The following is a 72089-nucleotide window of genomic DNA, read 5'->3' as shown; positions in this document are numbered from 1 at the left end:
TGGTCACCATGCTGATTAGTTTCCCCAAATGGCCTGAGAAAGGGGAGTTTTAGAAAGTATAGTTAGTGGTTGTTGTTAATGCACTCTCAAGATCTGAAGAATACTGAGATGAATTAACTCCACCTTTTTTTTTTTTCTTTCTTCAGTTTCTGCTGGATTTAACTGGAGATTATCTCCTGGCATGACATAAAGTTAAATCTGATTCAGAAAGTCATTCTTTACAATAACTTCAGTGATACTGCTCTTACTTAATTTTCTTTTGTCAAGATCAAATTAAGGCAAGTCTAGTGCATCAGAAAGGCGTGAGTGAAGAGCTTGGGGCCAGGGAAGGGGGAATGGCCCTCTGGATTGCGTGGATGCCAGACCTGACAGCTTTCATGCTCTGCTCCTAGGCAGATGGAAAGAATGATGTAGCTCTGCAGATTTTATCTGCGTGTGATACCTACTGTTTTTATAAGGGAATTTCAGGGCGTGGATTTAACCCTCAGAAGTCTGTGTACTACACATATGTCGTATAGTATGCATCATGAAACACACATTCCAGCATCCTCTGACGAGTCTTTCTTTTTGCCTTCCCCTTTAGCTGCTGTGGTCCACCAGTGCTCTCCTTGATGCTATTGAAAGTAGAGGAGTTTGGGCTCTCCCACACACCAGGCTTTTCTCTGGCCTCCAAGAAGCTCTGCAGAGCAGAAGGCCCAGACTTACCTTCAGACATCTGCCTGCTGCCAGTGACCCACAGTGTTCCTGGCGAAATGTGAGGTCCTAATGGACCCTGATTTACACAACATTTGTGTGCCACTTAATCCTTGAGGATTAAAAATCTAAAGGAGGGAAGGAGAGCTTTTTCACACACAGCCCCTGTGGAAAAAACAAACATACAAAATCAAAGGAGTCATCTAGGATAGAAGAGTTTAAAATGAGCAAATTCCAGTGCAACACAGGGCTTTTTTTTTTTTTCTTCTTAAAAATTGCATTTTATACACTGAGGTACCTCATAAGAGTATAATCTCCTGAGTTTAGAAATCAAAACTATATGTAGATAATATCCTTTGACTTTGGTATAAACTAAGTTTAGCCTGAAAAAAAGTCTCCAGAAAAGGAAAAGAGGCAGAGTTTTGTGCTTTACCTCACTGAGTTTTATTTGCATCAAAACTGCCATGCCCAGTCTCTCCTGCAAATTTATCACATGCTCCTAACTTGCTCCAAAGTAAAGAAAATATTTTTTCCCATGGAAAGTGCTAAAGACAAAGCCCTAGTTCCCCTTTCCAGGTCCGGCTTCCACTCCTCACCAGCCAAAGGAGTGCAGAAAAGGGGCAGAAGGCTGTCCTGGCGTTTGTCAGTTCTGTAGGTGCTGGAGACCTGAGGGATGGGGGACCAGGTCTCTCCAGAACCCTCCTCCCACACCCCAAAGACAGGCTGAGTTGGAGCTGCAGCTGGAGCAACATCCAAACCAACCAAGCTGACGTGGGAGAGAGAAATCCTCCCACGTCTGCCCATGTCAGACTGCCACAGTAGGCAAGAACGTGCTATGTCCTCTCTCAAAGCAACACAGCAGTGTCTGAGGTTTCCTCATGGCCACCTCGGGAGCAAACCCTCTGTGGGCTTTGCTGGGCAGCACAAGTCCACACTGCCTCTTCCTGAAGCTTGTGGCTTACCTTCCTTGAGCCAGCTCAAGCTCTGTGTCTGACTCTGCGTGTTGACCTGCCTGCCAGAATGCAAAATCAAACTTCAATGTGGGTTATCCTTTTTTTTTGATCTTTCTGAACCATAGCCTCAAGTTGCATTTTCAGTAACTGCAAGATTTATTTTTGAAATGCTGAACATTAATCACATAGGAATGGAAGGAAAACAGAGATAAAGGGGGAAGTGCATAATTATTGAATGGGAAAAACAAAATCAAAACTTTCAAATCCAATTTCCCATGATTCTTGAAAACAGAAGCTAAAAAATGATGCCAAAAAAAGCACATAAAAGCTCAGCAAAGCTGTGCAAAAAAACATGGTGTTCCTTTAACAAAACTATGTGTAATTGACAGTCTACCTGACTAGCTGGTATGTCGTAGCATGTTCACCAAAGCTTAGCAACTCTCACAGTGAGAGAAACATTATGAGCTGAACAAGAATACACACGCTTTGACATGCTTTCCTAAAATCCTGATGCTTATTATGTTAGTCAACTTGGTGCATTTCAGACTGGTAGAAGACTCTTGAGTCTGAAATGAAGCAGTCACATAGAAAATACAGAGAGAAACTGAGGAGCTTAGTTTTACATAACTAAAGCTACCCAGGAAAGGAAACAAGGGGACAAGATGTGATCTGGCTGGGGTCTGCCTTAGAGATCATCAGTATGACTAGTCCAAGCCACAAAAATGCCAACCATTTATTAAATGTAGTTAAAGATGCAGCACTTTCACAAAGAAAAGGACCAAAAAAAACACAAAGAGAGAACTGAGAGTTGCAGCACTCTTGTAAAGAAGTCAGTTTTCATAATTTTATAATTATCTTTGACTGCCAGCCGTCTCTCTTTGTTTCTCCAAAAATTAAGTCCAATTTTTTGAGTAAGTCTCTGTACCTTTGAGGTGAAAAATGAGCAGTGGCACGACAGCCAATCTCAAGCAGAGAATAGATCCCTGGATAGGATTTGGACACCCAGAGCGCACCCAGGGCTCCACACACCGTCCTGCGCTGCCCACCTGCATCGGCACCTGTGTTGGCAGTAACACTGTGGGCTCCTTTGCATGGAAAGTGCAGGAGAGGGAAATAAAGCAGGTGAAGTCACTGGCTGCTGCAGCTCTTTTTGTTCATGTTGGTGGTGGTACATCGGGCTGCCATCACCTGCTCAAGGCTTCGGTTTAGCCAAATGCAACCGACTCTGCCCCAGAGCCAGAAATGGAGCAAAACATCCAGTCTTTTTCCAAATAAAATTGCAAGCAGTGTTGATGGGGCCTGAAATACTGATGAACTATGAAGATTTTTGTTTTCTGTACTCGATTGACTTCTGGTGTCTGGTAATGTAAGGAAAGCCTTGCACATGTGAAATGGTTCCTAAGTAAATATATGGAAAAAGCCTCAAAAGGACAGTTGATAAAGACCTGATATTACCTGATGGCAGAAAAGAGAGCATCAAGCTGGCTATAAATGTTGAATTTTCTCCAAATGAAATCTGCTTTATTATTAATGAGATCAGATAAAATGGTCCTAAGAAGTGAAAACGTGTTATGGAAATCCAAACACCTGCTTCCACTGGTTGTTGGAGAAGAGGTGGAGGAAAAAGGTGAGTGATCAAAATAAATGTCAAAGACCTCAGCAAAAGGATGGTTCCTCCACAAACAGAAGAGTTGTGAGGAACTCTTCAGCTGGCTGTTCTTAAGATACAAGTTCTTGTGATCGTGGTGCTTTCTCCTCCCAACATTTCAAAAATACTGAAATTTATAATTGAGAACCCAGTTCAATGGCAGTTTTGGGGTAAATGCATGTTAACATCTTTTGCACTTATGCTTGGACTAGGAACCTGCTATGGCTCTATTGTGGCACTTACTGCTGACAAGACCTCAAGCACATGTGGTCTGCTGAAACTTGATGATAAAGCTGTAACTGTTGAAAAACATACTGGTAATTTTGATGTGTTTTCTTGCTGAGACACAGGTTACGGGGTGCTCAGATGCTTTTTTTTTTGAAATTGCTTCATTAATATCCTTGCAATATTTTTCCTATTATGGAATCATAGAAAAAGTAATCTGTAAAGGGAAGCATCTGGTCCGTGTTTGTCCTGTTCTTAAAAAGGCACAAAAGGAAATACTAGACCTCCTTGGGGCAATCTATTTGAGTGCCTCATTACTCTTATGAATATCATAGTGAATCTCTCATATGCAAGCACTGGAATTAATGTTGTGCTGGTTAATGATACATTACAATCAGATCTGCAACCTTATTTTGGTGAGATTCAGCATTATGTTTTGCAAACGCAGTGCATACTTAGCTGAGTAAACAACTTTACCAGTTTAAGCTGACCTAAGCGTGGGCTACTTCCAGAAAGGGCTATCCCACTTTCCCCTGGCCTATGTTCAAGCATTTCTACTTGCCACTTCCCAGGCATTCATGCAGCCAGATCATTAGCTGTATTGGGGCCGAGTCCTTCTCTCCTTCCCCTACCTCGCTGGAAGAAAAGACCTGTTTTCTGGTGGATCAGGTGGGTGGTTCTGACAACTGTGCAGCTGCAGAAGTGCTTGTGGGGGCATAGGGGGTAGTGGGGACATGCAGGTGGCATGGGGTGTGAGTGCCCGTTTTGGCAGCAGGATGGACTTAGATGAGCTTCAACCCCTTGTGAAAGAGGGCTTCAGGCATTGCAGATACTTGAGGAATAAGCCCGCTTCCACTTCCCCATAGAAGGTGTCATTTCAAAGAGAAAAGTTGAGCTAAGAACAGAGGGCTTGGTCTCCCTCATGTTGAATCATGGGCAATACTTGGAGCAGGTTCAGAGAGTAAAGCGGTTTTTCTCCTCCAAGAAATACTGTCTCTTACGCCAAGGAGATGATCAGGAAACAACTTATCAGGAGACCAAATAACACTGTTAGATGAAAACGGGGATAACAAGCTCAGAGATGGGGTAGCACCACAGGACTTTAGTCACAAAAGTAACATGAAAGTTGACAAAAAAATAGGAGGTGAAAATGCTGTGCAAGGCGAAGCACAGCAACCCAAATTAACTGTCTGATTCATAGTCCCTTGCTGAATAAAAGACAGCTCGGTAGTCCTCTGAAGCTGCTCATCGCTGCAGAAGGCACAGAAGTAAACAAACAAAACTCAATGAGGGGAAAGGAGCAAAAGACACAGAAATAATCACAGAAATGATGAAAACAGATTTTGTTTCTACTCAGAATAGAAATTTAAGTAATAATAACAATTATAATAGTAAAAATAATTCTTTGCTGTAGTTGCTGAGATTGCACCAACGTGAACCCAGGAGGCGGTTTCCTTGGTTTTGGCATAACAGAGAAATTTGTCCATGCCCTGCACCCTTGGGTCATGGAGAGGCTTGAGGGAGTCCTCTGGCACCAGCAGGGTCCCCGCGTTGCATGAGTTCCAGATATCTGCCTTTGTCTTCCTCCTTGCTATCCGCCTTTGTCTTCCTCGCTGTCATGGCCTCTGAGAAGCAAAGCACGGCACACAGTTCTGTACTTGTATGTGTATTGCTCAAGACTGTGCTGTCTTTTGCTAATGATCCTCAGGACTTTTTGGCATTTTTCTAAATTGGATGGGTATATTTCTTCAGTATGGCAATTAATGGCAGTTAGGCATTAATTGAGAATTAGCATCTGCCGTCTTGATACGAAGTAGCTCTATCAGGCATTTCGAGACATTATGGAAATCATTAATTTTCAATTAGACTATTTCAGCTTTGTCAACTGGTGAATAACCTGTGTATGTTGTTTTTCAAATTAAAGAAAAGCTTGGCATTGTAAGAGTGAAGAAACATGGCATGTGCAATAGAAATGCCAAAATCCTGGCAGCTGCTCCACAAGGGTGCAAAGCAGATGGCAGGAAAACAAGCACATAGGAAAATATAAGAAGTGTATTTTCTGTAACTGTCATACTACATTTTATTTAATTTTTTTTGAAGTATATAATATACTGTAATACGTATTAGGTTCTGGCAAAGCTCTGTAAAATAGGTGCCCTTCTGAGCATTTGCGCAATAAAAGAAAGCCAGCTTCAGAAGGAAACAGATCTTTGTGAATCATAAAGATAATTTGGAAAGGATATGAAAAATGTTGCCTGTTCAGCCATCAAGGAAACCTTCATAGGATACAGCTTCCAACCTTTCTCTGGGATAATGAAGTGAGCCTGGTCATATGTGTAGTTGGACACTTATTTAATAAATGTTACCATACATTTTCCAAGTGCATTAGTAATCCAATAAAAAAGTCCCATGCTTCAATTAGATATGTGTGTATTTCCCCCTACATCTAATCACAACAAGCTGGATTACACCAGACAGGGCCATGGCTGCTTCTTAGTCTTGGACTGGCATCTGTAAGATGTCAGGGCACTGCTTTGCTGCACAGATATTCCCATTGTGGGGAGGAATTATAACCTGTCAAGTCAAAGTCTTAATCTTTTCCCTCTTGCGAGTCAATGATGAAAGGGCAGTTAGAGAATGCAAAAGTAGCAAGAGAAAGATTTGCCATGGTTAATGGGGACACTAATGGACAAACACTCCAGTTGACTTTACTGATAATGTAGAGGTCCTTACAATGCTGAATGAGGTTTAAGAGTGACAGTATTTGCAAGAAAATTGGAAATAAACAACCTAGCTGCATTATTGGGAGTGGGGCTTATTTAAAGCCTTCTATTAATGCTGATGAATATACTGTAAATGCTTTGACATAAAAATAATGTTCTGTCATGTCATGTTAATCTATGAACCTAGAGGATTCACAAATCCCACAGACGGTATAGGGAAGATGGGGATCAGCTGAGTTGAACAGATAACTGGTTATTCCTGAATTCCCTAGTGATACAATAGTTATGGCCATTAACATCCTATCTATTACAATGATAGTATTGGACAATAAGGCTAGTATGTGTATCTAAACATTGTGCAATATAAAGTACTACCAATTCAGAATGAATTCAGAATTCATTTCTCCATTTCTCTTCAGCCAGGAGTTTTTCCTTCTTGCTTTTGTTTGTTTGTTTGTTTTTAAAGAAACTCCTAAAAATATGACTCAGATGAGCTGCTTGCTCCCTTCTTTTACAATGATGCAGAGACATGCTTTTGTTAGGAGGTGTGTCAAGCTAAAGAAGTCAGGCAAGTGTCTTTTCATGGAAGAATTATTATTTTTTTTTGCCAACACACCATTGGCCAAAACCCAGAGAGGAGAATTGATGAAGTCTGACTCCATCCATGAAAGAACACAAGACTTCTTTTCACTTAAAAAACTGTAAAAACGTTGTTTAGCACCTTTTTTTTTTATTCCATGAAAATTGCTGGTAGATGTGTTTTAGGTTATGATGGGGGGACTAATTGCAAAAAAGACACAGCAAGTACATTTGTATTTTCTGATGTCTAAATAGCAAACCTCATAGTTAGAGACTCGCTTAGGAAACCTGGAAAGGTGTTTCTGGGATCACTTAGAGCAACTTTAATAAGCCATCTACCCACCCATTAGTCCTGCCTCCAGAGCCACGCTGTGGGAAGCAGGGCATGGAAACCCCGGTGAAGTGCTGCAGTGATGCTGCTAATGCTTGGTCTGAATCAGCAGAGCTGACAGCACATGGCTGCATCAGGCCATATACACTCATCCCTTCAGAGTAGTTTTGAGCATCTTTCCTTAAACACGACTCTTTTGGATTGCTCTCCTGAGGCGCCTGCCTTTCCTGACGCACTGTGTAGAAAATGTAACCTTCAAGCTGTAGGCTTGGGATTCAGCTCTGAAAGGAGATGGGAGTCAAAATGTATTTGTTGACTCTACCAATAATTACCCTATTTCCCAGCACTGCAGAGCTGTAGTAAGTATCATTGCAGGAATAATTTTGGTGGATAAACATAAGCACACTGTTATTGGGAAAAAAAAGAAAAAATAAAAAAATGCATTTATATATCTGAAAATATATGCTGATAGATGTATGGATAGTTAAATCAATAGATAAACAGATATTTGACAACAGCATGTCTGATTTGAAGGACTGTTTCACAAAGCTCCAAACATTGGTTTGATCTTTTTCATGGGCTCTGTTTCTCTAGTTTTTTTTCACAGCCACCTTACATTTTTTAGAAGAACTGCTGTATACCAGCTTTAGCATCAGAAAGCACATAATTTAGCAGGTGTATCTTATCAAATGTAATTTCTGTCTCATTTTTCTTTGATTCATTAAGCTCGTTTTCCCATTCTCAAAATGATCCATGGCAGATTGCAATCTCTTCCCATTTACGACATACCAGGAACACTTTGTTATCCATATCTTAAGGATGAATTACCAATGTACTAACCTACAGAAAACGGTGTAATCTCCATTTAATTTCCTCAAATTCTGAGGGTTCTTTTTAAGGCCAATCTAGTGAGTTTTGAGAAGCAGTACAGAGGGCTTCAGGACTGTGCTGCAGGAATCATTAGAAATGCCCTAACAAACAAACAGTATGATTAATATAACATTAGGTAAGGTTCTGCATTTGAAGCTAATAACATACTACTACCACTTCTTAATAGTAAAATATAACAATACCATGACTTTCACATTGCATAGCACCTGAATATGAATAGTATTAATGACTTTCATTCTCCCATAACTCACCTTTTTTTTTTGTAGCTTTACCTGATGGAGGCCATGGAACAGATAGAGACTGAGATGTGTAATAAAACTCATGCACCGATTTCTAAAGGTACCCTATCTAAAGCTAATCTATTGATTAACCATTCTGTGAATAGCAAACAGGTCAGTGCACTAAGAGGTTACTAACTAGCTGATGCCTGTGGTGTTTCTTTTGAAATGAATGGTGTTTTGAAAGGAAAAGAAAATAAGTCGTCTGATGCAGATGCCATTTGCACCACTGCAGGAAATGGGTGTGTCCATTTTGCAATACTTTTCTGAATTTCACATTAGGAAATCTAGGAAATTTAGGAGTTTTGTGAAGCACTGGTACCCAGACTCTGAGCAGTGCTTACAAAATATGCAAGGCCAGAGTGACAAATAACTTTAAGGCTGACAACAGCTTGAAAATGAATAATCCATGTTTATTGAATCAGACAGTGTTTAGCTCTCCTCCCATCACAATTAGAAATTTAAATATAGGAAAATATTTGCAGTCAAAGCTCCCTAAATCATCTCCATTCTATTCAGTTATTTGAAGCCTGATAAATGGAGGCATTCTAGACAGGCATTTTATAGATTAACTAATCTGTATATTTGTTCAAGGAAATTAAATTTTAAAGCAGTTATATCAACGTATAAACCACACTGTTCTGAGCCTCCTGGAAACAGGCTGAAGCCTAAGTGGTGAAGGAAATGCTAAATTATGCCTTGTACAGAAAATTACTAGAGGCAATCTCATTTTTATACTTAAAAAACATCCTTTATGTAACCACAAGGTTCATAAGATCATGTGTTTCCACTCCCACTGAGTTGTCTTAGCTCATACTACACAATGTTTGGGGCCAGGAGTGCCCCTTGCTACAGATTTGTAAAAGGGCTTAGGAAAATGGGACTTTGTTCTTGGCAATATTGCAGTGAAGTGTTATAACTATTCTGTATTTATTTACATGTACCTGTGGAATATTTCTTTTTCAGAAAGAAACACAGAGCTGTTAAGTGCACCAAATCACACAGATGCCCCAGAGCTGGATAATTGTTATACACATAAAAGCTTATTCATGTAAATGGCACCTGTTTAGAGCTGGCTCTTGGCTTCTCCTTGGCAAAAATAGCTTGGTGTAGAAATACCCACATAAATTAGGGCTGTAGGGTACTTGGGTTCTCTGCCCATGCAAGCAACAGAGTGAAGACCTTTTCTGCAGCCCTGGGAACAAGTGCTGTTGTGGTTGAATCCTCATCCCCAGCCACCCCAGCGCGGTGGCCGTGTTGGGGTCTGGGCACATTCCCTGAGCCATGTTACCTGAAAGACTGATCTCCTTACTGTACAGGTGGATAAAGGTTCCCTATAGAGCTCCTGAGAAATATTTGTCTTTTTCTTTCAGAATAACCTACAGAGGTGTGGGATGCACAGCTATCTGTGGCACTGCGTTTTGCCATTTCAGTATTCCTGCTGTTGGAAATTTTTTCATCATATTTAATCAAAATCCCCTTTGCTTCAATTGAAGCTCATTATTTCCTGTGCTCACCACATGAAATTTAGAGCACATTGCTTTCCTTGTCTCTATTGACACTTCTGCAGTTTGGAAACTAAACATTTCTAGATTCCTTAGTATTTCCTTATAGGTTATTAAAGGAATGACATGTCTTTTAGACCCCTCATCATTTTTGTTGCACTTTCCCAATTTCTGTCAAATTGTCAAAAATCTTCTAGAGTCTTGCATTTTTTTTTACAGATGTGTTACCCACATAACCAAGAACATCTAGTAATGTTATTTAATGAGTCTTATAAACAATATTCTTGTTTATACATCTTATTTATATAGACATTTTTTCTCACCACAGCATGTTTATGACTCAGCTTCAGTTAGTGATCTGAATCCCATTGGTCCATATTGGAGGAACTGCTTCCAAACTAGCTGTTTCAAATCATGTATTTGTGCAACTGATTACTTCAAGCTAACATGGAATAGTTGCATCACTTTTATGGAATTGCACCACGTTCTATGTTATACATACACAAAATGCTGAACTTATGAAATTGCTGCACCATGTTTTGCTGAACATATTCCTAAAACACTTGCATCCTCTGTGTTCTTCATTTATTAGATTTTACTCTAACTTGGAATATTCTTAAGGTTGGAAAAGTGTGTTTGGCAGTCTTGTCTTTGGGAAAAAGACACTTGAGCAGAAGTGCTTGTCTTGCTCCGGCCCTTGTTTTGCTCTCTGTTCCAGCCATGCGGGATGGTTTCAGGGTTTGTTGGTAGTTTTGCTTAGCTAGTCCTCTTGATTGTTATGTGTCCTCCAACAAAATAGTTTTTAGTTTGAAAGAACGGGCTCTGGGATGGAATCAATGACTTACTACTCCTCATAATTCTGTTCTCTTGCAATGCTTATCAGCATCAGCACGATCACAGTTTCCTGCCACCCTAAACAGTCAAGAAATATTCCCACAGTTTCCATATAAGGCAACTGAAGACTCGGGGAATACAGCTTATCATCTTTGTACTACAACCAAGAACAGGACCCAATCTTTTTATCCCTGTAATTTTTGGACCATCCTGAAGCTAGCTCTGCATACATCTCTGCAGAATGCTACAAGACGCACAGACAAGAGAAGATTGCACAAAGCAGGTCTATTGGCCCAAAATTTCTAAGTGATTGCTTTCTGATACAACCTTCATTCAAACATTTTCTGTGTTACTAATTTTTTTCTCTTTGTACCATACCAAAGGGTTAACACTTCCGTGTAAGCAGGGAGAGACTCAAGGGCAAAACAACAATCAATATTACTAGAGGCTGGGATGTTAATTGTCCAGCCCTGCATTGTGGTCTGTTTTGCTGTTTTTTTGTTTTTGTTTTTGTTTTCAGATCTTTTCCTTTATTGATTTCCTGCTTCGCCTCCAATCCCTTCCAGAAAAAAGAAAGGCTGTCCACATCTTTCTAAGTAAGAGTGACAGCTCAGATGGTGGCACGCAGACAAACAATCATGGATTATTTGGACAAAGAATTGGTGATGTTATTGAGGGTAATTTCAAGGGAACAGAGTTCATCTCCTTTTTGTTTATTTGCTATCCATCCCTAGCCCCCAGTACTTCTTTTTCCTAAGCAGAACCTGTGTGTCCTAGCATGGTCGAACAGCACTCACCACAGATACTCAGAAATGCTTTTGGTACCCAGGAATGCTCTGGGTTTGTCTGCTCTTTGGGACCCAAGAGCAGGCACTCAGATTGCCCAGCCTGGCTGAAGAGGACCTGGCGCGTGCTCTTCGTCTGCCCTTGTCCCTAGGAGCAGTGGGGAGGGCTGGGGCCGAATGTACCGCAGGGTCAATGCAAGCTGCTGAAATGCAGTGGCTTGTGCACCCCAAGTGTTGCCCTAAGGATGCCCACTATCATTCTTTGCATCTACTCTGAGGCAGGAAGAGGTTACCATCATGCCCATTTACGTTGTGGAAAATAATGTCTAACACGCAAATCTGTGTTTCTTCTACTTCTTCTCTCTTCCCATGTAAATATTTGGTACTAAAGGGTAGATTGGACCATGTGATTTATGAGTGTCTGATCATCTTATGTAGAAAGGCAAGAATCTTCCAAAACTTCACTATCAGAGAGCCTCAGGCTATAAATATATCATATAATAAACAAGAAGAACCAGAGCCAACACTCCAATGTAACAAACATTTGCTTTGGGCCATTAGTTTAACAACAACTAGTAGTAGCATTACTGTTTGCACCACAGGCATAACAGAGAGGGCTGAACGGCAAACCTTTATAACAAAGGGTAAAGAGAAAAGAAGGTAGTCATTTATGAAAAGTATTTGTAGAAATCATACTTCGCAGAGCTCTTGTGTAAAGGCTGAATAGACTAGAAAAGTAGCTCTTCGGGGTATGGCTACACTAGCAAAAGTTCTGCTGTGCTGGGAGTAACATATTATGGTAAACACAGTGTCTTTGGAGTATGGAACATCAATACCAAGAACTGATGAAAAGTGACTGATAATGAAAACAAAATGGTGAAATGTCTAGGGAACCAGGAAGTTACCAATCAGGGTGAGGGGCACTAATTAGGACAGGCAAAGTAAAAAATCACTCAGAGACACAGAGCCCATTAACAGCACATTGCCCCAGGCTATATTTAAGACTCAAAAATGACAGTTACAAACCGTCTGACATACATGGGCTACCACTGGGATGGAAACAAAGCTCCGTTCTGCAACTGTTTATGAATTATGGCCCTATTCCCAAGGACCATTTTTGCTTATTGATGAGGAGAACGACATTGACCCCAAGAAGGGTCAATGGTCAACGCACACATGAGACTTTGTATCTTTTTTTTGCACAAAAATAACATTAGATAACTTGGGACATTATCTTAGGTCTGTTCAGGTGCAGTCAGCAAAAACCCAAAAGTCAGCAAGACTGACTGATTGATGAAAATTTAGAATAACCATGAGTAAGGGAAACGCAATGCTGGTTTATATTGCTAATGTGTCTGGAGCGAAGTATCATGGCTTTTCAACAAAAATGCCTCACAGAGCTATCGGTGGACAGAGGCTGCCTACCAATGCATTTTGAAAACTTCTCAGAGACCCTGGCAACTCATAACTGAAGTATTTTGTTAGCAAGCCAACAAATGTGAGTTAATCCCTACAACTCAGAGTGCATAAAAAAGCTAATTTGCACATCAAGAAAGAAATAAAATCACAAATTAGTGTGTATTTTGCAGTTTAAACAGTTCTGGGTCACTGAAAATCTCCAGCTAGTGAGAGTCTTCAACTCATCTCTAAAATATTCCTGAGTACATGATCATGTAAAGCAAAAACGACCAAAATGACATACATGTGAAACCCATAAGGAACAAATGCATCAGGAAAATGCCAGACACTAAACTGTGTGAGATTTCATAATGCATGCATATTATTTCAGAGTTCAGCAACCTTTTATGTCCAATGTTATTCAGAAAAGAACAGAGAAACATTCAAGAGAAGCTGTTAAGAAACAGTGGGAGGCCATGGAAAAGAGGTAAAGTGGAAAGCTCCTTCCTTCAAGCAATTCCTGCAGAGGGAAAACTTGTGGAACTAATCCACAACAAAGAGGGGCTTAAGAAAGACAGGGTCTTGTTTGATGGCATAGGAAATACATGTATTTAGACTCTCACTGAGGATAAAAAGCCCAAACTTTATTTCCTGAATGACATAACAGAGTAGAATCTTTTAGCCACAGATGTGACTCAGCAATAACATCTGTGGCCAGTACTTCCCAAAGCACCAATTATGTAAGAAGAGAGTATGTCTGATATCAACCTGTGTTACTAAAGGTGAATGAGTGTTTACACTCAGGGGCCTGAACTCTTTAGGGGTCACTTGTGTAAAACTGATGAAAAAACAGTTTGGTTTAGTTAGTCCTTTCAATGCCCAGGAAGCAGGTTAGGAACATGAAATATGTGGACAGGAAGAGGATAGAGTTTCATGTTGCTTATATTCACAGGGATTCCCATATCTGCACGGAGAAATGCAGGTAATTCAAGTGTTGACTTTGGTGTTCCTTATATCTGTTCTTCTTTACTTACCTTGGGCCTCTCTCACACTTCATTTCACTTAATGCAATGTTCTTACAAGACAGACTGAAAGAGGACACTGATAGCACATCAGTGCTTTAGCTTCCTTTGGTTTTATTGATCAGCCATTAGCTTTAGATGAAATGCACCGCTATGGTTGGGATTTTGTTGCTGGAAGGCCCTTACTTATGAACCTGGCCTCTTATCCTCTGAATTCATTCTTTGAGGTAGGTTTGAAATTAGGGCTGAAGGGTTAGGGAAGGTTCTTCCTCCCTTGCCCCCTCATTAATTCTCCTATTTACTACAGATGTAACCATTAACAGTTCCATCATGCTTTTCAAAACTACACACTAGGAAACTTCCATAGCTGCTTACTCCAATAAATGCCCTCATTTGCCTCTGTATCCTCAGGAGTGAAGTAGAGATTGTGCCCACACTGTGTTGCATTGCTCATTCCCAGGTTATTAGCAGATCGAAAAATTTTTGCTCAACTTTGACTTTTAAACAATTAGATCTTTCTTTCAAATGAAGCAAAATTGTTGCAATAAAAATTCTTGGCAGTACTTTTTTGCCCAGGCTTCCTGAGGAATGCGCTTTCTTTAAAAATTGAATGAAAAAACCAATGGTACATAAAACTGCCTTATGAAAATGCTGGCAGTTCTACCAGTTCCTCATCCACCCGCATTTACCAGCCACTATGCATGGTAACTTCAAGTTAATTTTAAGTTTAGAAGTGTAACTTTAAAATAATAACCTCTGAGGACCTGCTTTTGAATCTCCAGCACCTCATTTTCTGCTTTAAGAGTGTTGGTGGAAGTGCTATTTGAATAGAGGTGCCAACTCTTTAATGTCTGCAGTAATTATTATACTCTGTTACTATAGGATTGAAAGAGCCCTGCAGTTAAGACTTTTGGGATTCCCACACTCAGAGACAGTGAGCACATTTCAGCCACCTATATACCACGGAATAAAAATCTTGGTATTTTCCATCCAGGTACTACCTTGAGCATTTGGCCCCTGGGGAGCATCTCAGTGTTCTTTGGGCTGCAGAACATAACCTGACACAGTCATAATATGGCTATTCCTGCTTTTTGTTCTATGGGCATGTATTGAGCTTAGAATAGGTTTAAAATGCCTCACATCTAATATTTACCTCCTGTCTGCATTAACTCATTTATTCCTCAGGAAACTATTGAATTGTAGCAAATTCTAACAAATGAAAATCAAATCAGTCTAGCAGTGTTTTATAAAGATGAAAATACTTCTGCTCTCAATAGCAAAGTTTCAAATTTTCTGTCCACAAACCTCAGGGTCAGACTTTCAATACGACACACAAAGTTTAAGACTCAAATTATAGGCCACTCCAAAAGCCAAAGCTTAAAAGACAGTTGCTTCCTTCCCTTAAAAACTCTTCATATTTTTGGTTTCTCGAAGAACATATTATTGACAAGGATCTTTCTTACTCTATTTACCCAAACAGAGTAATAGCACTATGTGGCCACAGCTGAGAGTCCGGATTTGCTTGGCTAGTGGTGGGGCAGATTGCAGAGGTGGCGGGCAGACTCCTCGCAGAAAGTCAGACTGTGGGATGCCGCTTTCTTTCCAGCTCTGCCCACAGTCCAGGCCTCCAGCATGGTCTCCACTGACGCCAAACTGCAGTTGGTCAGTACCTCTGAAAATCACTTGGTCCCTGAATGCAGATAAGGAGCTTAATTTACATGCTTTTCTTTGAAGATTTAGCTTTTCTCTCGGATGAACATCTGAAAGTTTGCACATCACATAGGCCAATAATGAGATTTTGACTCTTGATCATATTAGATTATGATTGTTTTTAGCAGTGCAAGGCTGAGTTTTATCTAAAAGAGCTTGTATTGGACTCAAATGCCTTAAGTGGTGCATTCTGTTGGCATAAATAGACAGGTAGTTACACTAGGTCCCATACCCCTTGCAGATTTGACGCCTCCTCTCCCAGATTTGCTCAGTGCGTGTGCAGGTGACACCACTTCTCTCTTGGCAACAACACCCATGCTTTAAAATTTGGAGCATTCCCAGGTCTGCATGGGCGCGGGGCTGTGTCCTGCCCTGCAGCATGGGCAAGCCTTGTCACTGACCCCCTAACTGGTGTGTGTGCTACGTGCGGCCACAGGCAGATTTTCTGGTGGGTGGGAGGACATGGGCATTTCACTCAGTGCCTCTGTGGAGATGCCGAAAGGGACTGATGCTAAATGGCATCTTGTGGAAACGGCTGACTGTTGGAAAAACTGCTCGAAATGCAGGGTTTTCTTGGGGGGGGAAAAAAAAAAAAAAAAAAAAGGAAGGAGAAGAGCAGTCCCGTGGGGAGCCCCGCCGCTCTGCTCCCGCTGCCGGTTGCAGTCCCCGGTTGCCGTCCCCGGTCTCAGTCCCCGGTCGCCGTTCCCGGTCGCAGTTCCCGGTTGCCGTTCCCGGTTGCCGTTCCCGGTCGCAGTCCCCGGTCGCCGTTCCCGGTCGCAGTTCCCGGTTGCCGTTCCCGGTTGCCGTTCCCGGTCGCAGTCCCCGGTCGCAGTTCCCGGTTGCAGTCCCCGGTCGCCGTTCCCGGTCTCAGTCCCCGGTCGCCGTTCCCGGTCGCAGTTCCCGGTTGCCGTTCCCGGTCGCAGTCCCCGGTCGCAGTCCCCGGTTGCCGTTCCCGGTTGCCGTTCCCGGTCGCAGTCCCCGGTTGCCGTTCCCGGTCGCAGTCCCCGGTCGCCGTTCCCGGTTGCCGTTCCCGGTCGCAGTCCCCGGTTGCCGTTCCCGGTCGCAGTCCCCGGTCGCCGTTCCCGGTTGCCGTTCCCGGTCGCAGTCCCCGGTTGCCGTTCCCTGTCGCCGGTGCCGCTCCCCGTGGCGGCGGCGGGGCGGGGCGGCGGGGGGCGGGCGGCGCCGTGTCCGCCCGTGCCCGCCCCGGCTGTGGGCAGCCCCGCGGCGGGGCGGCCGCGCCGCGCGCGCCTTTAAGCGGCAGGTGCGGCGGAGCGGGGCACACGCGCCAGCGGCGGCGGCTCCGGGCCCGCGGTAGCGGCGGCGCCTCTCGGCGCGGAGCGGAGCGGAGCGGAGGATGTCGGTGGCGACCGGGGGCAGCGAGGCGGCGGCGGCGGCGGCGGGAGGTGGCGGCGGGAGCCGCGTTTTCTTCCAGAGCCCCCGCGGCGGCGGCGGCGGCGGGAGCGGCGGCTCCTCGCGGGAGGACGCGGTGTCGGCGGCGGCGGCGGTGGTGCAGGTCCAGCAGCAGCGGCGGCAGCAGCAGGGCAAAGTGACCGTGAAATACGATCGGAAGGAGCTGCGCAAGCGGCTCGTGCTGGAGGAGTGGATCGTGGAGCAGCTCGGGCAGCTCTACGGCTGCGAGGTGCGCGCCGGGGCCCAGGGCGGGGGTGGCGGCTCCCCGCGGCGCCCGCACGTTCCCCCCTACTGCCCCCCGGGCACTTTCTGCCACCCTCGGCCGCGTGGCGGCCCAGGGCGGGGGCGACCTGTCGCCGCCACCTCCAAATGACATTCGCCGGCCGTGCGTCCCCGCCCGGCTGCCGCCGCCGGGCGCCTCCGTCCTGCGCGGCTGCTCCTGCCGGGGAAGCTGCATCTGCCCCCGCGCCGCCAAAAGGGGGGTTATTGCCGCCGGGGTGAACGGGAGGGGGCCCCGCAGCGAGGGGCGGGGGCGGCGCTTTCTCCCTCCCCGGCGCTGGGGGAAGGCGGCGGGGCAGCTCCGGAGGGGGACCCCGAGCCGGCCCCGTCCCCGCGGGGCTGAGCCCCGCGCCGGGGCTGCGCAGGGTCCGGGAGAGCCGCGGGGCGGTCTCGGGGGGACTCGGTGCCGGGGGCCCGGCCGGGCGGAGGCGGCGGGCGGGAGGGCGCGAGCCCCGCGCTGCCCCGCGGAGCGGCCGCCCCGGGGCCTCCGCGCACTGCGGAGCTGCGGACGGGCCGGGCCGGGAGGCTCCTGTGCGCGGCCGGGGGCGCCTCGGAGGCAGCGTTTGCGCCTGCGGCTGTCCCGGCCTCAGGGAGCCGCGTGGTTAGAGCCCGTGGGTCGCAGTGAGCAGCCAGGCGAGCATCAGCAGGAGAATCTACACAACGGTGTTTTTGTATTTGAGCCGTATTTTTTTTTTCTTCCTCTTACTCTATACAAAAAGTGACTATGTAGGCCAGAATGAATTTTCTTCTGTGGAGAGAAGCCAAAAAAGGCATTTCAGGATTATTCTGGGGAATAGCATGCTATTATCTCCCATATGAAGATAACAATAGTGCAGTAAGGAATTACCAGGACTTTGTTTTGTCAGGGTTTCCGTAGAAAATCTTCTAGTTTCAGACTATTCTTCTCTCCTCCCTTCCCCTAGAGAGGAACAGCCTGGCAATTCCCGAGGTGTGGATGTCTTGAGTGGATGTGAGAGCCTAAATAGCCATCTCGAAACATCTAGCGTGTATATACAAATGTTTAAAAAAACTCCCTTTCATCTCAAAACCAGTTTCTCAGTCAATTTGTCAAAAGGAGTTGCCCTCATCAGAAATGTGCATGTGATCAGTCAAACCCATTTAACTATTCACATCCATGGACTAAGGGATGGAAAGAGATAAACGGAAACTTTGGCTTAAAAATAAGTGGGGATAATGCTTCTTTTTGTGTGACTTGCCTGTGCAACCTCATGATTTATTAGGCCATCTAGCCTGCAGGCTAGAATAATTTCTTTGAGGTCAGAAGTACTTATAACTGCATGAAGTGATGAATTCATGTTTGCATGAATTCATGTTTGTATGAATTATGGATTCTCAGTATTGGAGTTAGTGACTGGCTTTGCTGGCCTTTGGTCTGATTCACATTGCTCAAAAACATGTGGCCTGATGGGCCTATGTTGTTTGCTTTTGATCAGGCAGGCCTAGGACCTCCGTACATAAAAAAGGAGGTTTGGGTTTGTTCAAACTGTGCTCCTGAGAAGTGATTGCTGCTTTTCACACTGTTCAGATGCCTGACTTGCTGCATGGAAACATTTGGGAAAAATTATTCCATATTTGTCCTTACTGTAGTTGCTACATCTGACTGAAACAGGAGGAGGGCTGCTACTAAAAGGCTCCCCATTAATATGGGGCCTATATGTGACTGTACACACACATTATTTTGTTTTTCTTGATTCGCTTTATAGGTGAATTATGACTTTTAGGAAAAAATGACTTTTAGGAAATAATAGTTTGATGCAATAGATGAAAATCCTTTTGTCATAGAAGACTGAAGACAAAATATATAAGTCTTTCCTTCTGTTCTTCTTTGCTGTTTTTTGTCGCTCTTTCCTATGTCAGCATCGATGGCAGTAGTCAAAAGATGAAACAGTTAATCAGCTATCAAATAAAGCTGAAGGTACTTCATAAGTGTAGTATATAAGCACTTGATCAATTTAATATAAGATGCTTTGCTTGAATGTGCTTGAGTTACTTTTAGGCTTATGGATGTAGCTCTCACATTGTAACTTAACCGGCTATCCAGACTGTTAATAACTTTGGAAGCAGATTAGAAGATGAGAATTGCTCAGAATAACTTCTGTGGGAAATGTAGCATAATTTACTAATGTGATGATACTTATTCCTAAAGAGTTTGAAATGTTCCAGAATGTCAGAAATAACCTCTAAGATTGCTAATTCTGGCTCTTGCAAACTGGTGTCTTCTATTCCAGCTAGCAGATTAAAGCTTCTAGTTTTGGCAGATTTGGAGGTAAGGAGCAATGCACTCCATTCCTGGGAAGAACGGAAATAGGAAAGCAAAGGGTGCTTGGCAGAGCAAGTGCTCTGAAAGTCTGCAAAAAGGCTGGGGTGTCTCTTTGTGTGACTGAATAAATGTAGTGTCTGCCCACTGTTTTCCATTTAAATAATGTTTCCTACTGAATTATGCTGAGATTTATCAGTAATTGGGCACTTCCAGAAAGGGGCTCTTTATTTAAAGCTAGACATGTATTCACAGTCTCACAAGTACTTGCATGAAAAAATCATCTGTATCTGCCTGTGAGCATGTGTTGGCTTAGTGACAAAGTTTAGGAGACAAGGTTGTGAAATAAGTAGACAGGTTTGTTTGTGTTCTTTTCTACTGAATCTAGTCTTTAGTGGTGCTGCTTTAGTTTTAAAAACTGAATGCCAAGCACAATTATGACGTTGGGTGAAGTGAGTTAGAAAATAGTGCTTTGAGACTATTTTTGATGCTGACCACAGATATGTGATATGAAGAACACCTTTAGAAAGACTAGTTCCACAAAAGCAGATTTAAGGGATGAAAACAGCCCGCACAGTGAAGGGTTACCAAGGTAGACAAGTTGCAGGACCGAAGACCCTGGAGTAGGATTCATTTGGCACCAGAACCTGTGAAACTGATGTTCTCAGGATGAGTGCTCCAGGCAAGCACCAGTCAGACTGGTCATTGTTTCTGGAACAACTGTCATTTAAAAAATGACATTTAAAAAATGTCATTTAAAAAATGAGTTTTTTAAAAGAGTATGAAGTCTGTTCATTTGGCTTACATGATGCTGAAACTGAGGATACAGTCACAGATTAGCACGTTGAAAAAATGATGCCTTAGTCACAGGACTTGAGCTGACATCAAGGTTGACCTTTAGTAGGGGTCTTGTTTCTAAAAATAGTTTCTCTACAGATGCTCACATTTTGGGCTAAATCGATTGGTTGGGAACTCCTAAAGCCATGCTGTGTGGAATGACTTACATCATCACTCTTCATTCCTCTCTGATTGGCAATTTATATTTCAGCATGGAAGTGATGACAGTCTAGTTTTCCAGATATATAATCTACTTTGTATGCACCTGCCAAACTTGTATAACTTTATGAAAAAGGCCATTGGATTTGGCCCAGAAACTGTTCAGATTCACAAGTAGGTTACTGTGCTTGAGGGTACATTCTGCTCACAAGAGAAGTGTTTGTCATAGACAGCAGACTGGTGTTGAATAAGCACATGGAGAGCATACAGATTCCACATAAAACATTAGTAAACAGTAAGAAATGATTTTGCTTGTGTAGTTTTGTTGCAAAATCTTTTTGATGTACAGAATGTACTAGGTCTTAACTATTGAACTCTAAAAGTTCGAGATAAGACTTAGTTTCTAAGACGAGCTATTGCTGACTATAGTTGGATAACCAACTCTTTTATTTCATATCTAATCCCGTATTGACAGCTTGGCAAAGGATAAGGTGATGGTTTGGAAGTAACAGGGAATTATGCCAAAGCCTATCCCTTTTCCATTTTGATGCAAAATGTACTTATTATGGAATACTGTGTTAAAAAAACAATATTAAAAAAAAAAACAAAAAGGAAGAGCTGACCATAGAACTCCTTAAGCATTTCTATCAAGAACACAGAGCCAAGCTGAACTGAGATTCATGATAATTCTCTTTTACTTCCTGATATGTGGATACTACAGTGATAAGGGTAGCCTAGAGCCCTGAACTGGTAAGGGATTTCATGTTGGCAGGGCCAATGGATGCAGCTATTGAGGGGGAAAAAAAAAAAAAAAACATCCTTTGAGGGGATGGAAAATGAGGCAGTTAAACCTGTCCAGAATGGTTGGAGCTGCCTTCCCCTGTGTGCTCTGACTGTGACCACAGTGCTGGTGACAACCTCTTTGTCTCCTTCCTGGAGCTTCTGGCAATGCTAACAGTGGCAGCTTGTTCCTAATGTAATATCTGTGAGTCTGTTGGTTTGCATGTGCTTGAACTGTTTGGTGTGTGACAGAAGAAAACATAAGGGAGGCATTTATCTAGGCTGTAGAGCTACATCACAAGTTAAAGTTGCCCAGCTTGCCTGTCCTTTCCTGCCACATGTACATTTCAGCTGCAAGGGTAAGGCCAGTCGCATGGTGTAAAAGATGGGTTGCAGGGAAGGTATGTTGTGTCAATGTCAAGTTTTCTGAAAAGGATGGATTTTTACAAGAGGAGTACTAGTCACTTAACCTTGGCATTTGGACAAGTTAGCTACTTTGTATTTCTAAAATATTTCTCAGTACAGAATCCATTTGTAGGGCTGATGCATATGGTTGGTCTGTCATCAAAAGCACTGCTGCATAATCATACATGGTGCAGGGTATCTCTTCCTCTGAGTATTTGCTTCAAAACAGACATAACCTTGTGGTCTGAGTGGACTCAGTGACAGCCATTTCTTTCTCTAGTATGTGGGGCTATGTTCCTAGATGCTCCTGGCCTTCTGCACAGTATGGTCCCTCTTCTCCAGTCCCTCCTCACTGGTCAGTGGCTCTGTGTACCCTGCAGATCCTGTGTGTCTGAAGCAGTTGCCATAGTTACCAGTGATCTGTTTTGCTCTGGGTTTGGAAGAACACTGAATAAATGGTGCAAGGATTTGAAGGCCAAATGCATTTTTTTTTCCTCCTTCCTCTTTTTGACATCTCACGCTTTGCAAAACAGCCCGCTCAGCACTCCGAGGCCGCTGTTTGGTAACGTAGGCCTGATGCTACGGTCGGATACTACTTACTCCTCAGGCTACCATGAGCTAATGTTTGAAATTTATTATTCATTTGTCACATAGATGCTTTAATCTAGCATAAGGAACTCACCTGAATAAAAAACACAGAAACAAACTTATGCTGATTGTTTGGCTCTCTGAATAGTCCTCTAACTGTGACTTAAGACCTCATAAATGGTAAGTGAGAACATATTTTTAAAGGAATCTAATATGAAAAGAGACTGAGAGTGCTCTGAGAATCAGGGAAAAGAGAAGAGTTGCTCCTTAAAAGGAAGCAGTTCAAAAGCAACTGTAATAAATGACTTCTTTGTTCAGGAAATAGAGTATTATAATCTATCTCTACCTATAATATAGGTAGAGCTTCATCTAACTGCTTAGAAATGTGTCTGAGTTATTTCTTTTGGAAGTCTATTAATGATGTGAAAAAATTCATATTGCACAGCATGAACTTTGGAGTAGAATATTGCTGAACTGATCTGTGCTAGTCAAAGCCTTCTGTCATCAGAGATCTTCACTGGACATGGGTTCCTATGGGGCTAGCAAAGACTTCTCATGTGGAAAGGGATTCCGTTTGAAGGGTCTAAGTGTAGAAAATAGGAAGCCCCAACTGGCCTTTGAAATGCATGCTACTTTAAAGCACTGCTTGTGAAATGCAGGTTGCTGCTTTCAGAGAACGGATGGGCTAGACTACTGTGAAGGTGCCAAGCACCTGAGGGCAATGCGGCCAGAGACTTTTGTCTCTAAATGCGCTGCTTAAACTCTGATCCTGGGTTTTGAAGACAACTAATTTCAGCAGGAAATGCACAATTCAGCTATCTTCCTTCTTTGTAAGTCAAAAGTTTACACTGAATTTCAAGGAGTACAGGAAAATTAATTTTTCAAGCACTTAACCTTTTTATAGTCTGGATGTCATTTCTGCACTGGTCTTGGCTTTAAGTACCAACAATATCCTGGACTTTTAATTTAGAAGGTTTACTATGCAAACCTTCATCTTCCAAGAACTATTCCATATCAAATCTTTTGTCCTTTCGCTTCCCATTCATGACTGAACTGGTCTCTTTGCTGAGGAGGTAGGTGTGGTTGTTTTGTGACAAGGCAGAGAAATGATTGATTGCTCACATCACTTACCTACCTTTTATAATTTTACTTGCTATAAACAGTCATGGCTGCAAAGACTTTTCTGCCTTTAGGCGAATTGCTTTACATACAGTCAGTGCTTGACTATCCAGGGTGAGGAGGGTGGGGAGTGGGGAGAGGCTGGAATAGAGAAACACATGGATACAATGGGAAAAAAAAAGCCAATAGATTATAAAACCCTATGTAAATGATGCTATAAATCATGTAGTGAACGTGCAACTAAGTGGGAGGAAAAACTGCCAACCTACCCCTTTCTCCTGCTGAAGAAGTCATCACACATCTACATTACTTCTGAACTTGAATCTATCTTGGCTGTCTCTGCACTTGCAGCACAATTAATCTGCAATGTGGATTATCTGTCCATAGATAGCTGAGTGTTGCTTACTGTGAGCAGGACACGGAGCTAACTCATGCCTTGTGTACTGGGTAGGTCAGGGTAGTTTCTCTCTCATTGTTTCCATAGCTTTGCATTAGCTGATCTAAATTCCACTGCAGAACCAGATCCCTGGAACAAAAATAACCCTGTTTAGATGAAGGAAATATGTATTGCATGGTGCATCTGCCTCCTATTAAAGGGCATAGTGAATGTTTCTGAACCCAAGTGAAAAGATGTTCTACCTGAAGTAAAAACTTTGTTTTGCCAGCAGTGTGGTAGCTTAGGCTTTTCCCAAGACTAAGCTAATTCTTAACTGATCTGCACCTTGCAAAGGCTGGCTGAACTCTTGCTTAGATTGGACTCCATTTAGATTAGGTTATGCCCAAGACTTGAAAAGACACTCTACCTGGTCCCAGATCCAACAAACGAACCTCTGAACAATATTGTAGTGCATACTAGGGATAAGCTACACAAAGCAGTTCATCTTGGAGAGTGCAGCAAGCACAGGTGAAAAATACGCTGTCCAACTGTAACCTAGTTCAGTCTGAATCCTGGTCACCTTGTCTCCTGTCACCACAGGTGATGAAGCAGCAGCGCTATCAGTCATTTTTTTCCCTGCAGCCTTGGGTCTTGCCTGCAGTGGAAGAGAGCTAAGTTCTCATTTTTCCTTTCCCTTTTTATTTCCCTTTCCTCTGTCAAATTCCAGAAACTTCCATTTGACAACACAAATTGAGTAGCATAGACATAGCCATCCATCTGTGTCACTGTAACTTCTGTCTGCCTGTCGTGAAACATTGGCAGTTGCATTTGCTGTACCTCAGTGTGACACATGGTATGGAAATAAGTAAAGAGTTATCAGCACTGGAGAAGGGGAATAAAATCCTGATTGCATGCAGTCCATATAGCAGCAGTGTGACTGTATTTCAAAGGTAGAATAATTTTTGCCTGATAAAGACTGTCTTGGAACGAAGGATATTTGGGCAGAAGTACAGAGGTACAAACAAATCAAATGTTCTTTGAAGTGATAAGTATTTAATTCTGAGCCTCACATTTGAATAGTAGATTTTTTTTTTTCATCTCCAAAGGAGTATGATATCTATTCTTGGAACCAGTTCAACACTGTATCTTAGACTTTTTTTTTCAGGCAGCGCACTGATCACAGCCCCAGAAGGCATCTAGTTTCTTTTTTAATCCATGTGGTATTTATCAGCAGAACGGTATCTACTAGATCTCAGCCCAGGGAGAAATCACTGTATGTTGTATAGATCTTTAATGATTAGAATGTTAATAGCTTAATTAATTCAATGTAATACTGTTCCGCATGTGCAGCAAAGCTTGTACAAAGACACCATTCATTTAAAGAACAGTTTAATGGCAAGTATTTAAGTGTCTAGCTTATGCAGCAGGTGCTGATCTACAGGTGATGGCTCCACTTCGTAGTAGTAAAATTTTCAGTTTGGGAACAGCTCACCGTTCCGAGTATGCCACTAATAAGGAGATCACACACTTCAGTCCTGTGTGCTGGACTTCATAAATGAAAGTGATAGCACAGTGAATGCCTGATGGAAAACCTCTTGTCAGACTGTCTTAATGGGATTAGTTTCCAGAACACAGAACTGGGAGGAACCTTCTGGGTCACAGAGTCTGCTCCCTCATTTGCAGATAAGCTTTTCGTACTTGGTGCAATTGTTTAACAGAGCAACTCTGTTATGTGATGTTTCTTTCCACTTGCTTTAAAAGTTTAAACGCACCTTTTAAAGCCATTTGGGCACTGGGCTCTTTCTCCCTTCGTAAATTATAGGAAGACATGAACATAAGACTGTGTGTGCTTGGATGAGTTTGTTTGGACTCTTGCAATGGGTTGAAGTTTAATTAGATTGTAAATGCACTTTAATGTCTGTACTTACTCTGTGTATCTTTGGGGTCCAGTGCAGGCTACAGTGCAGAGCAGAAATATATTGTAGATCACTTACTACATTAAAGCAGAATCTTTCTTAGGGTAGATGGCTGCAGACCCTGGGAGAAATGTATTCACCAAAGTTACATTGAATCAACTTAGAAGTTATGTAGAAAATATAGGATGTTAGCTGCTCAAGATATTAATTTATTTTAGGACTTGAATGATAGCTTCTTTGAAGTAGACATTTAAATTAACTCTGGAGTGGTACAAATGATCTATTCCACTGTAGATACTGATATATAGCATTCTGACACATTTACTAAAATACTAAAATGAGCCTTGAGCTTTGACAGTTGCTTGCTTTACATTTTAAAGGATAATACCTGAAGCACATACCACTATTTGTATATGTGAAAAGAAGACATTAAGTCTGGACATTTTGAGATTAATTATTGGTTTTTTTTTTGCTTTTGTTAAGCTCATAGGAAGCAAGCTATTTTAGACTCATTGCCAACCTGTATGTTCCTGTTTCAAGTGCACTGAAGCAAGGCAGCTTAGCTTTCTTTCCACGAAAAATAACAAAACTTCCTAAATTTAGATTATGATTGAATTATTCCCTTATTGAACACTGAATACTGTCTGTGGTTTGGATCTAACCTGGTGAGGAGGATTGGTGGGAATTTGCACACTGGGAACTACAAATAATTTGGTTGTTACTTCAGCTGTCATTGTGGTACTGGTTTACTGGCCTAATTTAATCCACTTGCTTAGAGGTATCCAGACTGCTGTTTGTGTATCAAGAACAAACTCTTATATGGAAGAATTTCTGTAGTGTTTCAAAGTAATTCTGATAACTAAGGAATGTATTTAATGTAAGAGGAAGTGAGGTTCATACTTTATAATATGGAGGTTGTTTTCCTGTCTTGTGTTCTCTGCACGTGGAGGCTTGTTCATGGCTTGATTTTGAAATGTTCATGTCAGTTTTCGACTTAAAGTGTTTAGGCAATGACTCTGATAATGAAATCATGATCTCTTACCTTAGGTGAGTAGTTTGCAGGACCCTGGATGTAGAAACTGGGAGGAGGGAGGATCATGTGCAAAAATACATTTTTGGGAACTGTCTGTGAGTTTGAAGGAACACTGGAATTGGACTGTAGTCTTTAGGGTTTTGTTGTCTTTAGTGGGATGCTTCAAGGAGATTATTATTGCACTTCCTAGATCTGAAGCAGTTTTATATATTCACAGTAAAGATCCTTTAGGCAGTCTCCTAACTTTGACAGACTAGAGACTTGCCTGGGGAGCTAACTGATGTCTCTGGCCCTTGGGGAAGAGGTGTGCCTGTTTCTAAAGCATGTTGGAACTCTTTCCTGCTGATATTTCATGACACTGATGGACCAGGGCCAAAATGCATCAACTGCTATTACTCGTCTTCTTGGTGCCTAAAATTAGTATCTTGGGGGAGGGAGAAGGAGAGGCCTAGTGGTAATTACTGTGTAGAGTACATCAATAAGTCCATGAACTGTTTGAAGGACTTGCTACAAACAGTGGATAGCTTTCCAAATGTCTTGCCAACTAAATTCAACAACAAGAGGGTTCACTTGTTCCTAGATTCTGCAGAATGCATGAATGCTTGTTTTGGTACTACTGAAATAACCACTTTTCCCTCACAAGACACCCATTTTATTTCCCATGTCTAATCTGAGATGAGCTGATACTTCTGACTAAAGAAATACTTGCTTTTTAAGACTGTCTTTTATTCAAACTGATAATATCATAATTAGCTAGTCAGACTAAACTATGGTAAGAATGCCATGGCTTTGTCAGATCCTTGATGTACCTATGCATTATGACCTTTATTGTATAAGTCAATTTACACACAGCTTCTCATCCAAGAGAACATTAATACCAGAGACAATAGATTATTTTTACAATACTTCTAAAAGTGAGAAGGGCTACTTAGAGGCTCCAGTGTCTCACCGTACTCTTACCTTTTCTTTCTCCTTGTCTCTTTTTTTTTCCAAGTATTCTGCTAGAATAATTAATCTTTGAAGTGTCCCAAAAGGCATGACTGCTTAATTGCGCTGTTTAGCCTAACTCCCTAGAGCAGAGAAGGACTGGTGCTGATCCTCTTCTTTGAAGTCTCTTCTAATAAGTCTATTTCTTGGGTCTTTTTCATGCCCTTTTAAACAAAACAATCAGTCTGTCAAATCAGACCTACCATGAAACTGCCCTAGTCAGTCATGACTAGGAGTCATGCTAGAAGAGCAAGTCACCACCACCTCTGAGGTGTTAGTTTAGTGCTTAGCAATCTTAAACTAGTTCTGTATGAATTTTATTCACTCCTCAAAGGGAAACACAGGCTAGTAAGTCAATTTCAAGTATACTAGATAGTTACTGGTAAAACCTTATTAGTGTGGAAATGCAAGGATGACATGCTGTAGCCCAGACTACAGAAAATGCCCTGCATATTCTGCTGCATTGTCTATCTGTGAAGCTTAGAGCACACCCAAAGTTAACTTCCAGGGAGGGTAGCATGCTTTCACAAGCACTTTGTTCCAGGAAGAGAAGTTTTCTCTTCAGCTTCTCTAGTCTACCACTGTCCTCTATGTAGTGTAAGTACGCAAGGTTGAAAATAAAACTACTGTGTTCTTCCCGCATGCAAAGAAAATTGCAGGGAGGCAGTCAATCAGTCTTCTGTTATTCTGATGTGGAGGATGACCTGCTATCATAGATCAAGCATGGGAATGTCCTATGACAGGTGGAAAATCATTCCACTGACATAATTCTGAAAGTACAAATATTTAAAAAGATCCTCATGGCTTAATTTATTGTGCCTCTCATGGATAGCTATGTAGCTGTGAAAACTGTGCAAATACCACATGTATTTGCAAATGCTGAGCTATTTCTTCTTTGTGTGAAGGTGGATGAGGACAAAAACATGGTGTGTCTTACCTATCTGCATAGGAATGTTTTGTTTAACAGAACTGTCAAGCAAGTATAGACTTAGCATGTCCTATTTTTATAACAAGGATGCAAGGCTTTTGCTTGGGAGATAGAACTTGAATTTAGCAAATGTTTTGCTGATGTTGGATGCATGTCATGGCCTGGTTAGGAAGTGCTGAATGCTTCCCTCTTACTCTGTTCGGTATACTTAGTGACTGATGCCTTTTCTTCATTTAGCAATTTCACACTCTAGTGATTCCTTTAGACTTCTGAAGAGATGCACAAATTAGACAACAATTCCTTAACCAGTGTGTTATGGATATATTTGGATATGTTGAAGTTGTTTTGACAGTTCAGTTATGAAAACAGTGAAATACCAGTGTTAATACTAAAGGAGCATAAATGAAGTCTAAACCTTGCTTTGGCTGGATGTCAGTTCCTTCTCTATGCTTACTAAAGACACTGAGGTTGCAAAGTACATAATTTTTTCTCTGCATGTTGAGTGGGTTTTAAAAGTAAACTTATGGCTGAGTAGAAGGCCTGATATGCTGTGTTTGTCTTCTGGGAACAAAGAAGCATTATTGCATCAGATCTTCTCACCCTCCAAGTTAATTTGGTGTTGTGATAAAGTTGATAAAGAACTGTACAGACTTTGGATTGACTTTAAAAATGAAATTTATGGTCACTATGAATTGTAGAGCACTCAAAATTCAGCATCTCATGGCATTTGGTCTTATATTTCTTGCGGTGGTCCTTTTCCAGAATTCAGTATCAATGGCATGAATCCCAGATGACTTGTTCTTCACCTTGCATATTGCCCCCATCTCCACCTGCTGGCTATATCCCTGCTTATACTGCATGTGGCTTCACGCTTTTTGTCTGTCTGAATAACAGGGAGTGGAAATATGTAGGAGATCTTGGGATATCAGGGGCAGGTATCCCCTGATGAGAAAATGAGGAGCTGGGTGGACTGGAGAGGGAGAAAGAAGGTCAGGTAGTGGACTGAACGTGGAGAGCCTATGTCTGGCTGCCTGCCCTATCTCTACATTTTTGCATGTTGTTTCTTTCACTAGTGGGTACTTCTTGTCCAAGTATGTGCGTAGATGTCTCCCTGAGCAATGTCTGCTTCTTTGCTCCTGGCAGCAGGAGCACTGGCAGTAGAAGATGACTGTTTCATGCATATAAATCTGTCATGAGTGTCTCCACATTCAAGAAAGGAGGACGGCTGTGTAGAGCTAGATGGTGCTTTTCATTCAAAAATATGCAAAAAAGCTCAGAAATAATTTTTTATTTTCCTTTTTTTCACTCTTCATCTAGGTTCCTGATACAAATTATTTTCCAAGCCCTCTTCTCTTTATCTTCCTTGCAAGACTTTAAAGACTCACAGGAATGTTCACACAGTAAATGTAGCGGACGAGAGGAAAATTTAGACGTTAGGGAGCGCAGGAATGATAAGATTGACAGTTGTTATGCGGTGGGTTTACTTTGCTTGCTCTAGCATTTCCTTTTACACAAAAAGCAACATGATATTGGAATTTTATGCTTTATGAAAACTTATTTGAATAGTGTTTAAAGCAATACCTATACCAGAGTATCTGCAATAACACTGGAAGCAGATAACGGAGGAATAATGCCATCACTTTCTAAAACTGCTAGAATTTTTGTAGTCAAGTGAGAGATATCTATTCATTTAACTTCAAAGCCATATGGTGTGCCCACATGCTTTTAAAGAATCTGTCCTACGTGTTTGTAACTTCCAGACCAGAAGGTCCAGGACAGTGCCTGTGAGTGCACTTGTGCAGTTGCCATCCTGTTCCAAATGTGGTTACCTACCACTGATGGGTGAGTTGACCTTTCAAATGTCTTATCCACAGACTTTCTGGGATGACAGGTGTTCAGTAAGATAAATAGTTGTTGGCTGTAAAGAGATTCTCACAGAACAAGAACTGCCAGCTCCAAATGTCTGAAGCAGTAGCTACAGCAAAGATGGAATAATAGACAGTTATGAGCTGATTTCTTGCACGCTATGCCTGAGGGGCATCTTAACAGCAAGTTTTAAACAGAATTAATTTTCCACTCACCAAGCCTAGCTTAACACTTAATTTTGGTACTCCAGCTAGGGTACAAATAATTTTAGAACGTGGTGGTCTTTCAACATCAGTCTTATAATGACCTGTTCAACCAGTCACATTATGACATTTGCTGTTATTCAAAGATACCATAATTTTTTAATCCTTTTAACATATATATTTTTATCTTTATAAAAAGATAAACCCTGAACTATACATTCAATTTTTTCCACAGTGCTGAGTGGAAGCACTAGGGATGTACTTCTGAAACACTGAAGAAAACTCACTGATTGTGCCTGGATAAAGCAGGTTACTTCTCTTCGGATTTTTCACAGCTGCAGTATTAGGCATCAAAGCAACGAAGCTAGAGTGTTTGACTCCATCCTCCTCCACTGGTCATGTTCTTCATCCTGACTCCATCCTGTGTGATTGCTTCTTTCAGGAATCATCCTGGCTTCTGCTCTCCTGTTTTGAAATTAGCAAATCAATGTGAAGGAAGTTGCATTAAAACCTAGCCTGGAAATTTCTTGCCCAGAAGCACAGAAAATGCAGACAAAGGCAAGACAGGGGAACCCATCTAAATGTTAACCCGGGCTCCCTGGTAGAGGAGCAGTGTGGAGCAATTGGTTTACAACTGTCCTAGGGTTGTGCTGCAGAGAATGGAGTCTTTGGCTTGCTATTGGGTAAGGAGAAGGGGAAAAGCACTAGCAAACAGTACATGTACATATGTATTATATATGTGTTATGGAGGGAATTAAAATATGCAGAAATATACCCATTTGGCAATCCTCTGACTCTGTTTTTGAAGCATTGCAGGAAATGAGAATTGGAGTGGAAGAGGTCGGGGAAGAGCTGTATGATCTCTTCCCTAATTTAAGTTACCCCTCCCAAATCTTGATGTACTTAATACTGTGCAGCAGCGATGCTGAAGTCGACTTCTGGGCAAAGCAGGGCTTGAGAGCGTTAACAGTGTTTACATTCACTGTTTGGCAGCAAGTGAAGGAAAAACTATGCACCCTTTAGAGACAAGGAAATAACGCAGAAATTCTGTGACTGATTCCCCTGCATTTGATGAGAGCATTTCTGCCCACAGCTTTACTGCAGGTATCTTTGCCATTGACTTTGCAAAAAGTTAGGTTCCTCCCCATGGGTCAGGGAACAGATCAGGCCTGATGAGGGTCAGTCAGCTCAGGAGCAAGGCTAGTGTGGGGATCAGGAAGTCCCTGGCCAGCCAGGAGAAGGCCATGATGTGGAGGACCCTCTGCATCCTGGCACTAAGGTCATGTTGGCTTCTGAGATTGGCTGGCCTATGAACAAAGCATGATCTAGGATATGTTGTTATTGAAGATTTTAGTCCTGGATATATCTTAAGGCTGTCAGAGGCAGAATGAAATGTCCAAAACCTCTCCTTTGGTGTTGCTTAGCCTCATAGGGACAGCTCAAGTTCTGGAAATCAGACATTAACTGAGGCTCTACTGTGTGAGTGTGAGGTTAAAGATGCACTGGACTCTTAAGAGTTTCAAAGATGCCCATGTAGATCAAGCTATTTTAAAGTAGCCAGAGTGGTCATGCGAACCCTGATGAGATGATGTATGCCATGCCATTAGTTTACTTTTTTTTTGTTTAAAGATTCATTTTTGAAGCACATTTCTTCAACCATGAAACCCATCTAAATGTCTATTTCTGGAAGATAATTTATAGTAGTTTGTTAACTGCTCAATATGTTGAAAAGTTCAGCTTGCAACAGACTCACAATACTGAGAATGAAATAACCCTGCAAGAGTAGAGGAGAGAAGAAGGGAGCAGACAAGCTCCATTGTGCGCTTAGGTAATATGAGGTGGCATATATAAGACCCGAGAGAGTCTCCTGACAGAAAATACCTTATTTTCTGGTATTTGGGAATTACCTGAAATTATTGGGAGCCCTGGCTGGAGTTAAATGCAAGTGGCTGAAGAATGAATGGAGGTGTTAAAAGCAGGGAAGATAGTAAGAGCCTGGGTTCCTTTTCAGATCCAGTGCTCCTTCAAATGTCAGCCACACAACCTCTGTTCTGTCACTTTGTCGTGAATTACAGTGATGGATAATATCAAATAAAAAGATGTTTAGAAACTGCTGACTTCTCCAGTTATATCTTCATAATACTCAGCATGAAAACAGACACACAATAATTTCTGCAAAGATTCATGTTGATGAGGGAAAGGAAAAAGAATGAAACTTGTTGGATAATAGTTTCATTGCAATAATATAAAGCAATCTTTGAGGCTGTGTTAATGGTGCCTTAAAGAAAACTATCAGCAGGCTAATGGCAGCTTTGAAAACAGAAACTCACCTTTCTATCCAACTTATCTCCAAAGAGATGAACATTTCCAATCCTAGTGATCCATTTGACTGCCAGGATTAAACACACATCTCAAGAAAAATTATATGTGCTTAAATAGGGTGAAGCCTGCTAATATAACATTGGGGCTGTGCAATTGAGGACAGGCAAGTGACTTCAAGGTGGGTTTTAAAACTGTGCTTAGTTTTAATTCAACTCTTTTATTTGCTGTATTTTATACTTCCTGTTTCTCAGGTAAATATTTACTTTGCCTTAGTTCTGAAACACAGTCAGTCTCAAGTGCTCAAAGGTTAATGAACAAGGCTTTAGGACTAAGGGCTAGCTAAGTATTTCCTCTACGTCAGAGCGGGAAGCTGTCACATTATGACTTGCCTAACGTCACACAGATACTTCAGTACTAGGATCTCTTATTCATGTATTTTAAGTACAAGACTAGCTTTATTCATTACCGGTGATTCCTGTTTCCCAAATTCAGAACTCTTTTCTCTTTGTACAAGGTAACACTGCATGTAAAGCAAGTCCTTTACGGGGAAGCCGTTAAGCAGGTGGGCAAACCTGTGTGCCTGGGCCCAGTGGACCTGTAAGCCACATTGGGTATGGTGTGTACCTAGGCAGTCATGACTCCAGTCATGTGTGGCTGTTGCTAGGACTGCTAGCGTTTTATTCCAGTAGTTCTTTTTGGTTGCAGTAAATGGAGTGGCTCTTTATTTCCCAGTGAACTGCGGGAGCTTGCCTGTCCTTGGGGCATGTTTTGGGGCAGAGGGAAGGGGAAATATATTGTGGGAAAGCATCAAATGACTGAGATTGCTTTAGGGCTGTAATCAGAGGGCTGCAGTCATCAAAAGGTGGAAGAGCACCAGCCCAGAGTAAGCAGCACCTGAGTGTTTTGCCTGTAGCTGCAAATGGGGCAGTGAGGCTGGGAGTGAAGCGTGGTGATGCATGGTGAGTGCTTGTGTGGGTAGAAGCTCATTAAGAGCAATGTATGAGTAAAGGCCTAAGCTATCTTGCTATAGAACAAAGTGTAAAGCAACTGCTCTGGCCTTCTTTTATGGAAAAAATGACCATACAAGAAAGATACCATTGCCCTGGCTATTAAGGCACTGTAAAATTGCTCTCATGTAAAACTTTGGCCCAGTGCTAAAAACAACCCTGCCACCCAAACCAGGTTGCCAGGTTGAATGTGCAAACTATCAAGCTGCACTTACGAAGGGATGAGTAATTCTTAACTGCAGCTCTAATTTACCCTCTCTTATTCCTCTGTGTAGCTGGAATCTTCCTCGTATATTGGAAAGCTCAGCCAGCTATTATTTCACCTTTGGCTACATCTGAAGTGTTTCAGGATTTATCATGTCTGTATTCATTGAATGCAACCTGGAATCTCTTCAAACTGTAAAAAGTGGTTATGCATTTTTCTATTCATATGATTTTTTTTTTCTTCCATAAGAACAACAGGTAGGGATTTAAAAGTTAACCTGACTTTCTAATTGTTTTTGAATAGGCAGTTGTCCAGAGCCGCATCTGTAACCACAGCAGGAAAAGAGTTCTAGTCTGTATAGAAATACGGTGAATCTCATGTTCCAATTCTAATTAAATACGTAATTTTTTAATCCTTTTGGATTCGGAAATGGTGTTGCAAGTTTGTATATTTTAGTTTTGAATATTGCTTTTTTATTAAATGTTTTAAGTCTTGACTTATCTTTATTTAGCGGTGGAAGTCAAAGGCATTACGTGAAGGCACTCTCGTATTTTTAAGGAGGAGCAGGTGCTGGAGTACTTGCTGGTCCATTCTGCTTGTATCTGTAGCTAGTGAGACTCTTAAATGAAGAAATATGGGGTATGTTTAATTTTAGTGACTGGCAATGGATTCTGCCACCTTCCTTTCACTCCCTATTCCACTGACCAGCTGGAGAAGCTCGGGTTGTACTGTTTCCTGTTCTTGAAGTGCTTTTTGGACATCTGTTTCTGGTGCACTGGAATGACCAACTGGTGACTGCTGCACTCCTTGTTTATTAATTAAATTTATCGTGGGAAGACTTATTTCAGAATGCACTGTTTCCTGTTACATAGGATTTCTGAGAGGACTAGTTTACATGCTTGGCAGCATGTACATGGAGCTGGGCCTTGTGTGTTTCATCCAAATCTCCTGCTTGCATGAGCAGGACTGGTGCAGGGGTCTGTACACATGCAGGTTGTGAGGATTAGTGATGGGGAATACTCCATCTTCAGTGGGTCTGGAAGTATTTGAAGAGGATTAAATAGCTATATGGTAGCGAGGGGTTGTAATTAAAAGGTGGGGTCTGTAGACACCACTCAGATGTGGCTACTCAGATGTAGCTTCTTAAGAGGGATATCAGAAGTTGAGTTTGCCTTTGGAGGCTGCGTATGTGCAGAGCCCTGCTCCCCTTTGTCAGAGGAAAGAGGCTGGCTAGGAGGTTGGATTCAAGCCCATTACTGCAAGAGAAGCTTCCAGTGTTGCTTTTGTATTTTAGCATGTTCACTTCCTCTGACCACCTCGAGGAAAAAAGCACAAATATTTCTTGAGCATCTAAGCATGCCAGACAACTAACCCAAACTTTTAATTTGAAACAGAGTGTTCTATTATTAGCTGTAGCCTGAAGTGGGTTTCAAAGCCCACCTGTCACTTTGATTATGCTCTTTCCTTGTTTTGTTTCCTTGCTCATTGATAAGAGAAAATATTAAGAAAATGTGCATCCCTTGCAGCTTGTGGCTAATGTGGCATGCAAACATGTTTTAGAATGGCTAAAAAGAGAGGACTTAAGAGCTTTAGAGAAATCGGGTAATGTGGGTTGGACAAAGGGCCATTGCGTGCAGTTGTGATGCTGAATGGGGGTGACCTCAGTTCTCTAAACCTCGGACCTTTAATTTGGGCAAGAAGGTGGTTCTTGAGCTACTTGACCCCTGATTCATCATTACTGATTTTAAGATTAATACCACTCTACTACTGTGGAAAGTCTTCTGATCTGGTGCTGCAAGGTCCTTAAAAGACAAGCGAAAGAATTATGGACATCAGTATTTTTTCCAAGCTCGGAAGAACTTGCTAAATTCCTTCAAGCACAGATCTGGAAAGCTGCTGGTATAGCTGGTGACAGTTTGCCGCTAGAACAGGGTGGTTGTTTTTTAGAAGCACTGACTGTGTGTGTTTCCATTACTAAGCTGAAATAGCAAGCTACAAGTGCTTGGCAGAAAAATCCCTGTGTGGGTCTTCTGGCACGCTAACTCTTGTAACACTACTTTGCAATACACCAGAGGGCTAATGATCTCATGGGATAATGAGATCGCTAATAACACTAGTAACAACACTAATACTCAGCTGCCTCTTTTCACAGCACTTGGGAAGAGACCCTACGATTATACTCAGTGAATATGCCCATCCTTTATTAGGTGCTAGTGAATCCACATAGGAAAGTTGTTATGTGTCTAATAAGGGAAAAAACTTTACTTGAACACTTGAGAATCACGACATGAAACCCCAGCTCCATGGCTTCTTAGCCTGTACTTGTTTTTGCTCTGAGTAAGAACAGACATGAGGAGTCCAATCGCCACTGTGGTGCATAACTCTTGCATAGCTCCAGTGTTGGTCTCTGACATACCTGACATAAATCTGCTGTTTTAACTGTGGCAATTTATCATGCTGCAACCTTTTCTTTTTGGCTAATGGGAGAAAATGCTCACTTTAAAGTGAACATTAAAGAAAATTATCTATTAGTAACAAATAATACTTTGATGTGAAGCTTTTTCTCCAGCTACTCTTGTCATCCACTGAATCTGCTTTTACCATTTCATAGGTGGAGTGAGTCATTGCTATTTCTTCTGCTACAGCGTAAAACCAAACCAAAACAACTCACTGCAAAAATACCCCCCCAAAGCCCCAGTGGGCTTATATATTGCCTTGGAAACTGGATGAACACTCTTGTTCCACCTTCAGGCAGTCTTGTAAAAGCTAGCAGTTTCAGATTGCTTTAGGTGTAGTTTGTGCTGAAAATTATTTTGGTGGCTGAAATCTTTTAAAGTGGGACACAACAGAAACAACACAGAGCTTCCTGTCTTATCTTTCTTTCCCAGAGAGGGAAAGGGAGTGCCTGACTTTGATCTTGCTACTTTTCTTCCACCTGGTTCTGCATGCAAGTTCATGCAGGTTCATGTCTAAGACCTGATTATCGTCTCTGGTATCCCTGGAATACCTCTCGTTTGAGAAACATTGAGGGTGGGAATAAAAGCTGGCCTGTGAGAATCTGGAGGAGCGAAAATTGCAGAAATGTTCCTCTCACATATCTATGCTCAGCTTGGTCTTTCCAAGAGCCTTACCTCTCATAGTTCGGATGTTTATGAGAAAAGTAGCCAGTTAGAAATGTACTTCGTTGCTTTCGCATTGTTTAACTCACTAGGATATTTTGAAATACTTTGGAATGTTTTTTCTGCATTAGACATGTACTAATTCAGGACTGGAGCAAGCATTTTAAATTTGAATATGCACAAGGGTACCTCAAGATTCTTTTTGGTGGCATCAGTTGTGTACCTTGACCATGAAGTCTTATTGCATGGGGTTTCTGTCTTTTCCTGCATGAAGTGTGAGATTAATTAGAGCTATGTAGTCTCTTTCAGAAATCATCCTTAGAGTAGAAGGAATCTGTTGCAGGTACTAGGGTTTATGTGCAAGCATTTTGCAAGTCTCTGTCATCTGAGAAGGAGGTCTATCAAAAGACTTCTTTCTGAATTCCTTTCAGTTAGTGTCTTATCTGTGCCCTATGGGGTAATAATGTTATGCTGTTTATGCAAACTTCACTGCCACCCAAAGTCTCTGGATGTAAATGTGTATGTTATGTATATACAATGTGTTACTGAGATCATTGGAAAGCATTGTTGGCAATTTTTACTTTGTAAAGTTTAACTGCTTTAAATTTTACTTCTCCTGCATTTCCATCCTTGATTTTAGAGATGAAGTAACATGTGAGAAGGATGCAAAATTGTTAACCTTGTTTGACTAACATGGGCTAACCAGAAAAAGCCAAACTTTGTTTTAAGAAATGATGCTGACAAGTTTGTTCTTCCATTTCTTCATACCTGGAAGTGCAAAATCATTTTCTACTGAAAAGACTTACAGCATGTTGAACACATTGATTTAAAACTGCCCATGGTTAACCCATAGTAGTTAAATGGCTTGAATACTCCTTTTATTTAGGTGCTGCTTCACTGCTTGAGACTACCTTTATAGTTTCCTTCTGCCTACTGTAGGTGGATGGTAAACATCTAAAGCTAGGTGAGAAAAATCTCAACATGTGAGTTTTGGACCTGGGTAGAGAATGTGATATTTTTGTACCTTTGCTTTATGATGTGTTGCCCAACACAAAATGATTTGATCAGGTAAGGGTCCCATTCTGGAAGATGCCTGCTCTAAGTCAGGTGTGCCTGCTTGTATATTGAGTGGCTTTGCGAGCAAGAGTATGGTAGTCTCACAATTCATGCCTTTGCTTGGGAGCAGGGAAGGTGAAGGATAGGGAAGGCAAACCTCCAGGGAAGAAGACAGGGGAAGGAAGGTGAAACTCACAGGGATGAGTGGCTGTAGTGTGGATCTCTGAATGGATCTTTGAAAGGCTGACAGAGGCTAGAAACCGGCCAGCCTCCTCCAGAAGGAGGAGATGCTCTTGCAGCCCCACGTGATGCTGGTCAAGCTGGTCTGGGTCCCTGCTGCAAATACATTGTTTTGACTGAGTCCAGAGCACAGAAGTTGTGAGCCCATACTACTCAAATCATAAGATAACTGAGAAAATAAACAAAGTTGATCTGACTCCTGATTCCTTACCTACTCTTGTCAGCAATTTCTGAGTGATGCCAATTCTTGGAAATTTATCACGAGTCAAATGATTTTGGAGGCTACTGAGGGAACTTTTGCCAAAGCAAGCAACTAAGATTAGGGCCTTGCTATGACTAGCATTCAGTTGCAAATACATGTGAGAGAGTCCTTCCTGAAAAATCTGCCTCTGAGGGGCTTGGTGGTGGTGACTGTACTATACCAAAGTGTGTTGATGTAGGGTCCCCTCAGGAGCTGCTGGCAGACTAAAGATCTCATTTAAGGTGGCTAACTTCAAAGGGATATCATAAAGATGAAGTCAATTTGGGGCCTTGAAGAGGTACTGAGCATTGAAGGTTTATCTGCAAATATTTCACTTGTGAAAACAAAGCCTGGGATGCTTCCAGAACTTTACTTTCAAGAGCTCCCAGTGACAGGGATATCTGCTCACTAGATACTATGTAGAGACTCTGTAATATTTAAGTTCCCTGTTTCTCTGTAAACTTTCAGTTACTGTAAATATTAATGTTAAAATGAAACAAGAAATAACATAATCAAACTGTCTTCTAACTATAGTATTTTTGCAGCACTATTCCATGTGTTCTGGGGCCCAAAAGGCACATTTATACTTCTGTTCTCTTCTCATGGTGGTTTACATAGAACTGAACTCAAAACTTTTAAATCCCGAGCAAAGCTTAGCTGTAGTGCTAAAGTAGAAGGCATACCACAAGCTCGGTCACAAGCAAACAGTATATAATGGCATTACCTGGCTTTCTGTGGGAGAAAAACGTGCCAGCATCATGATAGCCAATATATTACCCTGTGTAGGCAGGACTGAAGTCTGACGACTTAGACACACAAATGCTCAGTGATGAACGGTTGCATTAAAACATGATTTTTAAAAGGCTTTCACTTCTACTCTGTGCTAGGCAAACATATTCGTTACTTGGTTGGCTCTGATTAAAAAGTTAGTCTGTTGCACTAGAGAATAAATAAAAATAATTGTTTTTAGACTCCTGGTGTACAAGTTCAGCTGCTTTTATTTGGAAAAGCAGAACTGCAGATAAAATGGCCAAATCGCTTGCTTGAGCACTATAAAAACACCAGTCCCCTGAAATGAAGCATCAAAAAAGAATAGCTCCGTGGAGCCCCAGGGCTGCCAGCGTGTCATGTTTTGCTGGTTGAGTTTGTTGCAGCTGTCACAGCCAGGCTCTGCTCTAACACTGCTCAGTGCTCCCTCCTTTGGGTGAAACACAGAGGTTAAACTGTAGCACCTGAAGGCCTTGGAGAAAAAACTGCTGTCATGGAAAGTGGCAGGGCAGGGGAAGGAATGATTTTGTCAAAATGTGAGCATTTGTCTCTGAAGACAACACAAAACAAGGCCTTTACATGAATGCCTCTAGACTAGTCAGCAGGGAGGACGCTGCAAGAGGAAGCAGGATGAAGCAAGGTGGACCAGCACGCCACATCAAGACCTTCTGCTGCAACCCAGCAAAGCTGGCACAGTTTGAACCAGACTCGAATTCTGCTTGGTTATTTTTTTAAGAGTGTTTCTGGTGTGGCTTTGTGGTGAGGATCAACGTACCATCTTGAGGTACATGAGACGTAAAGTGTTTGAGATTGTTTCTGAGTTTAAGAATGACAACTATTTTTTTTTTGGGGGGGGGAAGAACAGAAAACATTTAAAATTTAGTTTGTGAACCTGTTCATCCTTTTAAGTAAGACTCAAGCTGTGCTATTTCCCTGCTTAGAATTCAAAAGCTGAGGAAATAATATTTGGCTTTAATCCTAGCTCTCCTAATATACGTGCTACCCCCTTTATTTTTCTGTGATGCAAAATAGCAAGATTTAACAAGCCAGTAGTTTCTCGGTGTGCTACAGATCATATTGGCCCTTCTCACATTCTTGTGGCCTTTAATGAACTTGAGCATCTTTTCAGATAGAGCTTGGAGTGTTCTAAATTTTAGAATTGGAGCCTTGGGAAAGCAGTTAGTTTTATTTTGATTCTTTTGAAGCTGGCACTTGTAGGAGGAGGGATTAAGCTGAGCTTGCTAAGGCTTAGTTTAAGGATTTTGGAACTAGAAGAGAGCTGGTTCATCCCTTTACAATAGCTGGCCCTGACAGTTTAACAGAGCTTATTGACCATCTGCTTTGTCTAGTTTGCCACATGGCAGAGTATAACTAAGCCAAAATACTGACTGGACACTGTATTTATTCAACAACTTGCTTGTGAATGCTATCATAATGCTAAATTAATTGATATTGCACATTTAATGCGAGGCACCTTGTCCTTCCCCTTGCTCTGGTTGTGGAGCCAAAGAACCACAGGGTTGGTGGTGGGGAGGGAGCTGCTGCGCTGTACATTGGAGTCCCTCTTTCTTCCCCCACCCTTGGCCTGTTGTTTCCCAGTCTCTCAACAGATGGGACCCAGCGCATATTACAGTTTAGTTCCCCTGCTGCTACTTCTGACTGCTGTTTTTTGCCTCTCACATAGCTGGCAAAAGCAACAGCTGTTTCACAATTTCTCTGTTTGAAGGGTGAAACGTGGCAGGGACATGTGAAGAGGAGAGAGACTGCGAGACGAGTCATCATATCGTGCCTGCAAAGGACAAGGGAGAAAGCTGGTTCTTGCATCTTCTTCCAAGAGCCGTTTTCTTTTTTTTCTTTTTATCTTTTTTTTTTTTTTTCTAGAAGAACAGTACTCGTGTCTGGAAATGAAATGTGTCTTTCTCTGAGGTGAGAGCAGAAGTTTGGAGCTTTAAGCAAATAGCCTTGGTTATGCCTGCATATCTTTAGCTGGAGGAACCTGCCTCTGGGCTGCTCGTTAGTGTGACTAATTTTGCTCAAAGGCGCAGCCTCCTGGGAAAGCAGTTTTAAAACTCAGACTCTGCTGGTGGCAGAGACATATAACATCCATATAACGTTGGCAATATCCAAAAACTGTCTGCTTGATCAAGGGACATGCTGTAGGTAGCATCTCTGCAGCTAGGAGCTGAATCCAGTCTAGCTTCTTATAAGGAACAGATGGCTTGTTAAAATGCTCTGCTGTACTACACCTAGCAATGCTTCTTCAGGACCTCACTACCTAAGCTTTCCATTGCTTAAGTTTGTGTATGGATTCTTTCCCTTCTGGTAACTTTCTATAAAAATAGGTAACCACTTCATATATATATATATATATATATATATATATATATATATATATATTTATATATATATGTGGTACATTAATAAGCTTTTGAATGGTTAGTATACTGTATGTATAGTATGCTGTTGGCTGGCATGATGTAAAATAATATTGCAATTCAGTATGCCATCAAAATGAATGAAGCTACTGTTCAACTGTTTTTTTTAAAAATATATCTAAGCAGTTGCAAGTGCTTTGCATAGTGGGTAAATAAGAAGAAAACTGAAAGACTGCTGTAGTCATTTGGATTCTGTCTGAAAAATGGAGTCTAGTCAGCCACAAAGAGACAAAGAGAAAGCGCCCGCTTTCTCTTTAATGTGTGCTTAAATGTGTGCTTATTTTGGTTTCTGGTATCACAGTTCTAACCAGGAGCATCCTAATTGTACACTGCACTTCCAGGAGCTGGAGAGGACTTTTGCTTTACACCTAAGTTCTTCATGTCCCAGGTAGTCCTGGTGTGCATTATCCTGCTAGAATCAGGAGACTATTTAAAATAAAAGCATCTTAAGCATGCTTGTGAGTTCTTTCCTTTCTGGGGAACAGTAAAGCTTTGGTATCCCTGATGATTGAGGGTGGCGCCTTCCAGCATTTAAGGGATACTTGAGAAAATTGCACTTCCCTTCAGATCTTCTCCCCACTACCACCTTTTTGTTTTAAGCTGAATCGTTAACATATTTAAGAGTAGACTGTCTCTTTTGTTATCTTGGCATCATGTGGTCTGCAGCATTTCTGCCAGGGCTCCAACTCAGTAATGATGGGCTAAGTTTAATGTAGCTTTTCAAAAATAGAGCTGTAAAGCTGTACTTCAGTCATAGGAAACATTCTAAATAGTTATTTTCTTTGCATGTACATGAGAATTGTGGTATTGAGAGGGATTGAAAAACAAAGTCAGTTGCGTTTACCCTTCAGGAACCTGTTGAGGTTCTTTCCGCCAGCCCAGCTGAATTGCAATTTCTCTGTTCTTGGTACTGGCAATCTGTAAGCTCTTCTCATTTAGGTTCATTTAAGGGCCCTTCTCAGTTTTGGACTTGCTCTCTGCTTGCATCATCTTTCAGCTGCTGTCTCAAACAATGGTTTGCAAGGGCTAACAGCTGCTACGTGGACATTTGAAATTTTTACAGTTGTGGTGGAAAATGTTGTTTGTATCCAAGGAGCAGAGGAATACTAGTGCTTTGGCAGCACTGTGTTTTTGGGGCTTGCTATCACAGTCCTGCTTATGTAGCCCACAAGTTTTCATTATCCAATGTGAAAATGTCTGCCGCACACTTGCTGCAGGCAAGAGAGTGTGTCGTGGAAAATGCTGGGCTCCTTAGCATCTGAAAAGTAAAGCTGCAAGTAAATTAGACACTTCAGAACAATTTCATTTTGTGCTTTTATAGCAAGCCAAAACAACAAATATTTGCCCTACGCTATACTTTTCTCCCTTAGTATGCCTTAAATGACTCTTCAGGCTATGGTTATAGAACCACAAAGCCTTCATTCCTTTAAAGAAAAGAGGTACCCGTATCACTCGTAACTCTTAGTTCTTCTGGGATCCCACTGGGAGCAGAAATACACATTTTCCTTTGATCTGAATGTTTCCAGCAATGTAGATAAACAAAGATCTTTGACAAGTCCTGACTTTGCCAGTTTATGTCTCTGTCTCTGGGAAAACTAGATGAAAATATTTTAATTTTTTTTTGATATCTTTATCATTTGTCTCTAAAAAGACAAGGCTTGAGGAAGAAGCAGAAGAAAAACAAATTTTTAGGCTGACCACAGCAAAGTGAGAAGTCAGCCACGTAAGTGTACCATTTCAGGATACTTGGAGTGAAATGAGAGGTCCTGATGCTGCAGCACCCACAGGCTACCCTGCCAAGTAGTTAAACTAGTATCCATTTTTAAAACAGTTGTTTCAGATTATCTACAGACTCTGTCAGAAGATACTTGCTCATTTTCCATTTTCAGGATTGCAGCACTGTGAAGACAGAAATGCAATTGGCTGGCCAGAGTATGATTCTTCAGCAGTCCAAGAAGTTTTGCTTGTCTTGGGGTATTTAGGCATGCCCATGTGATCAGAAGGGGCTCCCTTGTGAAATGGATAGAACAATGTGGGAGAAGTTGAGGTTCAGAAGCATTTTTGTATACAAATGTTGGGAAAAGGTGCCTTTTCTAACTTAGCAGCTGCACCTGCAAGAAAAGACTGTTTCATGTAGATATAAGCAAGGATTTACCAGCAGGACAGGAAAGCACCATGAGGTATTCTCTCTATTTAGGAGATCTTGCCATGTTTTACTTGTACTGGACAGCTGCATCAATGTCATAGTTAAATCTCCCTGATTTTGCAGGACTCTCACGTTTTTCTAAAGTTATCAAATATCCTTGGGATAAAATAACAAGTTGTGTCTCACACTCAACTTCCATTTCCCAAAGGAACCAATATCAGTATTGAAGTGAATGATGGGGCCAAAAACCAAGCAGGCAGTGCTTGCCAAATTGTATTTTTGGCTAGCTCGAGATTCCTAGGAGCTGTTCTGTTCCAAGTCAGAGCCTGCTTTGGTTTCTCACTACTAGATGTTTTGTGGCAGGAGAACTGAACAAGTGCTTCCTAAACAGCTGCTCTCACAAGAACTACTGTGTATGGACAGGGCGGAATCAGTACTGCAAGTATGTGACCCCTTACTAGAGTTTCAGTGAGCCATTCAAGGAGCAGAGAAATGCCAAACTAAAAATAGCAAGTTTGAGGCCCAGGATAAGTATTTTCAGTTACCTACATAATAGATTGCTTTGAAAATTTGTTGTCAAAATTCATTTGCTGAAAAAAAATAAGTAATGTATGTACTCATTTTTTCCTTTTACAAAAGCCCATTTAGCAACGAATTAGAAGAGAAGTTACTGTTGTTGATTCTTTATAAGTGATTTTTCTATATCTCCCATATAATTTAAAAAAAAATCTGAGAGGGAAAAGTTTATCGAACAGAAATAGGGAGAGGAGAAGTAAAAGGCTATGTTATTTCCCTTTACCGAGTGAGATGTCTGCACAAGCTTTCCGGGCTGTTAGTGGAGTTGCAGCCTGCACCCATGCATGCAGAGCTATCTCCTGCTCCCAAAGGGAGACCGTGCTCGGTGCGATGTGGCAGCCACCCCACATCAGCTTGGCCAAGTACACAAGCATGGCCTTTGGAACGAGCGCGGAAAGTCTGCCTGCCAGCCGAGAAGACTTGACAGGAGGCTGAGTGACCAGCAATGGGCAATGTGTCTGCTAGACATGCCCCATCTCTACTGAACTGGCAGAGCATGAAGTGCAATAAAACTTCAGCCTAACTCTCTTAGCGCATTAGGCTTTCAATAGCAGCTTTGTGGCCCTGCTAGCAAGCAGAACAGAGGCCTGTGGAAATAGAGGACTGGGAAGAAACCAAAGTTTCCTCATCTGGAGAAAAGGTTTTAGAATATTTGACCAAGGTCACTGTGGCAATTTCATACGGGCTGTATAAACACTGAAGTGTCCCTGACAGCAGTCACACTGTCGCAGAAGTGCTCAATGAATATCAATGGCTAAGTAACCTTTGCTGATGAAAGTACCCCCTGGAAACCTCATCCTCCAACTGAAAATCCTGCTACCACCATCGCTGGGTGTAGGTTCTGGCCCAGAAATGGCTGGTTGAATGGGGCAATTTGTCTTTTACAGCTACTACTGTTATTAAACTTTCAGCTGTGAATAAAGAGGTCAGCAGTTTTCAAGGTCAGCTTGCACTTTTACTGTGTGCTAAGTGGTACCATGTTTTGTTCCCTGAGTGGTGTAGGCAAAACTGTGTAGCACTTATGTAGTTTAGATGTAACATACAGATTTTGTCAATGATATGTCAAAACCCCATAGCAGGAAGAACAGTCTGGTGTTTTTATTGCTCTAATTCTGAAATTCTTTAGTTACATAACCTGTATATTTTGAAATGTCTTCCAAAGCTGTTCCTACCTACTTTTCCCAGAGTAATTTCTCTTCAGTGAATGGATTAGCCGTATTTATGCTTGCTTGACTCTGTTTTAACTAAACTTCTCTTTCCCCTATTCTAGTTGATTTTTGACTAGGTTTTGGAAACTGTCAGTCATGGTTTTTTGCCTACCTCTTGCACAGGGTAAAATGTTATACGTGCTAACAATGTACTGTTGAACAGTCTGTGTGGCTTAAATTTAGCAGTTGGCCAGTATGTAAACTAGATAAGGAGTTTGTCCTGAGGAAATGCCAGTGTGTTCTCATGGTCTTTCTGCCCTGAAGCCTCCTAATGGAAAGGAAGGCAAAACCGCAATGGCATTTGTAGACACAGCAGCTGCTCCTGTCTTGTTTTCTGAGGGAGGGTGAAGATACTCAGTGAGGTGGGGGTGAAATGAAGTGTTGTTCTGGATGTTGAGGTCCTTCACCTGTCCTCTTTTACAACGACTTGCCCATAAAGGGGGCTCACGCTGCAGTAAGAGCATAACCCAGTTGCTTCTTTCTGCATCACTGAAGCATCAGGATTGTGTTGTAGCTAGTTGAGGTACTTAAGCACTATTTTATATAAAAAAATGAAGTATTCATGGTACTTCTTCAGAAGGACAGACTCTTAGGATAGCACCTGAAATAGCGTCATTGCCCCTTCACCTGCTCTTTAATCACTCGAGATCCAGGAGGAGAGGACATTGTCCAGCAGTGCTAATTCAGAACCAAGATAAATGGTCCACAGTCTCTGAGAGTGGAGAACAAGCCAGCTTGGACAGGAGATGGAAACAGTCAGCTCGGGTAGGTGCTCCTGTCCTATTTACTGAAAATATCAGTTAGGGTTAATTATTTTAATAGTATTCATTTTGAAAAGTTTTGTGTGTGTTGTATAGTCCTTGCCCTGTTGGTATTCCTTTCATTTGCATTTGAATTCTGAACCTACAGCTGTATCTAACTCCAACATATATGGCAACATTAAGATGCCCTAGTACTTAAGGGATTCCTAGAAACCATTTAAATTCTGTTTGTCTAATGTTTGTCTAACTTTTTTAACCATTTCTAAGTTCTAAGCTGTACTTGGCTGCTGATAAATGACACTAATATATGAGTATCTCAGTTTGGCTGTGATGGTATCTTCGCAGATGACAATATTGTGAAAGCTACATAGTTCTTCAAGAGCAATAGTAAGTGAACTGCCAATCTATAACTAAAGAGGGAGTTTCAGTCTTCTCTCTTCCTTGCACTCTTGTGGTCAAGAGTTAGCTCCCTGCTCTAAGAAAATTTAGCTAACAGAACTTGTATTATCATGAGTCATTAGCATGTCCATACACATCATTTTAAGTAGCTGAACAATATGTTGAAGGTGTGGCTTATACAGAAAGTACTAGCCTGGAAAATGTGAAGGGATCTAGTCGCTGTCATATTCTCCACCCGCTCAGCACTGTCCTTCCAGACATTTCTGGTTTTATTTTAAAATAAGGTTGTTTATGCATACCTGTCATTGCATTTTGCATTGGGTGCTTTAAAAGGATACATTTGTTTGTGATGAAAGAAGGGGAGGAAGGAGAAAGGAATATTCCCCACCATGCCAACTGAGTGCATACTGACTGGAATGTGGGACAGGCACACTCTTCCAATCGTCTAGGTGGCATGGAGGTATCCCTTTAACATGTAATCCTATGTTGTAGTTGTTGTTCTTTTTTCATAGTATGTGTTTGGCTTGGAGCAATGCACACCTGAGTCATGTGCTGACATGGGGCTGGGATATGACTAGGTAACACTTAAGAACTGGGACACTGAGATCGTGGTACAGGTCTGCAATAAGTGTCTTCTCTTCATGAGTTTCTTGGAGTAGAATGTGCTTGGAGTAGAACGTGCAAGAATATGTTTCAGACTATTTACCCACTTAGCTGCTAAACAATGTAGGGTGGATCTCCAGGTGCAGACAGGCTTGAGGTAGCTTTCATTCACCTGGATGTGGGTGAGCTCCCGTCTGGAAGTTTGATTGCCATGTTAGTATACTATGGCACCAGAATGTAGATGCTCTGCTAAAAGGGTGTATTTTCTCAGTTCTAAAGCTGTGCTAACATCTAATTTCTGGACCATGCAGCTTGTGCATGCCTGCTGAGCAAGTGCAGGTTTGACTGTACCTGCCTTTATTTTCTGTTACTTTTACTGCCATGTGCTAATGATGCCTTCCTACACGCTCCTTCTGCTTCACAGTAAGATGCATGTTCTTCCCTGCAGAGCCTTGCAAGCATTGTTTTTGGCATTAGCCTTAAGTGAAACATATGCTTTTAAAATGTTAAACTTTGCCAGGTTGAAATCATCTGAGCTGAAAAGATTTTCACAGTAGGTACCTGTCTCAGCTGGAATTTCTTGGAAAGATTTTTAGGTAAGAGTTCAGTTGTTTCAGATGTTGAGACTGAAATTGGGAGAAAATGACAGTATTTTCCGTATCATCTAGAGGATTTTCAACATCTTAGATTCAAGTTCTAGTATGTCTGATCTTGCCGTTTGGGAGCGACCAGACTTGCTTTGTGCTAGAGGTGCCTGTGGACAGTTTAGGCAAATGTTCTCCATTTCATCAAATGTCTTCCCTCCTCTCCTGCAAAAGCCTATCATGTGCCCAAACTTGTTAAAGTTTGGCAACCAGCTGTGAAGATTGTCTTCTGTGAACATGCTTCAAAATAGGCAATTGGGAAGGGCTGGACTCCTTTTGCAATTCTTCTTTGCAGGCACTAATTTGTACTAATGACAGTACCTGGGAGCTGAGCATGGCTCACTTCTGGGCTCAGGAGCTCAACTGGGCTGGCCAGAGGAGCAAAGGGACATTGGAAAGGAGTGGCAACAATACCACCAAAACAGAAACAGAGGAGGCAGGATTTTGCAGGAACAAACCCAAAGCGAGGGAAAATAGAGGACATAACATTTTACAACAGAAGCAGAGGAAAATGCATACCTGAGGACAGAAGTTAAAGATTGCTCTTATCCAGAAGCGGGAACTCCCTCGAGGGCTTGGAAGAGCTTTCCATGTTCTACCAGCAGCTTGGTGGGACCTCGCTAGGATTGCAAAGTGTTACCCCCCTCTAGTGGTGGCTGCAGGGCTGTGGGCATAGCCCAACTCCTCACCTCAGGGACAGGGTAGATCAGACCCAGGCTGTATAGATAAATCACCATGTCACCAACTATTATCCATGTATCTGTGTTATGTAGATGCAGAAGTGCTTGATGTTCCTATGAGACACCGCGCAGCTTGCTTATGCTGTTGTGTTGATAGGTGTACATTTGGTTTCTCACCTTTTCTGGGTGCTTACCTTGACCCATGTGAGGTCTTGTTTGAAGACTGACTCATCACAGGAGAAGGTGGCTATAAATATTTGCAATACTACAAATAAATCCTGAGTATTCAGAAACAATAGGACCCTCATCACAAAATGCATGGGCAAATTTGGTAACTTTGTCTTTTATTTTCTCTGCACTTTCATTTAATAAATGAAAGTGATGAAGAAAGCTAAACTTGATGCTTGGGAAAAGGCGACTACTCTGTTCAGAACATCTTAGATGCAACACAAGCATTTCTAACTCTCAGCTGGAGACAAGACTGGATTACATGTGCTCAGGGATGTGAGGCCACGTACTTGGTGTATCCTTCAACTGGTCACTAATTGGATAAGTGTCTAATGGGGGAGAAAGCAGCACATAATTGCATGATAGGGATTGTGTCATTGTGAGAACTGCTTCTCAGATTTGTTCACTGGTTATTGACTTTGCAACCTACTATAAATCAACATTAGTGTTGTATGATCCATTTCCCGTGGATCAACTGAAATAAGTGATTTTTATATTCTCTCATTAGATCACAATGGCTGCTATGACATAGCTACCATATATATACTGTATATTTTGGGATGGGGAAGACATATGATCATGCAGTAATTGGGTTATACCATTTATATGGATACTTGTTCCTAATGCAATTAACGAACAAGTCCTTTGCCCTCAGAGTCCAAATATCTTTGTGCCGTCTTTGCCACCTATGTTAATAATCCTTTGTATCTCATACCAGTCAATAGACACCATCAGCCCTTTTGTGTTGCAAACAGCTTTGATTTAGTTGTTATCTTCTTCTTCTCCCCTTAACCAGGCTTTCTTTAAATACGAAGTTGCGTTTTTGATTGTGGATGCATAATTTTAATTGGAATCTTTAACTGGAAGACAGCCTCATGGTAATTTAAGTTGCATAAAATAGCTCAGAAGTCAGCTTCGGTAGTATTTTTGGACTTCTGAATGTTCAAGTGAAACCTGCCTACATTGCTAATGTTCGCTGGCGCGGGCGCTTAAAGGAGAGTCTCTGCTCGCTCCCCGTGCCCTGCAGTGCTTCGCCTGATGGGTATTCTCACCCATAACCCCTATACCTCTTCTGTCTTAGCTTGCCTGTGGGATGCTGCCTGTCAGCTGCTTTGTGTTGTTTCTTCTGTTTTTGTTGTTGTTTTGTGTGTTGCTTTTTTCCCCTCACCTGCTATTTACAATAGTTTCCCTCTCACTGAAGTGGAAGGTTGCAGTCCTTAGGATTCTAGTACAGCCTAATGGCAATAACAAACTCCCTTTGGCTATATACAAACCCTTCCAGGCTTGGCCCAGTCTAACCTTTATTTAACTGTTTAACTCAAGTGGGACTGACCACATCTGTCTCACTGGTGCCTGTTAAGAATCAGGCAAACAGAAGATGCAGCAGCTCTTTCTTTCCCTTTGCCATTGCAGCTGCAGTGGCCTGCTGATGCTCCTGACCTCGACATTTTGCTCATAGCTTGTATTGAACTCTGAGATATTGCAGGCACAGTAATAGCTCAGCAGAGAATAAAGTTTTGATGCAAGTGCTTGCTTGTTTGTTCAGTCAAAAGTAAAAGCAGGAGTTACCTCCCTCTCTCTTGAGTATCGAAGTTCAAATCTGAGGTGAAGTGATGGAGATCTACGTAACCTATTATAGAAAATGTAACTTAATCACATGGCAGTATGTCAGGATTTTTATTTTCTCCCTTTTTTTTTTTATAAATTGTTAAAAAGTCTATAGCACTAGATTACAAAACGCCCTTGTATCTTTCAGTAACTAATATTTTCATGCTTCATTTAGTAAATGCCCACAGTTCCTTCCTAAAATACATGTTGAAAAAGAGTGAACATGCTAGCTGGCAAGTAGCTTCATTGCTAATGTTTTTTTCATCACTAATGCTTTATTATTATTACTATTTTTAATCCAGTGGAGGAGTATGCCCTAATATTACTTGTTGCTACTTGTTGCTGTTTAGTCTTGCTGTTAGAACTGCCAAATTATTTCAAAACTGTTTTTGTCAAGATGCATTTTTAAGGATCTTGAAGGGTCTTTGGGTAGAAGGACGCAGCTTCTGCTATAGATAGTGGTCTTTGGTCCCAGAATGCTTTCCTGTGACTTTGGACACTTCCAGGTCCCTCTCGTCATTTAGGAAATGCCAGGGTAGTACAGAGGTAGCAATCTGGGTGCTGGGGGCAGGTCAGGCTGCCGTGCACATGGGAGATGAGAGAGGGCAGACTCGGAGCGTGGGTGTGTTAGCTGGTGAAAATAGGGAGATGGAGAAGCTGTGTGGCTGTGATGCCAGGGTGTCTGTGTGGGGAGGACCCAGCGTGGCAGAGGGTTTGAGACTAGGATGTTCGTATGTGCGGGGTGGTTCTGAAGCCACAGAGCTTTGAACCTGTCCTTGCCATTTTGAAGTGTTATGCTTAGAAAATGCAAAAATGTCCAAATTTTATTTAGTGTAACTGCAACAGCAACAAGAAGTGATATTCCTGAACTATATACCCAAAGATGCTTCAGAATGTGTAAATTGCTGCTGTATCTCATGAAACAACATGATCCGTTGGTGATACAAAAGGACCAGTATACTGGGAAGGAGACAGAAAAAGGAAAATGCTGAATAAAAAACTATTTTATGCATTAGATTTCTTGCTCCAGTGCAAGTTCTGGAAATCTGAATTCTTCTGATGGGAGTTATATATTCTCCTTATAAGCCAACTTTTAGAAAGGGAGTTTGGCCATAATATAAGAAAATAAGCAGTCCCATCAAGAATGTTTTCAAAGCATTGCTTAGCTTGCTGCAGTTTTTAATCTGCATCCCCTTCCCTGACCTCTTCTCTTCTTTACATCTTCTTTCCTAGTACTTGGAGAACAGCAGACTTGTGCTGCTAGTCATGGCTTAGTAACACAAGCCCCTGACTTGAGGGAAGGGTTGCTTAAGAGCCATCACCTTCTGGTTGACTGGGGCTTAGCTTACTGCTGGCCTTGGAGCAACAAATCATGACATCTTTCCTTAGTGATTTCCTTCTTCTCTGAGTCCTGGCAAATGTCTGCTATCAGAAGATTGCCAGATCAGCTTTTGTGGTTAGCTGAGAGATACCTCTATGCGCTAAATGGGAATTTTCCCTTTTCAGGAAGAAGAGATGCCAGATGTAGAAATCGACATTGATGACCTTCTTGATGCAGCCAATGAAGAGGAAAGAGCTCTCAAATTACAGGTAAAACTGTTTCTCATATTAAACCTGAGTGGGGCTGAGTCAATGCGCCTGGGCCTGTATCTTTAGTTTTGATCAGATCCACAATGAAAATAGAAGTAGAACTGAGAGGATCCTAGTTCTGAGTTTAACACAGTCTGTATGAAGGTAATCAAGATCCCTCAGAATATGATATTTCTGGAAGTTAGGTGATAGTAGGAGGAAACAAAATTTCAAATAATATTGTAACACAGGAAAGTAAGCTGAGACAAGTTAGAAAGACCTAATTCTTCCTTCATGTGTTTTGTCTTTTGAATATAATAAAGAACATAGAAAATTGTGTGGCTGGGAATCAATTATAACAAACAGATAATTCTTGTGATTTACCACAGCATCAGAAATAAATATGCTTTTATATATAGACCAGATATCCCTCCTTTTTTCAGGATACTGGAAACTCTCTTTTTTCTCTAGCTGTACCAGCTAGTAAGTAGAACCCATCAAGTTATCTTGGCGTAAACCATATAAAAGTGTGAGGAAAGGATCAAGATGGTGAGCAAGAGGAATTAGTAGGCAAATACAGAACCTGTCTGCAGAAAATACACAAATCCAACCCCAGAATTAGTTAATTGCCTGAATTCTGCTTGAGATCAAGGATGATGAATGGAAGAATGAGGAGAAATGGAAAAGAAATATGATTGTCTTTCTTGAGACATACATAGAAACAATATGATGCTCTCTATAATGGTTTCAGATGGGCAGAAACTAGTTACCAAGGAATGGTTTGCGCCTCAGCTCTCTTTTAGGAGATGACTAACTTGGTGCTTGGATGCACCAGCGTTGCAGTCGCATCTGACTGCAGTGCACCTTTTCTCGGTGCCTGTTGCCCTGCTACAAGCTCTTGGGGTATGTCCCCAAGCTGTTTACATGGCTTTGCTGCTTCTGCCCAAACTAGCTGCTGCCACTGCCCTACCGGGAGTCCCTGACCTAGTAATGTCAGTATTTCTGCATTTCACTACCTTTTACATGTATTGCTGAGAGAAATGATCTTGGATTCTCCTCTCCCCAGTCTTCTGGGAGAGAGGGATTTTATATCTTCCAGCTTAGAGGAAGCAGCTGTTACTTCTCTCCTGTCATAAATTGTTCAGACCCACCTTGGGAATAGAGGTGATCTGCTATGACACTCAGAGTTTGGTAGCATCTTCATACAGTGATTTGTGATTCTTGCTCCTTTTCTCCTTTTCCACTCCCTTGCCAGGTTTCGTACTGTAGATTTGAGTTCACTGTTATCTGTATTTAAACTGACACTTTCATATTTTGCTTCTAGGAAACTCTTGTAGATTGCTACAAACCAACAGAGGTAAAATGACTTTTCTTAAATACCATTTGTCTATGGAAAGTGTACTATGCTTAAGCTAAAGTAACTTTTTTTTTTTCTTATGCTAAAGTAAATGTAGGGATATTCATGAGGAGATGAAGGGCTTGGGATTTTATTTCTTGGAAATATTACTGTCTGTCACTTGATTAGGATTGGTCTGTTTGGGGCAACTGCTTATCATTCCATTGAAATTTTGATATTACGTTCTGTAATGCCATTACTACTTTTAACGATATTTAAAGCTATCCAAATACAAGGGCATTCAGCACAGTTTCCATCACATAGTTAAAAACAAGGCCCTACTCTATTTGCATGAAATTTCAGCTTGATGTGTGGTATGCTCTTCAGTATGAAAATATTCATTTTTATGTATGGCAATAAACTTGGTTATTCTGGGAACTGGTAAGCAGATATACACAACTCAGCTAACTGTCTTTCTAAATGGACTTAATACAATAGTGAGACAACCTAAAGTAACAGGATTTATTTAAAAGTATTCAAATTTCAGCTTGAATGTCCCTTAACTTGTACAGTGCCAACAAGACCTATTTCTCATAGTAATGAAGGCTTACTAGGAAGCACAAGTATTGTAAAAAAACTTGGACTCATTAAAAAAAAAAAAAAACAAGCGCAATAAATAGAGCTAAAAAGCAGGTGACAAAGCCTAAGTTGTTGGTCAGTGTCTTGGTTCAGTGTATAAAGACAGTGATTTCTGATCAGCAGGCACTGAGTAACATTTAATAGACTGGATGGTGTATAGAACTACCCTGGTTAGCAATTTCTTAGTTGGATTTGACTAGGAGTTGGGTTTTCCTTTTTGGAAAAAAGCTGCACATAGCTTGGTTCCTCTTTCAGGTCAAGCAGTGGTATAATGTCTGTAGCTGGAGTCCCTTAAGCTGCTTAAAGACAATTTGACTATCAGGAAGAGCCGCCTCTGTTAAATGGACACTTCCCAGCATATCTGTTTGTTTGGAGACCTTTCCATTTTTACTGATTCTTATGGTAGTTTTGGGAAGTTCTTTAGTAATTGCTATTGGAGTTGCTGGTAATAACTTTATGACAGTACAGGGGATTGACCCAGAATGGCTTACACGACAGCACCTGTATAGCTTGTGCTCTGCTCTTCCTTGGTTTCTTTCTAGGTGGTGACACACACCTCTTGATATGGAGATGCCAAGCAAAAATGTCAAGTTTTCAGATGTCTCACTGTACTGAGGCTGCACTATAGTTGTCTCCTGTCCACCTTACGCAGCAGGTGTGGGCTTTGTTGTTCTTTATACCGTAGATCTGAATGGCCTGGAGGCTGACATGGCTCATGTCAGAATATAGCTGAAGAAAGTCGAGGTTGTGAGGAAGCGAGAGGAAAAAGTTACCAGGACTTTAACAGCCATTCATGTGCTGACCTTTTATAGCCTTGTGTTATTTGAAGGAGGATGCGGTAGGCATGCGCTAGGATTATGTTGCTTGCTCTTTCTCTGAGCACGTATTATGAATTATTATTTTTCTAGCTCTGAAGTTTGTCACTTCATGCAAGAACAAATGGCAGGGCTCTAATGAGAGTTCATGACAGATGATAGTGACTTTTGCTAGCATTCCACTAGAAAGCTTATTTATAGATGTGCAGGAGATCTTTGTGCAGAGCAGGTAAAGTAAGTTGGTATGGCAATTCCTGTGAAATAACATCCTGAATATGTGTGTTGATGCTAAACTGTTCACAGGGCAATAGGGTCAAGATGATATTTTAACACTGAACTCCTGATTTGGCTCTTTAGTCCTCTGTTGATGGAATGGAAGCATCTCTTCTATCTGGGCAGAAATCCATCTTTCTTGACAATCTTTTGAGACAGCACAGTTGAGAAAAGTACTCAATCCAGTCAGTGAAGAGTCTAGACTGGGAGTTATTTCCTAGAGCTGTCTTCACAACAGCAGCTTTTCTTCCCCGTCTGCAGCATGATAAACCCAGTAATATCACATGACTGCTAATTTAGGTCATTTGAAAACAGTGATTTTTTTACTTGTCATCTGTGGACTAAAAAAAGCTTTCTGTAATGAGGCTTAAATTTGCTTTATGTGGATACATACCTCTTCTAGAAAATTTGAAATCCTTTCCAATTTGCAGATCATTCAAAACTATTGAGGTTTTTGAAGGGATTTCTAGGAGATTTGTGGAAAACAGAGAATGGATGTGAGTTGCTGGAATTTCTCCTGAACTTGAGTATGCCAGAGATTTTAGCGTCAAGAGTACTATAGTTTGAAAAAGGCTATACTCCTAAATTTGAACTAGGGAAAAATTCTGTAGTATGATGTCCACGCTATTCATAAATAGGGAAAACTACTACAAACAGAAAGCTCAGTAACTTGAGCTTATTATTATATATATAATTACAGTAATTATAGTATAAATTTATAGCATATATAAATTACATAATTTATGTAATAAATTATATATAATAAATTCTTACATGAGTTTATTTTTGTGGGTGAGATATCTTAAGTAAGTCAGTTTTACTTAGTCTGAAGATTAGGCAAAGACTGAGAAGTTGCAAAGACTGAGTTTGTGCATGTTTTCTACATTGATTTTCCATCAAAAGGAACAGATTTATCCAGATCGCTTGATAGACAGCAGGGATTTAGAATGTCTTCTTCTGTAATAAATTGACTAAAGATAGTGGCTGGCAGTAATTTATGAGGAACTTCTAGGAAAACTTTCTTCCAAGTGAAATATAGCTAGACTCCTAAATATTCTATAAAACCTTTTAAAGGTCTTTGAAGGTAGCAGCAACTGTTGTTTAATCTGTATATAAACTTACTTAAAGTCTTAACCTTGTTGTAAGGAATCACTTAGCTTATGCAAACAGAGCTATAAAGGTTAATCAGGAAAGTGCTGATTAGTATGGTTTTTCTGTTAATATGTTTTTTGGATAATACCAAGTTTAAATTAGTGATCCTTAAATCAAAAGTTTGATGTCCTATTTTGATGCACAGCGTCATTCAGTATTAAAAGTTAGCTTTGTAAAAAGTGCCAGACAGTAAAAATAATTTCTGGGCACAACTTGCCAACTTGTCTGTTTCTACAATCATAATAATCAAAAAAGAGTGGCTAAGAGATGCATTTGTTAGCTTGAAAACTGGAAAGTGTATAATCTCATTGGTGTTAATCACCGCAATATGTGATTCGTATTTATACTACATATTTTTCACTTGAGTCAGCATCTCCTTGCATGATGTAAAGTTGCATTTGCTGAAGAAAAATTGAGTAGCTGTGTGACTCAACTTTGGCTAAAAGTTGCAAATCTCACAGAGATCTCAGATGTGGACAAAGTTTTTGTTATGTAATTGTGGCAATCATACAAAATTAAATGATGCTAGAATTATTCTTCAGCCAGTGTGCACTGTCTCTTCTTTTGCTTTTCTCTTCTGTTACTATCATATATAGCTCAAAAGTACACATCATCTAGTCTTGACGTAAGCCAAGACTTGGTGTAAGAGAACATTTTTTCATTTTCTTTGTTTTTTTGGGCTGCATAAACTTACAGGGTATGTTAGGTTCTGGAAAAGGAGTGGCATAAATAAATCTCAGATCCAAATTCTGTGGCTTTCCTTCTGCATCACCTGAATCGCCAGAGCAGCCAGTGATTCCCTCTGTCACCTGGCCCCTGTGCAAAATCCCACCCTGACTTGTATCAAGTGTTCTCTCCATTTGTTGGAGACTTTCGTGTAGGACACATGGAATTGGAATCTCCTATCACTGATAAATGTAACAAAGCAATTTAACAAAGCTAGTCAGGAAAATAGAGTTCTGAATTTTGACAATAGACTCTTATTTAGAATAAGAAGACTGTTGTGGGTATTAAATAAATGAGATATTATTAAGACATGTGCTTTGAAAGAAGCTGACTATATCTATGTCATTACATCTTTACTACTGGTAATAACAAGTCAACCTATTTAAAAACTAGCCTATGGAGAAAATCAAAAATACTTGTAACAAATCTGGATTAGAGCAAGAGGGACTGCCAAAGCAATTGGTGTTACGATGCTTCTAAACTACTACAAGAGAGAAATCAAGTGACTAGGCAATTTGTATGTATACTGGCTTGAAAGAAGTATTTGACCTATCCAATGTCTAGAGAAAATTCGTGTTTGAAGAGCACTAGATAAATAAGGTTTGGGGTTTATTTAGTTCTTTCTTTTCTCCTAGAAATATACAAAGTTTCAGGTAAATGGTCTAGTAGTCTTTTCTGCTCAAGCAGGCAGAATTAAATTTAATCAGAACATCTTGTTAGTGTATTTCTCTATTCAGTGCAAAATGGGAAAAAATGGAGACCATGTTGCATCACTTGGGTCATAAAAGTCATAGTTCTTATGTCATAGTTGGAACATATAATTAAAAACAATTTTCAATATGATGCCCAAAAACTCTGTGTTAAATTGCTATGCATATTCTCTGAAGAATTTGGACCAGAGATTTAAGTCAGCAGCATATACAGGGTTACTTCAGTGGGTAGAATATTTCAGCAGATATGTACACTTCATTTAGGGAAATGGAGATGAAGGGAGATGTTTTTCCCTAACTATATGTTTCCTGAAGCTTTATTCCTAATTGGAGCAAATGAGAGGCTTGTGATACAGCTTTCTAGAGTTGTTCAAGCACTGTGGTTTTAGAACTATTTTGAGTATGTCTTCACATAATGTATGTATTTAGCATGCAGACCTGAATAGAAAGCTCAATTCTTTGAAAATGAGCCTCTAAACTTTTGAAGGATTGTATCTTTTTTTGGTCATGCTATCTTACAAATTCTTTCAAGTTCATATTACTATTTGATTTTAATACAATCACAAAGCAGCAATACCTAAGAAACTTTTCTAAGCAATAGTAACTGAAGATAAACCATCTCTTTGGCCAGCCTCACTTAAAACCTTAGTAATACTTAATAATATTACTAAGCTTAGTAATATTATTAGTTCAGTTGATTTAGTAATATTACATCCAGGGGAGCCAGAATCTCAGCTGCTGGGTGATCAATGTTTTAAGCCACAGTAGCTGAATTTTTGGTCCATATTACTTGAAATTAAATAGGTAAAGAAAAAAGTTAAGAAACATGGATATGGGGAAAAAAAGTGCATTTCTAAAAGCAAACAAACAAGCAACATGGTTTCTTTCATGCATTTGACCACCAAAGAATACAGTGAAGTAAAACTGTTAGTATGCCTGCTGAGATCTGTCCTATATTCTACTGCAGTGTTAGAGAGAATTAAACTTGCATGTTTTCACTTCTACAAGTACTCAGGAATATATCTTGTAAGCGCTCGTAGCAATACTATAAGAATGGAGAAGAAAGCAGTGTTTTGACAAGAATAAGTCATGCCTGTTTACATGTTACTGCCTTAGAGGGTACCTGGAGTTGGTGTCTGACCATAGCTAAGCTTTGTGTTGTTGGCCAACACTGCCCAGGGCATGTTGGTAAGCTGAGTTGCTCTGTGTAGTCCTTCCTTGGCAGCGCACGTCGTCTTAGACGTGAAAACTGCTGTGGTGGCCAGGCTGGAGAAGCCACATGGAGCTAGTGTGATTGAGAGGTTGCAGAGATGCCCTGCCAGCTCTTGCTGAGGGAAGGCAACTTCTGGCCCCTTTCTTGTGAATCATTTTCAGCCTCAATAGTTCCCTTCTTTCGCTATGATCAGCTCAAGGTTTGAGCTTGGGGAAGGGGAGGTGTTTGAAAGGAGACTTCCATTCTCTCCTCCATTTGAGAGGCAACGGGGAGCTGTTGTTCGGTTTCTTCTCAAATAGTTGTGTGGAGTAGTCTCCAGGTTGACCTTATTGCATCCATCAGGAGATTCCCAGGAGATTTCTATCTTGGTTTTTGCCTTGGCTGTGAGGAAGCAAAGCTGTAGAGGAAAGCTGTTTTAGGATTCATTTCATGCTCTAGTCAAGCAGGAACACTGGAAACCCTACATTTCAGTTTAAGAACTACTCCTATTACATGTGTTCTGTTTGTGGGAGAGAAATCTGGAGAGACAGAGTCTAATTAGTCTCCAGAATTAATTGGAAGACTTGAATCGGAAGCCTAGAATTCATTGTCTGTCAAATGACCTCATTAAAACACTGAATCTCACCTCCAAGGCAAAGAGGTGATTTTCTCCCCTTTGCTGAATTATCATTTCACCTTTGTTTGCTTTCTTTATTTTTTTTATTCTTCATTATATGAATGCTTTTGCTGAAGTGAATGCCTTTGATTCTAGGGAAAGCATTATAGAAGGGAGAAGACAAATGCCTAAGGCTGAATATAAATGAGTTCAAATGAACTATAGATTTAGTTTCTGTCTCTCTCTCATTTAAATTTGCCTTTAGAATTAAAAAAAATTGTCACCTAGAAACAATAATATAATATATTATAAATTAACAAGAATCTCCATACTTGCAATGAAACTGTATGTAAAAGTGGTATCCTTGCAGAAAACCTATAGAATAATTTAAACTGCGTTTGTGTAAATTCTTGTGCGTGTGTGTTTTTTTTTTTTTCCATTATCCAGTGGTACTTGATTTTTCTTTTATTAAATATAACTCTGCGTTCTCTGCAGGTCTGTTTGTAGCCCTTCAGGGAATAATTTGTAAGCTTTTGAATCTTTAACTGAATTGTTGTGAAGTGTTTTCCAAGTGTGAGAATTAAACAGGTATTAAGAACTAGATAACCCAGCCTGCATTACAGAGTTACTTTTAATTTGTTTTGATACATGATCAGATTTTATATGTATGACACTTAACTACAGTCTATCTCCTAGAGAGGATTTCAAGAAAATGAGCTCTGCATAAAATCATTTTTGTGTGTGAGGCTGATAAATGTGGATATTAGGCCTTCTATTTAAGCTGCAACTCAAATGTCCACAAGGAATAAAAACTGTTCTTTCTGAGTGATGTTTAAAGGAAACAAATGGATATTACTCTATGTTATAAAGCTGAGTCAGTTTTAAAGTGAAGGCTTATTAAAATGCTAAGAAGTCTCTCTCTCTGTCTGCCAGAAGAAAAATGTAAAAAAATGTGCACCTTTTACTAGACTGCCTTTTCATGACGGGGAACTGCAGAAGAGTAACAAGGAAGGGCATAAGCACTGGAGCACAGTTGTATTAACAACTGCAGGCTCAATGCAAGCATCATGATGCTTAAAGCAAATCAGAACTGTACTGAACCAGGGCTCTGGTTTGCAGACCTGTGGGTGTAATTGCATTATGTGAAATGTTTGTCAAAATGTTCTTGTTGAGCCTTACTGCCCAGTATTTCAATCCTGTTTTGCAAGCAAAAGAGCTCCTGAGGAATGAAACATATTATACTTTTTTAGGTGAATGTGATTGCCTTTCTCTTCCCTAAGAACAGCCTCACTTCCTTCAGATCTCATTAGGGTATTGCCCCCAACTGCTTAGTTTATTTTGATTCTCTGATGACAGCACTAAGAAGTTTCTATAAGTCCTTAATATTGGAAATTTCAAGCAAACACCTTATTTTGCGAAAGAAGGTGCTTGTGGTGCCACTTCTGAGAAATGGGAAAAAGAGAGGGAAGGAACTCGCTTCTTGTATTCCCTGTTTAGTTTATAGCAATTTTTCTTTTTCTACTGTCTTCTCATATCCCTCCTGACCCTTGCTGCTTCTAGCTGTTATGTCCTATTGAAAATCAACTAACCCCTGGCTGCATGTCATATTGAAAGAAGCCTAGAGCAAATTCCTTTTAGGTATGGGAGAGCATGGGCAAACAAATGATAAAATTGCCCTTCAGATGAGGATATCCCATCAGGATGCAATCCAAATAACAAGTATGGGTTTCCCTGTTGAGTCTGCAGATGCCCGTTCTTGAAATCTCTTTTGCTTTTTACTTCCGTGAAGCAGTCGAACAGTTTCTACTTGCGATGTTTTTTAGATGATAGGCAAATTATGGGTAGAGTGTTTGTAGCTTTAACAGAAGACTAATCAAGTGGTTCAAAAGGAAGAACAGGATTCCAAACCTTGCCCCCTGTTCCTTTGTCCTAACCTGATGTGCTAGGATGGGGTAGAGATGGTGAAATAATTTATGCAGTCTGTGATACAATACTAAATGTTTTAATTCTAAGTAAAAATCTTTTAAGAACACATTATAAAATATAATTCTGCAATGATTTCATTGCAGATTTTCATTTAAGTACTATAGTAAAAAATTCCTGAAGAATATTTATACCCTTCAAACACCACCATGCCACATTTGTCTTGTATTGTTCTAGCAGGGCTTTACAGGATAAAAGGATGATGAAAGATAATGCAGAATCAATACGTAATGCATTGAATACTGTGATTCTTCAGTAGTAAAATGTCTCCTTCCTTTCTCTGACCTTTGAATGTTTAAGCGCTGTTTTTCCGACAGACTTTAAGTGGATATTGTTGCAGGGGCTTGTGCATGTGTGGAAAAATACAGCTTCAAAGAGGTGGAGAGGGAGGATGTGAGGTCTTAACAAATCTGCTTCCCCAGTCAACTCTTTAGGCTACGCACTTACCCAGATGGGAGGTGTGATATTGATATGCATAGATGTATTCTCGTGCTGGCTGTGGTCTAGCTAGTTTGGGAACAGCAGTCAGGATATATAAGGTTCTTGGTGAGCGTTTATAACCCATGCTGATGCCTGTGCTGCTCGGGAATTGCTGCTGTTACCTGCAGCCACAGTTAGTGCAGTTGTAACCATGGTGCAGCTGTACTGTGTTGTCATTCAGGTGGTGACCTTGTTCTCTGGAATTTTTAACCTCAGGCAATCAGCTAGGAAGTCGCGCCTTTTGTCCTTTCACTTCAACTTGACTGACTAAATCCATAATTACATTGCACGTTTATATTTAAATGATTTCAAGATAAGAACATTTCTGTGGATATATATGGTACTATGGGTAAACATTATTTTACTATTGTGACAATAATGAGATGACTTTGCTTTTAATATACCTGCAGGTTTTACTATGAAAATGTATGCCAAAATAATTTCAAGTACAGGTGCAACTCTATCAGCTTCTGTTCCCACACAATTTTAAATAAGAAAGAACACTGAAGTTGAGGAACTATCACTCTGGTAAAGACTGGCTCCATGAATGTATTTTTTCCAGATTAGTGTTGTTAGCTGAGCTCCATGACCAGTTTCACCTGGTGTTGCTACCTCGGGCTACTTTTCCTGCCTTACACACAAGCGTTTGCGTAGGGCTGAGTGCTGAAACTGGTCAGAGAGCTGATACAGCTTGAAAAGTACCAGGGCAACAGACAAACTGTTGAGTTTTCAGCCGTATCAGCTCTGTGTTACAGCCGACTGTGCACCCAAACAGAACACTAGTGCCAGCATGGAAAATGGTGGGAGAAACACCTCTTTTGGCAGGGGTGCTGATTTCTATGCAGGATTAAACTGACTGTGAAATTCTGCCATGATTGCTTACACTGCATCCAGTCATAGGTCTACCTGATTCACAAGGTGGTAGGTGATGTAGCAGAGGGATGGAAGATAACTAGCAGCTAATCCTAAACATGCAGAGGAAAAACTGATAGTTTGCATCTCTGCTATACGATGGGAGTATGCATATAACTTAAGGTTCATGAAGATCAGGCCAGAGAAATTCCAGCTTAGTAGTAAAAGCTTAAAAATGTACAGCTTGCTTTGATTTTTTTTTAACTCAAAATTGTCGTATTATGGGATCATAAAAACTGTTTATATTTTCTAATCTTTTTTCCTAGGAATTTATCAAAGAGCTGCTAACTCGGATAAGAGGAATGAGGAAACTCAGTCCCCCTCAAAAGAAGAGTATATAAGTAACTCCAAGTAGTAGCGCTCTGTAAAAGACATAGCAAGGGAAATTGGACTTTGAATATAAGACCTTTATTAAAATAGTTGTCTATCTCCACAAATTTTTTGATTTCATTCAGTTTTGACTTTTACTCAAGGAAGTTCTTTTGTGTATTCTAAGGGTTTTTTTTTAAGTGTCATTTTTTTTATCAAGAATATCAACATTTTGGATGCTGCTCAACTTTCACATGAGGATTACTGAAGCAAGAGAAGAATCCAAGAGTTAGTGATGAGAGGCAGCCAGCCTCCATGGTGAATCAGAAGATCTTGTAAATTTGCAGTGCTAGGAGACTTCTCCTGGCAACTAGTTGAATAACATTTTTTAAGTTGGTTGTACATTTAACTCATGGATGTCAAGTTTCTTGTGCTTGTCTGTACATAAATTATAAAGTGGGTTGTGAATACTGTTTCACATGGATGGAAGGAAAAATTTGTTACAGTAAATTATTTAAATGGTGGTTATTGCAAATTTACTACCAGAAGGCAACAGTTTAAGATTGCTAAAATGAGTGCTGCCATTTTTACTAAATACCCTTAAAGCAGCCCAGTGAAGAATTTCATCATATCTCCTTATTAAGACCACAGCATACGAGAACTGGGAATTTTAAGGGCTTAATTTTTAGAACTAAAGTTATTTTATTGACTTTGATGCTTTGCCAGATCATTTCCTCTTCACCTCATGGTGTCTTGGAACTTGGTATTATCTAACACCAAATAAGAGCCTTCAGTGATATCTAGAAAAATGTCTATCACCAATTGAAAAATGCTTCACAGTGGCGGAAAAAGGCAGTGCTATGAAAAAGAACTAAAAGCACTATCTTGTATTTAGATATGTGGCTTTAATCAAATGCAGGTTTCTCTCTATCAAGGTAGAAAAAGAATATGACAGTGTTTGTTTATGGTTTTGCCCTGAGATGTAGGGAGACATCCTAACTTGGGTTCTCTTACTTCTAAAAGCAAAGATGGAAGAGAGATCCCTGCTCCCTCCTGAAAAATGTCCTAAAATGTTCCATAAGCTACCATATACTGGTAGGTGACACAAGACAGGCATTTTATATCAAGGGTGCTCTGAACATATTTTATTTTTCAAAAGAAGTACATGTTTGTGAATTTTATGTATACTGGCAAGCTTTTTTAATGTATTTAATTTTGTAATGTTTACCAATGGTTTTATTTACCAGATATTTACTCAAATAAATGGAACAACTTGTGACTTGTTATGTGTACACTTTACAAGAATACTGTTGCTGAGTAGGTTGGTGACATGGACTCGATCACCGTAAAGAGAGGCCTGTGTGCTGGTAAGTACCTGGAAACGGGCCTATAGGCCCTTAGCTGGCTTTTACTGTGCAGCAAAAACCCTCTCTCCGTATCACTTAGCAGAAATGCTGTAACCTGGTGCATGGCCTCACTTTTGAAAGTCACATGCACATGAGGCCTTCCCGGTGCCTTGAAGGTTAAAAGCAGGCAAGGAACTTCTTTCAGATAAATGCTCTGCTTCTTTTTTCCCCTTCTCCCAAAGTAGGGAAGCTCTTAAAATTGAGTGGCTCAGTTCTCCACTGAAGGGCTGCAGCAGGGATCTTTCATAAGGTGCTCTTCTGCATTTCCTCCTTTCTCTGACTCTTAATTTCCCTCAAGAAATTGCAGCAGTGCTGGTGGAAGGCAGTTGGTTGCTTTGTCTAGCAACATCTTAAGTTTAAATCTTGTACCTTACTGGAGTCGCAATTTAGCTCTGGTTACCTATACAGTCTTACAGATTTTTTTTTTTTTTTTTTTTAAATTAACACTTCAGGTGAAATCCGTGCTCCAGGGAGATCAAAGGGAACTTGTGCCGTTGTCTGTCACTACTGTCAGGATTTTCAGTGGGATGTCTTCAGTGCTGAAAGAGGCCCATGTGATGAATAATCTCTCTCCTACCTGAAGGAGAAGGAGACTCTCTCCTTGGCCTGTGCTCCTTGTAGAGGATCCGCTGTAACTAGGTCTAAATTGTTCAGCTTGGACCAACATTACCCTTTGAGAGAGAGGGCTTTTATAGAAATTTTTCGTAACTCCTGAGGTAAGAGGGCTTTTTGTTAGATTTTCACTGAAATCAAGATGTGCGATAAAGAAGAAAGAATGCTTAGTCACTAAGCATCAGGGAACAACTGATGTCTGAGCAGGCAAGGGCTTCCACAGACCTTTCTCTTGAAAGAGACTGCTAATAAATCACTGAGAATATTTTTGCAAGTGGCGAATCTGTTATATATCGAAAGTCAAAAAGACTTTTATTTGAGACATGTTAATAGTGTTTGAGATACTGAGCTGGTGCTGAAACAGTACCAGCTCATGAGTATTGTTACCTGACCAGTGTATGCGCATACATGTAGCTTATGAGGTGGACCAGCTGATTGCGTACAAGAACCCTTTCAACTTCCGAGGTGGTTATAGCAGTGGACTTTTTGCAAGTGATGCTTAGAAACAATGCCAAGTCTGAACTGGGATACAGATTCTAACACCTTCCACATCTGCAGGTGTACTTCATGACATTAAAAAAAACAAACTCGCAATTTTAAAGTACAACAGATTTTTCTTCCTTTATAATAATCATCTGCAAAATCAGAAATATAATAGAAAGTGCACAAATCATTTCTTTCCTCATACAATAAAATACTTCTCTACAAATGTTTTTCCCTGCTGTCAGTTAGCTAAAAAAAGTCTGAGTTTCACCTACTTTCATCTGCCTCTAGCACTGATGTGGTTGTGGAAAGTAGCACTATAAACCAATTGGAAGACATCAGCAATACACTTAAAAACAGTGAAGGTTGGGACAGCCCCTACTTCTTTTTCTTTGACTGGTGTGTGAATGGAGTAGTCAGTACTGTGAAAGGCTTCCTCTCCTCCTGCCCTAAATGTTTTGCTGTCTTTAAAGTGTCTGTAAACAAAGATGTACTGTAAAGAGCACTTGTCTGCAACTGGCGTAAGGTCTCCTGGAAACTTATGTGGTCTGATTCTTCTTTTTACATAATGGAGATACTCTTGACCTTGGAGTGAGGAGAGAACCAACTCATTCACTTACAATTTTATTGTGCTATACCTCTTTATACTTTGTGGGTGTTCCTGGTTCAGGGCAATGTTCAAGGGACATATCAATAGCACACTGTTACTGAAACACTTATAGCCCAGGCTCTTCACTGCCTTGTTTGGACAGCTTTCATTAGAAAGGCCACATTTGGTTGCAATGAAAGCTTCCTTTTGGCTTTTAAAAATGGTTAATGAAAGGAGTCAAAATGCTTTGAAACAAATATGTAGTGGAGTTGTTTTTTTGTTTGTTTGTTTTGGTATGAAAGTGCCCCTGCTGTATACAAAGCTATGTTGCAAGGGTGTGTGTTTTGGGAACTTGCTTCATGGCATAATTAGCCCTTGTATTTTTTACAGCAGGAGTTGACAGTGTGGTGTCTCCTGTGGTTGCCCTTTCACTTGGCTTAGAAAGAGGAGGAAGGCTTTTGTAATCATACCATACTATGTGCCTCATGAGGCTGCAGTGATGGAACAGCATATTCCTGTGGCGTACAAGGAAACAGATTCTTCCACCAACCTTCTTATTGCTCCCTCTGCCAGTTATTCCTATAGCAGGTTTTACTCCTAAAGTTGCCACTCATGCAGGGAGCACCTAGGGGAAATGTTTCACCTTCCCACATTCATAAAGCTGGTGAGCAGAAAGAGCAGGAATGTAGTGTCTGCTCCTCTTGCACACGTTGAGCTCTTTGACATGTGGTTGTCTCTTTGGCAAGGGTAGGATCCTTTGGTGCAGTAGTGTATGTGAATTTGAAATTGCTCAGCAATCTATTTCTGATGTGTTAAGGAAGCCATATGTAAACATGTACCTCTAGGAAAAAAATGTGGGCCTTATCTACAGAGTGGGAAAGTGCTGCTTGGATGCTGGAAGAAGATACAGGTGCTTACTCTGAACAAAGAGTTGAGCTCTTGGTGAGATGCAGTAGCAAAAGGAATTCTTAGCTACTTAAGCCAAAGTGAGGTTTGCCATTGCCAGTGTCATGCAGAGATGTTAAGCAGATTCTGAACACCTGCATGCAGTATTTTTCGGCAAGCCTTTTAAAGGTTGTTGAGAGGCATTCACAGAAGAGTTCGGGTACGTGAAGTCTAGAAAAAAAAATCACAGAAAAAATTATGTCATTACATGTTTAGATAATAAGACAACCAAGAAAGGTCTTGCTTTACTGCATGTATTTCTGCATGGGTAGGAAATGAGAGATTTAATGGCTTTATTGGAGAAGAATATAAAAGGGAGATAAATGTAGGGAAGCTGGAATATGGTAGAAGGTAGAGCACTCTGTGTTGAGGGTAAGGATTCCTTTCAAGGAATAAATGGGATGACAGTTTTTCAATATCTTCTATTTTAAATTGCCTGTTTTTCAAGGTAAGTTCTCATTGCATAATTTTATTCAGTTCAGTCAAGAGGATCAAATGCCTTAAAACTCTAGGTATCAACCTCAACATCTCTTTATTATTTTGTAAAGCAGAGGAAACAACTAAAAAAAAAACCTGTTTTGTGCCTTTATCATGCTTATTTAGCGGTCAAATCAGATTACCAGTACCAGAAACACGTATTCATCTGTAGTAGTTTTTATTTGACTGTCATGCTGTTTCTCTTTCCTCTTTCCTGGCAGCAAGCAAATGGGAAGTGTGAATGTAATTAGTGTTGCTATTGAAAGCTACAGAGGAATTGAAGTGAAGAAGAGAAAATATGCTCACTAAGCAACTAGTGCTGCAAAATCTGCTCTTAACAGCAGGACTCTGCCAACAGTGTATAGTGTATATTCAGAGTGTTTCTAAAGTTTTGAAATTGCCTTTTGAGGTAATGTTTTCTAGTGCTGGTAGGCTTTTTGCTGTGCTTTTTTCAGTAGTAGCAGTGACCAAATTCTCTGATATTTATGTTATTTGCTATATACTTGCTATATACAGCGTTATGATATAGACTTTTCTGTTGTTCAGCAAAATAGTGAAATTAACTATTTAGAATTAAGGGAAATGAGCTGTTCGAAAACTTATTTTTGAAAATGTATCTAAGACTGAAAGGTCATTTGGATGGAAAAGTATAACAGATTTTCAGATTTTTTTTTTTTGTAGTAGGCTCAAATATCTTCTATCACCATGTTGGTGTTTATTTATTTATTTGAACCTTTTTTCTACCAAGATCAAAATCAAGAATATGCTAGGCAGAAGTTTCAATCTGGCTATCAGTATAGTCTTGGCGTTGGGGGAAACCACCCCATACCAGAAGTGTTCCGACCTCCTACGTGGGGACCCTACCTTACTGACAAAGCTAGGCTTTGGCTCTTGCTCTGGCTTTGTGGCCAGATTGGTGTCCCCTCACATAGCCTTTGGGATCTGTTGTGGTGAGTGGTATCAGATTAATGAAGAATTAGAGCATGCAAGTGCATGCAAGATGGGATGAAGCACATCTTGGGTCTGTATTTCTCCTTGTGTTACCTAGGGCAAGGGGGTAAATGATCTTTATATAATATACTGATATGTAGCAAGGAGAGAATCCCCATAAGGATGATTTGTCAAAGCTCCTCCAGTAGTTGCTCTCTCCCAGAAAGATTAACTACTCTGTGATGGTGGTGGCTGGAAGAGACACAAACTGGGAGACCACAGGCAGGTCTCCCTCCAGCCATGGCTGGCTGTGGCTTTGGGTCGGCGCTTGCCTTTCACATGTGTGTGTGCAGACTCTGCTACTGCAGTAAGGCACAGGGCAGCCCCATAAAGCAAATGAAAGGGAAGAGCCTTTCTGAGACCTAGGTCACCTCAGGCTTGCCTGGGGAGCAGTGTGGAGTCCGAGCCATGTCAGACTGTAGACAAATGCACCATGAAGGTGCTGGGGATGAAGGACACTAAAACTGATTTAGGGAACTACTGCCTTGGTAGATTAGACATTTTCCTCAGGTATTTCCTAAAAGCTACCACAACAAGCAGGATTTCTGAGTGCTGCTTGTGGGTGGCCTGCAGTTTGCCTGGACAGTGCTGTGGGCACAGTGTGCTGCCTCACAGCTGCAGAAATGCCAAGGGTTACACCTTGTTTGACTACCACAGCCGCACCAGAGAGGGTGCTGGGCTCAGCCTGCACTGAGATGGGCCCTCAGGCAGCCTCATGTCTTGTTCTTGCAACTAGTGACCTTCAGTGAGCTCCTCTAGTGTCTCTCCAGTCTCAATATCTAGCCTACCAAAGCAGTAGTTACTAAATCAGTTTTAGCATCCATTGCCTCAAGCACTGTCATGGTGCATTTGTCTGTAGTCTGCATTAATTTTCCCCATTCCTTCAGGTTTAACAGCCTGATTATTTCTCTTAAGGACCTTTCACTGTTGCATGGAAATGCAAAATGTGTCCTCTGATGCTATTTCTGCTACAGAAGCTCTCCTGATAATCCCAAATCATTCTGAAAGACTAGAAAGGATGCTGTAAATGCAAGTGTCTTCTGAATTATACTCTTGTACCGTTGAAGCTTATTCACATATTTCTGTGATTTAACTTTCTAAAGTATATCTCCCATCAGTTTGCAAATGCAACTCAATTCACGTATAACAAAGTTTGGTAGGTTAATCAAGCTATTTCTCTTACATTCTGAGGGGGGGGAAAGAAAGAAAATTGTGGCCTTTATTTAGTTCTTCCCCAAATGTCTGGAAAAAATGCTCAAGTAGCATTTACACAGAGACATAGAATATGTTCTTGTTTGGAAACCAGAAGGTATGACCCAACTAACAAAAAAAGAGAATAACTGGTGGCTGCCACATGCAGAATTTCTGTATTCTGTGGCAAAACAACAGCAACAACAATCTGTGTCTTCTGTACTCGGCACTTGTCAGTGAGATTAGCCTCCTTTCATCAAGGTCTTTGTGCTGGGTCCTACTAGCCGCTCTGTGGAGAAGTGAATACCAGTTCTTGAGGAGTATGCTATATATATATATGTATAAAATACATATATAATATGTAATATAAAATATAAGCAAGCCATGCACCTGCTAACTTGCTCAGCCCTGAATCCAACGTGCAGGTTACTAATAAGCCAGTATGTCAAGCAGAGCTTTGGCAAACTGTATTGCCGTTGTCTGTTCTGCAGTGGTTGTGATGCATGTAATCTCTGCTGTTGCTGCCAGGAAGGAATATTGCAGCTTTTCAGCCTTGAAATTAGAAAAAAAAGTATATAGCATTTTGGGAAGGACAGGAGTATGTTGCCAACCCAAACATAAAAATAAATATCTGTTTCTCCTGTGTACATACTTTATAGCTGTATATATGCTAAGACAAAAATATATTTTTTTTCTGATAGAAAATGAAATTATTTAATGTTCTTTCATGTGGACCTGTTTAATTCATGCCTCCTAAACCCCAGCTGTCCTTTTAATCTGACTTTCCCAGTTGTCAGAAATGCTTTAACAGACCCCTTTGGGAATTTCTCTGGAGCTGCTTTAGAGTTTGAACAAGTACAAAATGATGCTAAACTGGGAAAAAAAGCTAAGCAAGGTGTAAATTGTTTATAATATTCCCCTTTTTACATTTGTCAAATGTGTTTCTGTTTCCATATCAACAATTTACCACAGTAATGCATGTTGTATAGTGATAAATCCTTGAATTTTTAAGTCTACCTCATGCATCTGTTCTTTCTTTTGTTCTCCAATGTGCTTTGGTCAAGAGCTGCCACTTAGCATATTGTATTGATTGTTACTTCATTTTTAAGTTGTACATTGAGCTCAGCACTTAATCACTGTAAGATTAGATTTTCTGTCCTTGACACAAGGACAAAGTGTTTAAAAATACAGAGAGACTTTTTAAAAATAATCAAGAAGTTTTAATGCCAATGTTATATGAAATGTATGAAAGGTAATTGCTTAGCATTTCCCTTCTAGTTACCTCTCAAATCTGAAAATCTGTGTTTCCTGAAATTAGCATGACTTTTTCAATCCGATATTGTTGGTGCTTCCCTGTTCTCTTAGGACTTATATTTGCTACAGCTTTTATTTATGGTTGTGGTTAGTGCCTGATCTAGCTCTAACAAATGTTTCCCCTCCCTCAGAATTCCTCACTATTGCTGTCATCCTTTTTGCAGGAATCAAATGTGTCAAAATTACACCATCTCTGCAACACCAGCAAAGTTAACTAGGGAGGGATTCAAGAGCTTAAATAAACCAGAGTAACCCACAATGTTTTCTTGTTTTGTGCGTTACACAAAGCTAGGCCGTCATGCCCAGCCCTAGTCCTGAGTTTCACATCTTTGCTTTTTCCTAAGAGCTGAAACTTTTGTAAGAAAGAAGGTGTATTTTTCTAGGA

The 72089-nt window shown here is 40.9% G+C and overlaps 1 protein-coding gene across 1 annotated transcript; it reads left to right on the top strand.

The window, feature by feature from the left end:
• Positions 1–16864: 16864 nt before the first annotated feature.
• Positions 16865–64976, top strand: PPP1R14C (protein phosphatase 1 regulatory inhibitor subunit 14C). Its single transcript, XM_088537056.1, has 4 exons — positions 16865–17214; positions 52492–52575; positions 53879–53911; positions 63655–64976. The coding sequence occupies exons 1-4, from the start codon at positions 16930–16932 to the stop codon at positions 63727–63729; spliced, it is 477 nt and encodes a 158-aa protein (XP_088393182.1). The 5' UTR covers positions 16865–16929; the 3' UTR covers positions 63730–64976.
• Positions 64977–72089: the final 7113 nt, after the last annotated feature.

The sequence above is a fragment of the Tinamus guttatus genome, unplaced genomic scaffold, assembly GCF_059628265.1.
Source record: "Tinamus guttatus ecotype Peru unplaced genomic scaffold, ASM5962826v1 Tinamus_guttatus_pri_ptg000716l, whole genome shotgun sequence".
In the NCBI taxonomy this organism is placed as follows: domain Eukaryota; kingdom Metazoa; phylum Chordata; class Aves; order Tinamiformes; family Tinamidae; genus Tinamus; species Tinamus guttatus.
Note: the sequence above shows the minus strand (reverse complement) of the source record. Positions and strands in the feature narration are given on the sequence as shown.

What these genes read in the sequence shown, in the direction of transcription:
- PPP1R14C (XM_088537056.1), top strand. Translation starts at nt 16,930, where the DNA reads ATGTCGGTGGCGACCGGGGGCAGCGAGGCGGCGGCGGCGGCGGCGGGA. An exon ending in GGCAGCTCTACGGCTGCGAG is followed by an intron (nt 17,215 to 52,491) that starts GTGCGCGCCGGG and finishes TTCCCTTTTCAG; the next exon opens with GAAGAAGAGATGCCAGATGT. An exon ending in AAAGAGCTCTCAAATTACAG is followed by an intron (nt 52,576 to 53,878) that starts GTAAAACTGTTT and finishes TTTTGCTTCTAG; the next exon opens with GAAACTCTTGTAGATTGCTA.